Source organism: Malurus melanocephalus, unplaced genomic scaffold (genome assembly GCF_030028575.1).
Source record: "Malurus melanocephalus ecotype Western Australia unplaced genomic scaffold, MMel_1.1 scaffold_163, whole genome shotgun sequence".
Taxonomy (NCBI): Eukaryota; Metazoa; Chordata; class Aves; order Passeriformes; family Maluridae; genus Malurus; species Malurus melanocephalus.
Genome location: NW_026623395.1, coordinates 1,056,626 through 1,128,714, shown reverse-complemented (window position 1 = coordinate 1,128,714; position 72,089 = coordinate 1,056,626). Strand labels below are relative to the sequence as shown.

The window sequence follows — 72,089 nt, the reverse complement described above, 5'->3', positions numbered from 1 at the left end:
CTTTATTTTGCTGACATTGTTGAGTTTCAGTCAATGATACTGCTGACTGTGGCAGAGAAATTCAGAAAGTCCTCCTTTGAATGCTATTTGAGCCTTAAAGTCTTGTAATCAGCATCAGTAAGCAATGAAGACCCACCTTTCAGGAATTTTAAGACTGAAGCTTGAATCCATGGAGGCCTGTCAAGATGCAAGGGACAAAAAGCACACAGAGATCTATTTATTGCACATAAAGTGATGTCTGGTTCCTATGAGGGTACAGGGAAAGAATTCCTTTGAAATAACTTCAAAGGGACATATCTAGAATCCAGCTTCTGTGAGTGGCATACGTTGAAATGAAATGTGTTGGTATATAAATTGGATATAAAGCTTCTTGATGTTCCACATAGAAATTGGACTGATGCCTGACTGTATATCAGGTTGTTGGCAACATCTCCTGCTTTGGACAGTCAGGCCCACATGTGGGGGGAGGCTCTGCAGGGCAGTGTCAGAACCAAGGAGTGCAAATGTTGCTGATTGTCATCATCAACATCATTACATCTGTGGTGGTGCTTCCCAAGTGGAGGATACCAACATACAGCCAGGGTAAAAGCAGCAGATAATTGCTCTGTAATAACTAGTATTTTTACTGAGAAAGTACAGGCCATGGAGGTATCTCAATAAATATATACAGCTTTCTGTAGATCTACAGCTTGAGGAGAAGACATTTTCACTGGCCCACTTGGATGCAGATTGTTACTAGGTGATGCTGGGATGAAGCTTCTGTTTCAGAGTGCTGCTTTTTCTTTGCATCTGCCTGACTTTCCAGGGGTTTCTTTGTGTGTGTGTGTACCTGATAAGAGTAGCAGGTGACTGTGGCATGTGAAGTCATTGTTTTTCTGCTCTCCTGCTGATACCCTCACTGGATCATGTACAGTCAGCTTTTCAAAGGCAGGTTGTTTTTGTGTATTGCTGGTAGGACTTCTCCTGGGGAAGGAGGTCGTTGCTATCTGGTGTGGATGCTGTGGCTGTTKGGAATCTCACTGAGAAGGTTTTAGTGGTGCATTTTAGGCCACAGCACATCAATGTGTGTGCTGCAGCGCAGGGTGTTGCTGTCTTTATGCAACCTTAAGCACTTGCTGTGCAGGTGAATGTTCCAGAGCAGGTCTTGGTTTTCTCCTTTGCTTTATGCTTCTGATTTTCCAGAACATTTACAACTTCTGTAGCAAAATCAATAATTCTTGTTTCCTGCCTCAAGAACCTATTCTTTTAAAGTCTCAGATGTTGCAACAAAATTCCTTCTGCTGTTTTTGAGAACTGAAGACATATAACAGTGCCCATTTTACTAGAACAAGTAAAGTTGGCAAAATAATTGCATTTTGTTTCTCTCTTCCCCTGTATTATCAGGTCGTATACTGGGTCGCATGATGATCTTCATTTGCAGCATCTGTTGGAATCTCTGTTAATTTAGGACAGTTAAATAGATTTKTCTATAATCAAGCAGTGTCATAGTTCAGTAGGGCCACAGAGGTAGGACTGGGTCCTCAGTACATGCTGATAGTACACCTATAAAGCTGGTTACCTGGGAAGGTGTATTTTAAGTTTAGTTCTGTTAAGGTCTATTAAATTGAAGTTGTATATGCAGAATCTTTCTCTGGACACTGACACATCTCTTAGCTACTGCTTTTCAAATATTCCTGCGGGGCTTCAGGCATTACCACACTCAAGCTATGCTTTATGATGTCCTGAAATTACTGAATTGAAACATCTGCTTCAGACTGAGTTTACTCCAGACAGTGGAGTAAATCTTAACTGTGCTCTAGATAATGCCATTACCTGTTATGTCTCCACATGACTTGTCTTTGAACTCAGTRGAGAACAAGGCAAAAACTATGGTATTAATAGCTCTGTTTATACATTTTTAATGCATTCAATTCATTGCGGATAGCTTCATTAATGTTAAATGTGGTTCTAAATATGGACGGGTATATGTGTTTTCTTTTGAAAACCTTTGGAGTCTAGCACATAGRCTGCCTCTTGTATTAACTTGGATTCCATTCACGCTTTCTTTCTCTTTGTTGCAGGAGCTATTGTGACAATCTTGGCTACCACCCATTAAGTGCTGCTGACTTTGGAAAGATCATGAAAAATGTCTTTCCAAATATGAAGGCCCGTCGTCTAGGCACAAGAGGCAAATCAAAATATCCTTTGCTAGAATGTTTCTCAGTAACTTGTTCTGCACTTGCCTGGAGAGCAACTGTCATTATGGCTTAACTACCAACTAAATGTAGAAGTAACGTGAATAAAAAATGCCAACACTTTCCCAACGTTCTTTAAAAATTGTTAATTGCAGTAATGTTAGGTTGCAAGATACAACTTTGAAAACAAGTACATAAATTTAGGTTCTGACACTTAGTTGTCACAGCAGCGAGGCATCAAAAAAGTTTTATAATTTAGTGCAGAGAGAGATATTGAAATAGAGGAACCAAAAAACTGTTAATGATTTTCAAACCAGTTTTTTCATCAACAACAATTCTGTCTTTTCCAAGCTGAGAATTACACTTCCCCAGGAGAACCCTTAGAAGCTGTGGTGCTGTAATGTACTACCTGCTGCATTCCCAGGGTTGGCCCTCGCTGTGTCCTGACATGCTGGGTAGGCAAAGCCACTGCAGTAAGCAGGGGAGGGAGAGCAGGAAAAGTCTAAAAGACATTGAGGTGCTCATAGGCTCTGATTAAAAACCACTCAAAAGAAGTAACAGTAATGATGTGGATGTGCTGTAATACTGGCCTTTGCCAGGTCTCACTTGAGGGGTGAACTTAGAGAATTAAATGCTAGCAAGCAGCCCAGAATTGCTTGTGTTCCACTGAGCAAAAAAAAAAAAMAACACGTTCTGGTAAATGGAGAAGTTATGTGTCAGTTAAACTGTTTGATAAAATACATTGTTGGATTATCTAGCAGTGAAATTCAAAACCTAGTACTGATGTTCTGGATAGAGCTAGAGACGTGTTAAGGAAGAAATCATATGATGTAATTGTAGCTTGACCCAGGGGATCTCTTAAAATTCTATTTCCACTGTTTCTAATTCAGAATTATTAAAATGTAACCTTGTCTCACGCCTACTGTAATTCCCAGGCTCCTTAGATTTCTTTTACTGTAATTATGTTCCATCCAGGTTCATGCAAGCAATTGCAGACTACATGATTTAGGAAAGAATACAGACATACTTACAGAATGTGAAATAYTAGTGATCCTGGAAAGGATTTGTATGTCACAGAGAGGACTGTGCGAACTCTCAGGGTAATGCTGTGGAGAGGAAAAAAAAAAGACCTATAAATAAGTGAGTACGAGTAATAAAGGGAGTATATTTTAGCAATTTGATGAGATCAGTGTAAGAAAAGRTCTGGGTCTTTGTATTTCTACAGAAAAATTATCATTATGGGTGAGGAGAGAGTTCATMAAAAAATTGTGAGAAATGTTAGGAAAAATGCACTTATCAGGCACTTTATCTTGTCCTGGGAAACTGCAGTTTGTGGAAGTCCTTTAGGAGAAGGAAAAAAAGTAGAACCTAAATTCGAGAACACTTTTTTTAATAGTGATTAACTTTTGGAAATTTATTCTCCTGTATTGTTTTAGAAAAGAGTTTAGGTCAAAATTATGTTAATGATCTGAATATTGAGTAGCTAATGGAAACTGCTTGGCATGGTGCAATGCTTGTTTTAAGTCATCAAATGAAATTCATCATATCCAGCATTTCTGCATAGATGGAAAAGCCCAATGATCTGGCCAAGAATGCGGCTGTTGATAGGTTTTTAATTATGGCTGGCTATGAAGTCATGCTAATGACAGGAATTCTTAGTTCTGTGTTGAGTTTGCTTTTAAAGCTTCTGAGGGTTATCAGAAGAATTACTGTTTTTCTCTCCTATTCCCCCACTAACATGCAGACAATTTAGACCTTAATTGTTGTTCACATATTGCTACAGTGGACTGAGGAAGAAGGCTTTTGTGCATATGCCATCACTGCCCAACCTTGACTTTCATAAAACTGGAGATGGGGTATGATATATATTTGCTTGTTTATATATATATTATATTTCTGTAAATTATTTATTATGCTGTTTTTCTGTCAAAACTTTTCAAAACAAAGTGAAGATCTGTTCAGCTTTTATGRATTTTCTTTCTGATTCTTATATTCTTAATCATTGTTTGATGACTTTTTCTGTAWAGTTCACAATGAATTGCAATACTCTTAAACTGATTTAGGAGGTGAAGTAGTCAGGATGGTGTTCCCATCCACTGTATGCATCTTTTAAACTCTGTTTTGCTTTCACTGTATTTTTCTTGTAGTCAATGCTAGGGAAGAGATACCCCAGTGAAAGAAGCACTGACTGGGTAATAGTGATTGCTGAGTTGACAAGGCTCTGGATACAAGGATAACCAATTTTTGGTGGTCCAAATGTTAGGGTTCAGTTCTGTTAGGTTTTCTTCCGGAGATGTCAATTCCAAATGCCTTTGGAAACAACCCRTAGATTATTGTTGAGACATTTAATTTTGAAACATACTGATGTTGTRATCTCATTCTCATAACTTAATGTAAAACTGTAAACATCCTACCCAATTTTTTGTGTAATTCTGATAATAATTTTCTTCTATTTTTGTTTTCATGCCTTAATGACCTTATTAATTAAAGTAACCTTTCCTCCTTTGTTTGGTTTAGTTGGATGGAGCAGAGCCGTCTGGGCAGCTGCAAAGTGCTGATGAGGAGGTCGTCTCTGCAGCCTGCCGGCTTGTTTGTGAATGGGCCCAGAAAGTGCTGAGCCAGCCTTTTGATACAGTCTTGGAACTGGCTCGTTTCCTTGTCAAAAGTCACTATATTGGTACCAAGTCAATGGCAGCTTTAACAGTAATGGCAGGGGCACCAGCAGGTAATGAGATAATGCTGAATGTTGAAATGGGGGATTTTTGTACTGGGAGTAGTAACAGCTTGGTTTGAGGAAGCACTTCTCCTTGGGGCAGACTTTAACACTGACTGAGGGTTCATTTACGTGATTTTAGTCACATTGCTGCAAATGACTGTTCTTGCTGGTAGTCTGGGTAAAGATCTGAAAATCTGCGCTGGTCTTGGGTTTAGCTGGTGATCCTCACATTCTTCCAGTGAGGACCCTGGTCTTTTAAAGCGCTTCAGGGTGTGTAAGCTTCAGGGCACTGTGAGCATTTGTGCTGAATTTACATACTTGGCTRGAACAGGAGTTTGGTGCTGCTACAATGGTGGTTTGTAGACAGACTGCTGGTGTAGCTGTGTTTCTGTCTGATAACTTGCCCGAATTTGGAAACAATTGTCTTAATTTTCTGTCAAGAGCAKGTTTTTGGTGTGATTTCTTTCCTTCTGCGTGCTTGAAATCAGTCAATATCCACAGTCACCAAAACACACGTTAAATTAAAGTAAATTACAAAATGAAGGATGAGAAGGGAAATGCAGGTGCACAACATGCCCCCAGACTTGCCTCGTASGAGTTCTACCTAGATTTATCAAGCAAAATGTGTTCAGATCAAGGCCAGCTTCCTGAGACAGGCAGTTTTAAATGGAAAATGGTGTTCAGGTTATCGCCTTCTGGATCATGTTCTTTCTCCTTCCAGCTCTCTTTCCTTTATTCCAGTTGGACGTGACAGGTGGCAGTGGTGGGTTTTGCTGCCTGTGTGATTTTTTTGGCTCCATTGGTTCTGTTTGCCATGCTGCTGGAAGGGACACTCACTGTATGAGCAACTTTTGAATTCATGTAGCTTCTTCCCCTCACTTCCTTCAAGACATGATGGTTTCCTTCAAGGAAAAGGGCAGTTACTTCCAGTGCATGCCTCTATGGCTTGGATAATCATTTTAGAAGAGGTTGTTCCAAGCATGGCAAACAAAATATTTCCATTCCTCTTGCAAGGAACTACCGTGTCTCTGTGCATTGAGAAAAAAGCAAACTTTTACCCTCAAAGAAAATGTGAAGGTTTTTTCTTATTAATATTACTTGCCCACATAGAATAATTCTGTGCCAGTAATTGCAATATATTTGGGCATTTCAYTGTTATGTGAAGAAGAAATTGTGAAAGTGGAGATCTGACATTCAACCTCTCATGGTACAAGCAGACTGCTGCTGGSAGGGTGGGCTTCCAGACCACAGTTCTTAAGCATGTGCTGGGCATCTAAAACCATATACTTGGGTTTAGTATTGTAAAATTAATATTAGTAAATTAGTAGTTAAGTAAAAGTAAGTATTAGGTAAAAGTAAGTATTAGTAAAAGTAGTTAAGTAGTMAAATGGTGTCGATTAAATTAGCAGTTATTTAAAACTGTGTAACCATTAGGAGTTATTTTTGAACTGTAACCTCAAAGTGTAAATGAAACAATGTTAAAGCATTTTTTATGGGGCAGTTCAGCAAGATTATTTGTTCTCTAAAGAGCGCACTAATCTTCTTGACTGTTAATGAACAACAGGTCATAAATGTGATGTGCTTTTGTAAGGGAAGTTAGTATCAGCTGCACAGAGGACACTAATTCTATTTTCTCCTTGAAAGCAGCCCTTGCTTCTGATCAGCATAGTAATTTTTCCAGAAAAAAATATTCTCCCATTCTAATTTCCAGTTTTTTCAATCTTTCCTTCTTATCTTCTTTTTGTTACTGAACATTTTTCTTCTTGCCTTTTTTTTTATCATTATCCCTGATCACACAGAGGTTTAGATCYATTTTGATATTAGATGCACTGTATTTAATGCCTTGGCAGATGACTAATGTCATCTGCTCAGAGCCGCACCTCTGACACAGACCCACAGCTTTCTGGAAACATTTTTCATTTAAAACTGCCTAGGAASAGGTAACAAAACAGAACAACGGCAGATGATGGATTTTAAAGGCTCATCCGAAACGTACCCGCCGCCCTCTGCTGCCRGTTCAGTGAAGTGCACGGGGCTGGGATTGTGCTGACACACGTTGCCATTTGACATTTCAAGAAACAAAGAGGCCCAGAGCTGAGTACTTTAGCAGTTAATGCCCAGCTTGTCTGACAAACAGAGATTTTGCCATTAATGTGGAAATAAACTGAAACGCAGAATAGAGTTAAACATGAGCAGATGGGATCATTTCATGGAAAAGGTGTTCTCAGAATGGTTTTAGAGATGTCTGCCATGTGTTCTCTGTTAGATATAGAAGTGGTACCTCAGCAGACAGGGTTGTGTTTGGTTGTAATTTGTTCTCCATTTGTTTTCAGGAATAAAAGGGATCCCCCAACCCTCAGCTTTTATACCTACTGCTGAAAGTAATTCTTTTCAACCTCAAGTGAAAACTCTGCCATCTCCTGTTGATGCTAAGCAGCAGCTGCAGCGCAAGATCCAGAAGAAGCAGCAAGAGCAGAAACTGCAGTCTCCTTTGCCAGGAGAGTCTCCAGTAAAGAAAACAGAAGGCGCTGCAACCAGCAGTGTTACCAGTATATCTAATGGAAGTCCTGCCATTCTGTCTCCTCCGCCTATTGGCATTGTTGTGGCTGCTGTCCCCAGCCCCATACCGGTAATGCTCRCCAGCAATTCTCTAGAGAATGCACCCTGTGAAAAGGTTGTACATTGCCAGTTGCTAAGCAGTGGTGTCAGTGGGATAGAAGAGCAGTTTCCATTCAAAGGCTTGGGTGCCTCGATGCTTTTCTGACTGGGCTGTGTTATACCACGTTAGTTACAGGGTTTATACAGAGGTAGCAGAATTCTGATCACGTAGCATAGGCCAAATTCATCTTTGAAGTCGTTAAAGTGAGCCTTGAGATGAAGTTTAACCAGATGAGAGAGCTGACACCAGTTGTGTGGGTCACTGAGGCCCTAATATAGAATCTAAATTGCCTTTCATTGGCCCAGTGCATTTAGTGACAGGTACAATTTTATTTTGAATGAATRTCTATAGTACAGAATATTTTTATCTTTCAGCCATATAAAATTGTGCTGGGGAGTAGAGGCAGGTTATTTGGTTTTAAGATGTTCACTGAGCTGCTCATTTTGATAGGTAAGCCAGTTTTTCTGCCTGATAGTGAGTTTGTATTTAAAGCACTTTTGAAATCTTAACAGTATTTTGAACACATCCTCTTCTCTTTAGCCTTTATATGTCTTTTTGTCCCAGGTGGTGAAGTATTTTGTATGAGAATGACCCTTTCATTAGCGGAAGAGCAGATTAGTGTGTAGACCAGTGCCTCATGCCTTAAAAATAAAATTTGTCTACCAGTCCTTAGGCAGACAAGTAGGAATTGTCTTGGATAAATAGGAGAGCTTGTTTTGTTTCAAGCTGGCATTCACTGAGTTTGATGTATTGATCTGTGTTGTCTTTCACCTTTGAAATGCTTGGGGCTGAGGTGGTGTGTGGGCTTTGGGGACTTCTTGCTTTGTTGCCACACCTTTTCTTTTTCTCTCTCCACAGGTGCCAAGGACCAGGCAGTTGGTGACATCTCCAAGTCCTATGGGATCGTCTGATAGCAAGGTCCTGCCCCTGAATGTTCAGGTGGTCACTCAGCACATGCAATCAGTCAAGCAGCCACCAAAGACTCCCCAGAACGTTCCCGCCAGCCCCGTTGGTGACCGCTCTGCCCGGCATCGCTACCCACAGATCTTACCCAAGCCAGCAAACACCAGTGCTCTCACTATCCGCTCTCCAACAACGGTGCTCTTTACCAGTAGCCCAATCAAGACTGTTGTGCCAGCTCCACATGTGAATTCCTTAAATGTGGTAAAAATGACAGCAATATCTCTTGCCCCGAGCAGCAGTAGTGTGCCCGTCAAACAGACGCCTTCAGTTAGCACTAGTGCAGGAGCAGTGGAAGAAGGCAGGACTGGTCCACAGATCAAAAATGGATCTGTCGTTTCRCTTCAGTCTCCAGGATCCAAGTCTAGTACTATTGTAGCTACACCTGCAGTCAAGATCAAAACAGAGCCGGAAGCATTGCTGGATGAGAACTCAGTACAGGGCCAAGAGACCTCTGACCTGTCTAAATCTGTAAAGGCAACCCCTGACCTGCCTCCTGCACAGCTAATTAATTTTGAGGTTGCAGCCTTGAAGGCTTCAGCGGATGATGTCATGGAGCTAAAACCAGGTAAGGGCTGTGATCAGGAAGCTGAAGAAGCAGGGACCAAATATAAGACACAGTCAAATGAAATCACACCAGTTTCTTCAGCAGGCAATAATCAAAGCACTCTTAAGCTTACAGTTGCCAGTCAAAACTTGTCCAGCACCAGCATCAGTTCACCTCCTACTGGTGAGTTTATGATTAAAGACAAAACATGCACTAAAAGTCCAAGAAAGCGACAACCTTCCACACTTCAGGATTCCCAGTTACCACCTGTAAAGAAACCACTAGTGGAACAGTTTTCAGCTGATAATGCTGTGGAGGGTCAACAAGCTAACAATGTTAAGAAGGCTCTGAAGGTTGGATCATTAGCTAACAGTGACAGTACAGCAACTCTTGCTCAAGTTCCCAGCAATGTACCTGTGACGGTACCTATATCTTCTACAGCTGCAGCAAACTTAGCAACAGACCTTTCTTTAAGCACCAGTTTGAATACCTGTGATCCTACTTTGGAACAGCAGCTTACATCAGCATCATCTCCAGATATAAAAGTAAAATTGGAAGGAAACTTGTTTATCATAGAAAATGATTCAAAATCTGATGGCAGCTTTAACCCAAATACATGGCACCATATCACTAAAACCTCTGACTTTGCATCTGTGAATTGTGATCAGCAGCARGATATCAGTGTTAGGAGTATTGCTGGGCACTCTGGCTCTGGTGATTTACAGGAATCTGCATGGGAGCCCGTGCACTGCGAAGGGATACAGCAGGATGTGTACAGCCAGCAGTTACAGAGCCAGATCCAGGACTCCTTGGATCAAATACAAGCACAGTCTTCAAATCAGTTACCTCTGCAGTCTGAGCTGAAAGAGTTTGAGCATACAGTCCCTCAGTCAAATGAAAACTTCTTTTCATTTGATGACGACCTTACCCAGGACAGCATTGTGGAGGAGCTTGTGCTCATGGAGGAGCAAATGTCCATGAATAATTCTCATCCTTATGGTGGTTGTCTAGGAATGGCACTTCAAAGTCAGGCTGCAGCTCAAGGAACTCCCGTGTCATCWCATCCAAGCAGCACACACTTTTACCATTCGATCCATAACAACAGCACTCCAATTCACACTCCCACTCCCACCCCCACCCCGACTCCCACACCCACCCCGACTCCAACACCCACCTCTGAAATGATTGCTGGATCTCAGAACATGTCGAGAGAGAGCCCTTGTTCAAGGCTGGCTCAGACTACTCCCGTAGACAGTGCCCTAGGAAGCAGCCGGCACACGCCCATTGGTACACCCCATTCCAACTGCAGCAGCAGCGTCCCTCCAAGTCCTGTGGAATGCCGAAACCCGTTTGCATTTACTCCCATCAGCTCCAGCATGGCTTACCACGATGCCAGCATCATATCAAGTAGTCCTGTGAAGCCAATGCAGCGGCCTATGGCTACCCATCCCGACAAAACCAAGCTCGAGTGGATGAACAACGGCTACAGCGGGGTTAGTAATTCATCGGTTGCAAACCATGGCATCCTCACGAGCTACCAGGAGCTGGTGGAAGATCGCTTCAGGAAGCCTCACGCTTTTGCAGTTCCTGGCCAGTCGTACCAGTCGCAGCCACGCCACCACGACACTCACTTCGGTCGTGTGACTCCCGTTTCACCTGTGCAGCACCAGGCAGCCCCTGTCAGTAGCACCACCAAGCAGGAGGGCTTTGCTGTTCCTGCTCCTTTGGACAACAAAGGAACTGGTTCCTCTCTCAACAACAGTCTGAGATGCCGGAGTGTGAGCCCTGCTGTCCATCGCCAGCGGAATCTCAGTGGAAGCACTGTTTACCCTGTGTCAAATATACCGCGCTCTAATCTGACACATTTTGGAAGTCCAGTGACTCCTGAAGCTCACAATGTATTTGCTAATATCCATGCAGACACCAGTGCCAATAACATAGCACAGAGAAGCCAGTCAGTCCCATTGACTGTGATGATGCAGACGGCCTTCCCGTCTCTTCAGAAACAAACAAACACTAAAAAAATAACCAATGTGTTGTTAAACAAACTTGATTCTGATAGTGATGATGCAGTGAGAGGTTTGGGAATGAACAACATGCCCTCAAATTACACAGCCAGGATGAATCTCACTCAGATTTTGGAGACATCCACCGCTTTTCCTAGTGCCAACCCACAAACTATGATCAATTCCAGCACTTCAGTTTATGAATTCCAAACACCAAATTACCTCACAAAAAACAGCAGCACCGATCAGATCAGTTTTTCTTCTGGAGATAACCAAGCACAATCAGACATCGGAGAGCAGCAATTAGATTTTAGCAGCACTGTAAAAGACCTTTTAGGGGAGGACAGTCTGCCAACAAACCAGCAGCTGGTGAATCAGGTGGCATCAGATCTCAATAACGTTGCATCTGTCTTTCCCAGCGACATCAGGTTGTCTTCCGAGCTCTCAGGCAGCATTAACGATCTGAACACTTTAGACACAAATCTGCTGTTTGATCCAGGTCGTCAGCAAGGACAAGACGATGATGCTACACTGGAGGAATTAAAAAATGACCCCTTGTTTCAGCAAATCTGCAATGAATCCATTAACTCAATGACTGCATCAGGTTTTGAGTGGATGGAGAGTAAGGATCATCCTGCTGTTGAAATGTTGGGTTAATCTTGTTTTATAGTATGTATGTAGCACACTGTATCTAAAAGACAGACGTATTGTATTTGTCTTAATGGAAGTGCCTCCCGCAGCAGAAACACTTGCTATGTATTGTGGCATTTTTAAAAAAAGTTTGCTGTACCTGTTGCTCATTCTTCAGTAAGGAAAAGGCAGTCTTACCAATTTTAAACAAATCTCTGAAGGTGATGGGCTATCAAAGAGCCAGTATTAAAATTTGAATTTTGGAGTGTTTCACATTCAACATTTCTTGTTTTAGCAAATAAAGAAATGGTTAATGGCAGCCAGCGATGACAGCTATGGTTGATGCTTTGGGAGGGTTTTAATTCAAGCTCTTTAGTAGGCTTTCCATACTTTGTATTGGTTGTTACTTCTTAGTAGATGATCTTTACTGACCTTTGTCATCCAGGTTTGAAGTGCAGGGTGACTGCAGGTAGGTAGGTGGTGGGTACAAGTGGACCAGGTGACATGCAGATGCTTGATCATTGTGTAGTTGTCTGGAGCACTGCTCGATGGTGAACTTCAGGAAATCTGTAGCACTGGTGCCATTGGCAACTCCAGTAAAACACAGAGATGGGGAAAGCTAACAGGAATGATCAAGGAAAAAGATGCACTAAATTTTTTTATTTAAGAGAAATAAATACATTTTATCCATTAATATTCATGTCATGCCATACTTGGTATTTTAGTTCTCATGTCAATGTTTTTGTATTAGGTAAATTTAATGGAACAAGATTTTGAGCACTGAGATTTAATCTAGGCATAACACCCTATTTTAAAGTGATAGGTACTGTTTATCAATGCTAGAGAAGGAACATGATATTTTSCCTCTTTTTTAATAGAGATCTGCTGGAGCTCATTAAAATATTGTTTCTAAAGGTTCAATTTTTAGTTTGCTTTTTCCTAACCTAGTGGAGGGTGGAGGAAGATGTTATTTTCTCTCTATTTCAGTAGTTTGAGCCTTTCTGTCTTTCTTGCTCGCTCTCTTTCTCTCAAACAAAATATTATTAAAATACTAGAAAATGTGGTTGATCTAAAAATATTTCATATAGAGCCATAATACTGCCAGGCACTTTACAGATACACAGTAAGACGTGATCTTTCTTTTGGTAAAACTTCTTTTGAAAGTACTTACTGTTTTAGAAGCCTGAATTCCATTTTCAAAAGTGATTTGATGGGGTTGATGAATCTGATATTTTTTTTTTAGAAAAAAGAAGCTGCCCCTCTGGCAAATGAAAATTAGACTTCTGCCTCACTCAAACCAAAAAGWCCTTTTACTTTATCAGCATGGCATGCATGGGTCTCTCTAATGGTTGAAAGAGAGAGGCATTTAACCAGCCATGGCCTTGATGCTAGAGAGAGGACTTGCAGAGGCAGGTTTTTACGGAAGAAGTGGTGCACTCAGTAAGCTACAATACCRTCCCTTAAGCTTAGTATGAAATGGATTACTTTTCCAGTGACCTAACACAAAACAGAAAATAGAGCAGGAAAATTTTTCTTTTGCATTACTTTGAATGAGCGGTCATGAATTTATGAAGGGGGAGGTACAGTAAGCCTCCCTTAGATTTTTTTTAAGGGAAAATGATGTTTCATATGATTAGTATTTCTCTTTAAATGTCTTGGTGGTCTTCTGTTTCTTCAGTTTTTGCAAATGACTAAAGATCCCAGTACTGGTCAATTTTTTTTGGCAGTGCTGATTCAGCTTGTGCTGCTCCATTGGCACTGGGTGTACTGGTATATCATGGCTTCTCTTGCCCTTTCCCAATTCATCACCAGTTTGTGGCCTCTTCTGCAGGGACAAACAGTTGTGCCAAGCTATAGCACCTTATGGGGGCCTGTTTTCACTGTGCTTGCATCAGAAGTTTTGCCACTTCATCASGAACAAACTTCTCCAAGTTTGTTATTGATGAAGTTCTTATTCCTCCTTGAAGCACAAGGATGTTGTGATAATGTGGTTGCTCTAAGATCAAGTGACTCTTCCAAGGTAATGGTGGGGAGACTAAAAGCTGCATAATAAACTTCTGCTTGTTGCCCTGCCAGGTTTCTGTCAGTGAGACTTGAACAGTTTTTCTTGTAGTTGCTGAAGGCAGTGCTTGAATCCTGTACTTGCCCATGGCCTTTTTTTGACAGAGATGTGCTGAACATCCTCTCACCCTGGTGGAAGGATGGCTCTGAGAAACAGCACCATCTTGTTTCTGTTTCCTGACCCTATGTGAAGTGCCAGCACTACTGTGAATAGGTGAAACCTGCTTCGATGATAGGGGGAGGGTCCCTTCCAATTCAGCATATTGTTATTGTGTGACTTTTGACTCAGTGCCAGCACTGCGGGAGGAGCTGCCCCCGTGCTGCAGCAGCCTGTGTTCCATTATGGGCTGGCCTCACCTTGGCTCACTGACACTGAGGGGGGCTTGGGGGAAGGAAGGTTTAGCCTAATTACTAGTTTTTTAAAGAATATTTCTACAAAAGCAAGAGTAGATTTAAAGTTGATGTGTTCTAAATTATGCAGCCATCACCAAAGGTTTTTAAAAGTGTGTTTAAATTATCTTTAAATGCAAACATTACATTGGGCCTAACATGTGATTTAATTAGCAGAAATATTCTATAATCAGTGAGTTTAAAGCAAATATATGTTTAATTTTAAAAGTATTAAATTTGATAAGAATTGTTTCAAGTAAAATCCAAGGCACAGGCACAGCTTTGTACATTGGTATGTATCATTTTAGAGATGTTTGTGTGTTGGTGTTATAATTAATGTTAGGTCCCTGTACTTAGTGCTAGTTAGTTCTTTATGATACATTGAGACAGAGCACTACTGCACACCAAAGTATGCAATACCCAAAGGAAAATTCTGTGATCCTAACAAATGGAAGCCTGTCTTTGTCAGATACTCCAAAACTTTGAATTTGAGACAGTTCTGACCCCTTGTTTACATTATTGGCTTCCTACTAACATAAATTATTTTGATAGCAGATTTTGCTAAAGTATACAAACTAGTGAATTTGTACCCTGTGTACAGTATTGCAGCAAACACTTTAAATTTGATTGCTTGGTTAGTCCAGCAAACTTTCTGGGTTCATATATTGCACTAAAATTCTGTTGAACCTGTGGCAGGCACATTCCTTAGGATAAATGCAACAAATACGGCCCACAGATTAAAAAAAAAAACAAAGGCAAAACAAAAAAAAATCTTTTTAATGTGTTTCATTATTAAAAGGCAAAATGTCATTAAAAGTGACAGGTGAAATTGTCTTATGTAGCAATGTGCATTGATCTCAATGAGATATTTCTATTTTTGATTCTCTTACATGAGAATATTGCAGCAGGAAAAATTAAGTTTAGTTTGCTTCACCATGTTAATACATGATCACAAAACGTGCATGAGTGTTAATGACTTAATCTTGTACAGTACTAGATATATTCCTGTAACCACTTTTATTTTTTTTATTCTTTTGCTGTATTGAAGCTGGTTCAGTGTTAACCAGGTGAGCATAGTTATTCACAAGTTATTTACTTTTTTATGTTAACTAATTGAGCTTAGTTATTGTTGAATATGTTCCTTTCTTGGATTATTTTTTATTGTTCTGGTGTTGAAAACCATTTTTGCATCATTTTATCATGATAAGAATTCATGAAGTAACTATTTTGCAAATAATTGCAATAAGCACTGACTTCCGAACTGAAAAGAAGGAAAGCGTTTCTTGTGCAGTGCATCTGAGGATCATATAATAGTCTTGTACTATACTGTGCTTTATTTACTGCACCGTAAGGAAAGAAAAATCCCTGTTCCACATTTTCATTTAGTGCAGGAAGTCCGGTTTCTCCCTTCCTCCCCAGTGTTTTGTTGTCTGTTGTACTGCTGAAACTACAGTAGTTGAATATTGCAGTAGCATTTCAGTTATTTTTTTTATTGAAAGTGCTCAAAAATTGTTTTTTAAATGTTTTCAAAAACAATAAAAACATTTTATATTAAAATAATTTCTGGAGTTTTTTCTTTATATGGAAAGTATTCTTTGGGCTGACCTAAAATACAGAACTTTCTGGTTTGTGCAGTGACATGACAATTGCCCAGTTGACCCTTGCTGCAATTGCTGAGCCTAGTAAAGCTGAGTGTGAAGGAGAGTCTTCCTCACTGGGGTGCCTTGGTCAGTCTGTCTTAGTCCAAGTGTTGGTTTCATGCCTGGGTGGTGGCTCTTGCTGTTGTGACATACAACATCCCATTGCTGGTGTTGCCATCCACTGTGTCTGTGTTTGCCTGGTTTTGCTTTCCCATACTAGTAAGGCGCTCTTACAAGATGGTGTTAGTGTGGCTTGACGTGCTGCATRAAGGGGAAAATGTGTGCTTTGATCTATGGAGGCCTGTATTTGGATTGTACAAGTGCGTGTAATCCCACTGATGTACCCTGCACAGTCTGTGTGAACAGGATGGAAAGGCATTGCCACAGAGCAGGAACTGGCCACGAAACAAGGAGAGGTTAAATACGCCAAAGAGATAGCACTGGTTAACAGACTACATCGCAGACTACTGAGGTGCTGAGATGAGCTGGTGGGTGACAAGATTTGATGGTGGCACAAAATCCCTTTAGGCTCATCAACAAAGAAAAAGAATTACCAGAATTGTTATGAGACAGCATAAATGAAAGCAAATCAGAAACACATGAATTTTAACATGTCATTGGAGGAGATACGTCTGATACATCTCACTGGATTCTCAACATGCTTTACAAAGGGCTCTCCATTAACAATTGACAGACACACTTTATGTTTCACAGTCACAGAAAATASAAATTAAAAACTCCCAAGGAGTGAGATGGAATATAACGTAGGAGATAAACRAAGGATACTTTAGAAATTGATAGTTCACATGAAGTAATAGCAGRTTTTAATTGGAACCTCTCAGACGTAAATTTGAAAGAACTTGGCTTAATGGTTAATAACTGGATCAAAAGAACAAATTCATGAATGGAAATGTCCTAGCAGGAAAGACTTAAGAAGGTAGGAATGTTGGAAYTGAAGTCATAAGCTTAGTAGGTTTCAAATTATTAGATGCTTACATGCTTAATCCAGACTAAGTCCTAAACAATTGCTTKGAAATATTTTTACATGTCCAGAAGYACCTACCYGTATTTGTGAATGCAGCTGGTCTTCTGATATGCAGAATTCCACCTCTGTGGTGAAGKTTTGCTGTGTCAAATGAGGCAGTGGTTCATGTAGTCCATACAGTGTCTCKGGCAATTGATACCACTATCTTCCCTGGAGAAGATGACCTGCATTATTAGGTGGTCACAGAATAAATGGCATTTGTGGAAACTGTTCTAGAGACACAAGCTCCATCTGAAGCCAGTGCATTAGAGAGTAGGGGAATGAATTAGGAGACCTCTGGAGCTCCCTTACAACCTCACTTCAGCAGCGTGTGCACCAACACAGGAGGGCTCAGTAAACCTAACTGGATCTGACTGTGTAGCATGGCTGCTCTCAATCAGGTACAGTTTAAACATAATATCTGATGGTCATCAAATTCATTTGACAACAAACTTGTAATTGTGTAGGCCTCCTCTGATGCATTACATCAGTGGTAACCAATGCCTGAATCTTGCGTCCCTCCTTCCTCTCTTAAAAATGATACCATTTRAGCTTGGATAAGGAGACAAAACTGAAGAAAAATATATTGCGAGGCTTATAAATTGGAACAACACTGGAGTTATCCCAAACTTAGAAGGAGCAGTGACTTGATTGTGTGCTTAATATGTTTCTAGGCTGGGGATCCACTYAATAGTTAACAATTAACCTGAATGTGCCCAGGCCTGGGCTATGCTGTCCCTGTGCTGTGCTGTGTTTGTCCTCTGGCTGCAGGGAAACCTTGGCCAGGTAGCCATAACAGAGGAGCCTGCAGGCAGCTCCCACTCAGTGGCAGCAATGAAGCCACTTGTGTGTCCTTGCCTTTTATCTGAAAATGCAGCTAGAAGTTCTCGTGTGAACATCCTTTCTGCTTGGCTTCTGAAGTAATGAGCAGAGTTGTTTTCTGGTAGGAAAATCCTSTAATAGCTCAAATAAGACAACCCTTCCATGGGCAAGATGTGTGTGTGAATTGGAGGCCCATTGCATGCTGCACTTGGGGGATCTGAAATGTGTAAAATCTGAAGATCTTAGAACTGAAGGATGTGAGWCTCTCTACTGTCCTCTTTCTTTGTAGTGCTCACTCCAGCAAATGGCATTTTAAGCATTACTTCACAGCACCTTTGTTACTACTGTTGTGACAAACCAACACCTCCCAGTGCATAGTTAACCTGACCTGATGAAATTGCAAGTCTCAGTCTCTTTTGCTTTTCCTACCCAACTCACTAAAAAAAAGGATGGCATATCAGGAAAGCCAGATCACTTAAGTCAGAAGTGAACTGAGGACATGGAAAAAATTGTTCAGAAAGCATTTAGTGCTAAAAAGACAGCTGCTTCTTGCAGATTACAATGTTTAAATACCCCACATAAAAGACCCCTTGATATAATGCAGAATACATAACTGAATGATTATAGTTCATGATAGGTCATAACATTTCTGCTATGTGCTTTGGATATGTGGGAAATGTCCTAATATGATGTAAATACTTGAGATGTGTTAGAACATTTGCGTATCTATTCTCCAATGGCTTTGTCATGCCTCCTCCTGAGGGCATGCCTCTTCCTGGGCCTGCCTACCCATTTTCTATATCTGGTAATACCTCAGCTCTGAAATCATTAAAAGGGTCCATTTTTATCCCTGTGGCTCATCTCTTCTCTGCTGTCAGCTTCCTTTTAAATAAACTGCTTTTATATGGATTATGGTAAGTTATGTATCATTGGAACTTTGCCTATCCACTCTACCTAATTAGATAAATATAGAATAAAATTTTCAGCGGATCTCAAGCTGCTGGTTCAAGTAATGTTAGCAGTATGCTACTGGTCCAAAGCATACACTACTATKTGTGTGGGGGGTTTTGAGTCAAACGTTAAAATTGTACTTGAAAAATTGGCCCAAGGATGGAAATGAGCCTCAGCAGCTTGTGAGTTCATTTAGCCTACCTATGCATAAAAGGGACCACTTTTTGATGGCACTATTTTAAAGTTAGGTGTATATATTATACCAAGTAATCTAAGCTTGCTTTTAAAGCCTTCATTTGTGGTAAAGGTAGGAAGAAGAAGATGCATAGGAAGCTGAAAATACATTTTATTTCTTCAGGGGCTGATGGCCTTATGTACATTTATTAATTTGTTAGTAGTGGATTTTTGTGATGACTGAACAGAACAGGGCAAACCAACTAATAACAGCAATTACTTACAATTCCCATCTTCCTAATGAAATATGAAAGAATCATTGTAAGGAGCACCTTGTGTGAAAATGAAAAGTGTGCGAAAAGAGGGGAGTGCATTAGTGATGCTCAGTTGCAGCCCACATCAGAACAGAGCTTCTTCTGGTTTTAGCAACGTTTTAGGCACTGGCAAAGAGCATATAGCTCATACAATTTCATATACATATGGAGAAAGATAATCTCAAGGTATTTAAAGAAGAAAAGCCCRAATATGCAATCCCTGGAAAGTTCTTACTTCTCTTAACATTGCRATGGGTTGAGCAGTTAGCAAAAATATCCACAATTACTGTGTTAAACATGGGATCACTGGTGGAAAATTAATCTGGGAACAGTGTGACAGCAGTTGACTGGAGCTCAGCACCTCCAGGTTTCTGTTCTGGCAGCTCTCCTCCCCCTCAGGCTGAAAATAGGGAGAGAATACATCTGAGAGGTGGTGATTCAGACAAGTGTTTACCATTTCATTCAAATGCATATGYACAAAATGAGTGTGATTTTCCACCTCCACTACAGTTGCTCTTCTTACTATGTAAGTGTGCTCATCAAGAGCAAATTTCCAAAAGAAATTGCTTGTAAACAATTGTTCTAGTCACAGAAATTAGGAAAAGCACTTTTTATTTATTTCTCTTCTACCCTATGAGAGCTGGAGATCTTGGCATCTTTCCTGGGAGGTGGGAAGAAGGGAGCTGGCCCAGGGCAGGTGTTGGTGCCTTTGGAGCACAGGCCCATGCATGGAGARCAGTGTTAAATTTTGTCTGCAGGTTGTTCTGGAAAGGAGCTACTTGAGTAGAGAATTTCTGGTTCACATCTGGTCTGTCTCTGGGTGATGGTCACACTTKGCTGTCATCCTGCAAGAGCGAGTAGAGCTTTAGGGCTTGAGAYAGCTGGAGGCAGCACTTGACTGCAGGCAACACAGAAAGCACATGTATCCAAACAAGGACATGCTGCTTTTAAGGGAAAGAAGAAAAGCTAAGGAAAACGGGACCTGTGACTTTGGAGAACTGAGAATGAAAAGGAGCAGGAAAGAGCAGGTGAAAACCTGAGCATGAGTTAATGGCAGCCCAGTTGCAATGCAATGCAGAGATAGCTGCCAGCCTGGACTGACTGCCAGACTGAAGYTCTTGCTTACAAAATTTAAGCCTTCATGTTTGCATCAGTTCAGCATCTTGTTATCACGGTATTTGAAATCTAGTATTAATTGCCTGGATCTATTCCATATTTAACAGTAGAGCCAACAAAGTTATAAGTCTTGTTGTATAAGTTAACCACATCCCTGCATTCGTCTCTTTACTGAGACTTTGCCTTGATGGTAAAGAAATTGAGATTCTTAAGATATCAATAGGTATTTACTTCTCTTAGTCATAGCAATGATTCATGACCAATATATTTTTTTTCTATCAATTCCCTATTGTACACAGTTTTCCATTTACCTGTCATTGTGAGTGGTTCACAACATTTTCTATTGTATGACTCAGTAGACTAAAAGACAATAGGACAAAAATCTGCCTCTGCCATTTGCATCTGKTTTTTTTTGTTTGTTTGTTTAGTTGCAGTTAAAATGACTTCTATTCCTTTGGTTTAAAGGAAGACAGGTGAACATGTATCCATTTTGATTTAAAATCCCCTGTAGCAAAAGTGTATCCTGCATTTAATAAGTTAAAACATACTTTGATGTTAGTTAATGCCCTAGCTTTTGTAATTTAATCATCACTATAGTTAACATGTATTCTTAAATGAAAGACTATTGTGATAACCCTTTGGAATTCTGAAACAAATCTCCTTTCCCCCCATAATTTCTTCCTTTAAAAACAAACACTGCTTTGTTGTTTTTTTCGTTTTGGTTTTTTTTTTTTTTTTTTAAGTAGTTCAGCATTATGTTGTACAGATTCTCTTTGGCCTAGAAAAGCATTTATGATAAAGACACAAACCAAATATCATAAATGTATATAAAATTCAAACTACAAATTGGGTCTAACAGGATGAATGCCATCAGCTAAGAGATGGATTTTTTTTTAACTTTGTAGATTTTTGATCTTTCATGGGACTGAGGGTTAATTTAGATGGCAAGAGAAGTCAAATTTGTTGTCAGATAAGAACTCACTATTGGTATGGAGTAATGAAGTAAAATACTAACAGATTTTCAATGGTATGGACATACAAAGTGTTCCRTTGCACTCAGACGATCCAAATTCAGGGTATTCTCTGCAGCTGAAAATCAATTATTTGCTTTCAGAAGAGCTCTCTTCCCCAAGTAGTTTGTAACAGCTTAAGACCATAAAATGTTAAATGCTGGAGATATATATCTAACACAAGAAGTGAATATTTGTTAACAAACATGGTGTGGTTTATGTTGCCCCATTTTTAAGTAAAAGAATCATTTGGGTGAAGTGATAGTTACCTTGCTGGAATATTGAAGATAACTATTGATCCCACTGGAAATGCACATAGACCTTACCTTAATGTATGGATGCCTCCGGGTAACAAACACAGAGACATAAGTTCTGTGTTTCAGACCTATTCATAGCAGGTCATCTGCTTATGGATTTGGGCATTGACTGTGCTCCTATTCTGGACAATCAGTGGTCTTTCCACACAAAAAATGAGTCAGTGCTGTGTTACTCTGCTACTTAAAAAAATAATATAAATAAGAAAATAAATATGTTAATGTCCTGTTTGTAAATTTCAAAATGGCATTATTTTAAATTTCAAAGTTATAAAAATGACACGTAACTTAAAATTTAATCTTTGAGTTTTGATGTCCTACAGAAAAAAACCCCAATAAGTAATATACTAATAAAATATTCACAATTAAAACCTTTATTAAACACGACTTATGGATGCTTCTCCTTACAGCCTTTCCTGTGCAGAAAAGCTGAGACTGAGATGTAGAAAGCCAGACAGAGTTCTGGCTAGTGACAGTAATATGTAGTAAGAGATTTATAGGGAGAAATAAAACAGTATCTTTTATTAGACTAACCAATAAAATCCTTTTAAAAAATTAACAAAACSCCTCAACTGTGAGMTTTTGGGGCTCTGATGTTTTCTCTCTGACATGGTTTATACACTCTAGCAGAGTATGAGAGACAGCACTGCAAAATCCAGTATTMCTGTTTGACAGCCACAAACCCACATGCTTTTTCTAGCAAGCTCTAAMAACAATTTACTAATCATTGCTATATTCAATTCCCAGAAAAAAATGGACCTGGAAATCATGTCTGCTATAACTTAGGCAGGTTTTCCTTCCTTGGCTTATACCCAGRAACTTAAATTTGGACAAACCTCTAAATTTGTGCTGGAAGACTGATGTAGGCAAAGCTTAGCRCAAGGAATCGGAAACTTTGGGTGTCCAGAGGGTCAATCCTGAAACAGAAAAGGGTTTATTTTCAAATACCCAAAAGCTTTTCTGGATCTTTTTTCTAATCTTTCTTGGTTGATCGTATAGCAGACATTGTTTCCCAAAGTAAATCTAYCAATTCATATGAAGCCATTTGCCTAAATGCCACWTTGTTTGTCAGGCACTCATCTGAATTTTCATAGGTAACACACTACACTGATATGGGRATATGCACAAAGTGATGTTGGTATTGAGAATGCCTTTCCTTGGAGCATCCAGTTCGCCTCTGGGAGAACATGAGTGTGTGATAATGGGCYCAGTTTGCCTGAGCCCTTCTGAGGAGGTGTTACCTGGGTATTCTGTGATTTGCTTGGGGCACAGTCCAAAGAGCTGAGCCTGGGTCTGTGTTTGTTTCGGAAAGCAAAGAGTTTCTCATCAGAAGATGGTGGCAGAAGTAGGTCACCCATGGAGTGAGGGGCCAAGCTGGGTGAGTGAAAASGTGATGAAAGACCCTGGTTCCTTGCCAGTACAGGTGCTGCTACATTTGTTTGTTGTTAGTGATCCGTGATTTTCAGCATGGTCACCCAAAGAGGGAGGTGTGTTCTTTGCCCTCCCAGACTGTGCAGTGCCCGGAGGAGTTTGGCTTATGCTTGYAGAAAGGCTTATGGCTACAAAGCTCAGACTAAACCATTCTATTTACAGCTCTTTTAGCTCAGCTCTTGCTCTTGTCCTCTGCCTGCTGGAAAGGGGGTGAGCTGGAAGGGATTCCTRAGGGATTGATTCACAGACTTGCATGGGGTGTGAGGGGCAAGCAAGTTTTTTTCTAGAGAAAGGTCATGACGTCGTCGTTGTTTTGATTTCAGACATGGCTTTTACAGTTTATTTTTTTCTGTCCTCTGGCATTCTTCCTGCTTGGGTGTTTTGTCAGGTCAGCTCCTCACACAGCTGAGACTTCCTTCCTCCTCATAGCACCCTGGAAGGCAGCACTGCCTCATCCTGGCAGGCAAAGTCCTTTTTCGTCTCGGTTTTCCCTAAATTTTTGCAAATCCAGGTTCTCTGAGTACGAGGGGTTAGGCAAGAGCTCCATAGCTTGGGCCTGGTTCTCAGAGGTGCARAAACAATCTTAAACTACGGAAGAGGAGGTCTAGGTTGGACATTCGGAAGAATTTCTTTACGGGAAGAAGGGTGATCAGATATTAGAACGGGCTGCGCAGGGAGATGGTAGAGTCACCGTCCCTGGAGGTGATTAAGAAACACCTCGACAATATAAAACCACTGGAAAAATTTAGAAAGGCGGCGTTATCCCGCCGAGGCCSTGGGTAGGGCTGCCCGAGGAAAGCAGGGCGGAGCACGCTGCGGCGCCCTGAGGGGCGGTGGGGCTGAGGGGCGGCGGCCGCGCGCCCCCTCAGGCTGCCCGCGCGGCGCGTGTCTCCAGGCGGGGCACGGGGTGSRAGCCAATCGGAWTGCGCSGCTGRCAACCTGGTGGGCGGRGCCGAAACCCRWYTCACCAATCAGAGGAAGGTGMTAGGAGCGGGGCGGAGCTTGGGGCYGGCGAGGGGCGGGGCCCGGGGCGGGGCGGCGGTAAACACGGCGGCGGGGGGCGCGCGCCGTGCGACTATGGCGGCGTCTTCTGCGGAGGTGCTCGGGCTGCCGGGCGAGGAGGTGAGCGAGGCCCCGGACCGCCCCCCGCGCCTTCCGCTGCCCTCTCCGCGGAGCCTGGGCTGCGGCTTCTTCGCGGGGCTGAACCCCCTTAGGGCGGGTGTTCCCTGCGGACCCGCTGCGGTGTGGCGCGGGGCGGGGGAGCGGGGTGAGGTGATGAGGGGGGTCCCGGCGGGACCGGCGCTCCGGTACCGGCTTCCCTCCGCCCCGGCCCGGCGTAAGGTGGTGCCTATCGTACTGTCTAGCGCCCGTATTCCTGTCGTCTCCTGTTGGAAGCTCTGGAGCTTCCTCTATGGACGGAGGGATCCGCGTGCGCTCGCAACTTCCTCGTGACGGAGTGAAGCGGGATTTCTTTTCCCCCGCCCCCCCCAACCTCCCCCCACAACCTCCCCCCCGGGACCGGAGAATCGCGGCTTTGTTCCAGGCTTTGTCACAGGCAGTGTGACAGAAACGGTGCGTGGATTAGAGCGGTACAAAAGGTAGTGCGGTGCCTTAGCGATGGGTCTCATCCCAGCGTTGCCATTAGCGGGAGTGTGAAATCCTGTCTGCGTTTCAGTGTTTTKTGCGATAAACCCGTGGGTGACTGAAAGTGACTCCTGCAGTGGCCTCTGTCCTGAGGTCGTAGTCCTGAGCACGTGGATCTTTGGAAGGTGSCTGTCACTGATGTACCTGTTATTGTGTGTAAGTGGTAGACAGGTGGAGTGGCTTTTTCGTTGTAACGGAGGCTTGTGCATGGGACAGAATATTATGGAATAGTTAACTTTACCAAGAAGAAGGAAAGTCGGGAATTAATTGTAGATGCAGGAAGACATCTACAGTATTTCTCTGAAAGCTGTTTGGTGACCTGTGTGAAATGTCAATAGTGTTGTCTTTGAGCCAACAGGATATTTTATCAAGATTGTCTTTGATCACCTTTTTTTTTGTGTTCAGGCAATGATGATCCCTGTCAATGCATACTTGTTGCATCCATAATAGGAATTCAGTTTGTTTAATAGTTTGTTAAAATACTATTCCTTGTCTGTTAGCATGACTCTCTCTCTCAAGTTGTGCTTTACTTCTGGAGATCTAACTAAAAAGCTTATTGTTTTTCTTCATCTAAGTATGTGAATTACATAGGATTTCTAGTAGAAAATTAGCACTGCATACTGCAAGGGTTGCATAACACTTCCTATTGCAAGATCCTGTTTTCAGTTGCTAGTAACTTTTGGAGGCTATGTAGTTGGACTACAAGATTCCATGCCTTAGGCTCTTTTTAAACTTTATYAAGCTTTGTTTAGTTTAACTGCTTCATAGCCTCCCTTGCTATGGGGAAAATACTTTGTAATGTGCTTTAAGTTGAACAATTCTGATATTTCTCCAATCTTTTTAAGCATAAATATGTTCCTTTGGAACTGCTGGGGGCAGAGGGAGAAAGCATGTAAAAAATCCATTAGATCCAACTTTTCTGTAATTCAGAAGCTTAGCCAAACTTTTTGACGAGACGTATGTGAAAAATGCAGTTGGTTTATGCTCAGAGACTTTAATATTCAGTGAGTATGTACTGATTCGTACATGTGAAGAACTTGCTCAGTTTTCTTCGMAGTTTTCACGTGAGATTTTGCATGCAGAAATGACAAAATTATCTTAGGGTTACAGGAAGACTGCTCTGACAGCTGCTTTTGCCTAGGATACTGGCAAGGAAAATAGACTTCTCCCTTCTTGTATGGTCTTTTTCTGTCTTCCCCGAGTTTAAGTCTAGAAAATTGGATACACAGAAGCACAAGAAAAACATGGTCAGGAACCCAGGTCATATTGAAAGTGTCCTCAAGGACTTCTCTGTTGTCCCTCCACATTGTTTTGCAGTCTTGTCATAGTTTGTCTGCACACTGCTGATTCCCCAGGGCTGCTCTGGGGCCTGTTGTGCAAGATGGATTTGCTTGGGGTATAAATCAGAATTGTCTGATAAAAAAAACCAATGTTATCTGCAAAACCTCTTGTTGCAGCTTTTGGATATGATACTATGGTAAATACAATAGTTATAAATAAACTGTTAATAAGAGAGGCAGGTGAGAAAACTTTGGTGTAATTATTGAAACAATTGAATGCAGTATTAGAGTGTGGCTTCCACCATCACAACTCAAGTTAGGCATTTTTGACTGATTTCCTGGTTAATGATGTATTAATCACTTGAACTTAATAAAGGATTGCTAATATGATGTTGCTGACACAAAAAGAAGCTGGGATAAGAAGGAAACCATAATTGAGTTTGTTGTGTATATAGTGATACTTGTATATGCTGTATGTAGGTATCTCAGTTTCGGTGCCTGAATCTAGCAGATGCAGTTGTTAATTTCACTGGTTCAGTTTTGTTTCTGTAAAAGTATTCTAAAAGTATGCTGTCACCCACAAGACTTATGGCTTAGTTGAGTATTGGAAATAATGAGCACTAGTAAGGTCAGTGGGGAGAAAACAATASTTCTGTATTCAGAGCAGGGTCTTAGCAGTAGAAAAGTAGCTCTCGAATGGTATGGAAATAAGAACATGTTGCTTTTTATCCTCCTAGTAACTTTTTTTAAAGGGGAAAGGAATGCCATAAACTTCCCTCTTCCCAGTGTGTCAGACTCCTCTCACCGTGCTCTTTGGCTCAGGCTCCTTAGAGCCATTGGTTGGGAGCATTTGCCGCTGTAGACTTTGGCGTGGCCTGTAGTGTGTACCGCCTACACCTGTAGTGTGGGAGCCCTGCCTGTGTACCGCCTTCTTGTCTTGGTAGGATACATCTTCATTTGAATGTTGGTTCATCTTCATCTGAATGTTAGTTCAGACCGACAGCAGCAAACTGACACAACTGCTGCTGCCACCTTTCTTTGTCATAGCAGTGTTTTGGAAGAAGGGCTTTCTCAGTAGAACATTTTCAAGTTGTTAAGACTTGGATTTCTGTAGATTAAAAACTTTGATCAAGCATTTTCTGATCAGATATTCACTCCCACTTACTGTGTTCTTGTGACAATTGACTGCAGTATTAAATACAATGTTTTCTAAAAGTAATTGTGGAATACTCTTTCAAAGACTGAAGGAAGAATTGTTGATATCTTAGCTAATGCAGTGTTACTTCTCTGATTACAGAAGGAATTACATTTTTTTCAGTGATTTGCTATGTTAAAAATATATTTGCTAGAGGGTTGTCTGGTATCTGTTTCTGTTTTCTACTATAATACCTGCTTGCACTCTAGGGCTTTGGAATGACATTGAATAAGGTGACACTTTATAGTGATAGCATATAGATGCTTGCCTTTATACATGTCTGTATGGGTTTGAGACAATGCTTTCAGAGAAAATGTTACAGAGTAAATGTTTCCTATGAAGTGAAAAAAAATTGATAATTTTTTTCCCACCAATATGAAATAGATGCTCAGGCAAAAGTGAAGAGAAAAAATAAAGTAGTTTATTAACAAAATACACTGCCTGCAGGACACAGATAAAAATAACTGTTAGMTATTTAAAACTCAGAAACACACCCTGCCCTGTCCCCCCMCAACAGTTCGGCCACGTGKTGYGGAGGAAAMGATGGYRGCTCCTGTCCCAGGGGAAAAAAGAAGCAAAGGATAACACCCACGTACCTTTCTTTTACGCTGAACTAATAAACACTGAATGGGACTGTTATGGATTTGTGGGTTGCACATACTGAAAAATTGTTTGGTGGTTGGTTGAGTGTTTTGGGTTTTTTAAATTCTGTTGACAGATTGGTAACTCCATTAGTGGACTTTTGTTTTCTTGAGTATTTTCCTTAATTTGTAGCAAATGCAGGTGTTAAATGCAAGCTGTAGTAACAGCCAATATTTCTTGATGGATGAGACTTTTGTAYTTATGAGCAAAAAATGCTCATATGGTACAATTAAGTTCATCTAGTGAGTTAGTAAGACTGGTCTCTAACTGGCAGGAGTAAGTTAATGACTTCCATTGTTTACAAGATGAATTAATGTAGTTTTATAATAGGAATCGTGAATCTAAAAGTTTGCTTGTTTTGAGAGAATTTAATCAAAGGAAAATGGTTCAGCTCTATTGGTCACAGTAGAGGGGAAAGTGTCCTCTGGGTTGTGAAGCAATTGTCAAGATGGCARTGTCTCCTTCCCATTTTCCATCTTCTGGTGAAATGAAGTGATAATGATAAAAAAGACTTASAGTCATTTAGACATCACCTTACATGTATGGCTGCCTCATTTGCAAGGACTGATTATTGCAGGAAGTACTTTTCTCTAGCTAAGGCTCCCCATTCTGAGGGAAATGCTCTTTCAAATAAGGACTATATTCATATCATGCATTCATTATATGAATCTTAAGAAAACTTTAATGTGTAGTTCCTGATATTGCCAGAATCTTTAAAGGTGATGCTGTTGTACTGTTTTATTATTGTAATAAGCTTTGGTGCTCTTTTCTTGGCTTTGGTGGTAGTTTTCTTGACCTATCTAACTGGAACAAAAGAATAACAGGATGTTATTGCCTAGAGGAATTGTTTACTATSAGGTGATCTCTGTTAGACTACTCAGTCATTTTTATATTGGCTTCCTCAAAAAAAGCTGTCTGGTMGTCCATCAGATACTACCATTTTATGTTTTATATTAAATTAACCGTCCTGGTTTTGGCTGTAGTCATCAACATGTTCATTTCTTGACATGACATCAACATGTCATCTTGATTCTTGCTTTTTTTCTCATCCTTTCTTCATTCTTGTGCTTTTTCATCTACGTCTTCTGCTCTGTCTTGGACTTCTATCACAAAGACAGGACTCATTCTCGCAGTTGTCTTTAGTGCTGTTTTCCTGCCATGTTAATTTGGAAGGGATGGGGGTGACAGTGGACAGTGTGTTAATACCTGCCCTTTGTAATTATTGACTGCAAACGATTGTAAGCTGCAAGACTTACTTACCATTCTCAAAGTTGTGAGCAAATTTTGAACTCCTTGTAAGGTTGAAATTTCTTTCCAAGTGCTGCTTTCTTGCCCAAAATGAACAGTTCAAGAAGATCTCAATATATATTCATATACATAGGTAGTTTCATAGTGACTTTTATGGAAATGAAACTGTCTCCTCCAAATGCCATTTTATTAGTTTGACAGTTGCTTTGCTGCTCTGAGAACACATTTTAACACTGTTTTAAGGCATACATAAAAAGGGTTTCTGTTTTATGATCAGTTCCAAGAATCACAAGCTGGAAAACATGCCTTTAAAGCTTTAAGYTCCTGATTGTCAGCATATTGGCTCAGAAACCTATTTCATCCCTTGTTACACAGTATCTGTTACTAAACAGTAATTATTAGAGATCATGAAATAATAGTCYCAGCTATTTTGACCAGCATCTTKAACATGTACTTTAGAATATWCTAATATGATCAACARTAGAGCAATGATAAAACCTGGAAGYTGATAATAAGGTARCTATCTTGCTGACACAGCTCTGAAAAGGATGTTTGGTCTCACTTAATCAGACCAAGAAGTTTTGGATAGTTCAGTTTCTGTAATATGTTGTAGCCTTATTCCCCCACCCCATAGCTTTAAAGTACAAGGTAACCCCTAAAAACAATTAAAGCTTGAATTTGTTGGGAGCATACTAACTGATACAAACATTGTGTGAAGCCACTCCCTGGCACATTGAGTAGTGTTAACAATATTTCCTCTTTTTCCATGCACGGTTTTTACGTGGTTCATATTGGGTTACTTATATTCTCAGGGAGTAGCTTAACAGTTCATTTGTAACATTATTGTATTTTTTTTAWTTGTTTTGTGCCTTCAGCCTCTGGAATAGCTGGCAGTCAGAAGTTGTCAAAAGAAGCCAAACGTCCTTGTTCCATCTGTACAAACAATCCCWGTACAAGTCTGTGCCCAGAGCTGCTGCCTTTGATGGGCTGTTGTGTGCATGTCTGTGTTACAGAGCAGCTGGCTGCGAGGGCCCTAAACCTGTAAGACTCCCCGTGTGTACAAAGCGGCAGGGAATGCTCAGTTTCTTCAGCTGTACAGACAGAATAAATTCAGATTGACCCTTTCAWGGTAATGTCAGGACTGCAGAAGCTGTGCGTGGACATTTATATCCAGGATGAGGCTCTAGAGGAGATTGGGCTGAGAGAGCAGTGTCTAGATAAGCTGCAGTGCTGCTGGGCATAGCTGGTGTGTTCCTGTTTACTGGCTGAGCGCCTGTCCTTTCCTCTGCCATCAGAACCACTGAAAGCATGGCAGTGGTGTAAAAGAGTAGCAAGGCAAGCTTCAGAGTGTCCGTTGTCAATATGGAACAGTAAAAGAGGTACAGGCTGCAATCTGCATTTTTTGGACAACAAAAACACTCATGTTGCAGCTGCCTGTGGATCCACAGGAATTACTGATTGACCATTTCTGGTAGGTGGCTATGAAGGAGGCAAATATAGATATCCTGAGCAAGGTGAATGAAGAGGACAAGGTTGAAAATTGCCTTTCAAACCATAAAATCTTGATTTTGAATCTATTCCCTGTGGGTGCCAGAATCAAGTATCTGATGCTTTCTCTCCATGCAGAGCTTGCATGGCCTAAATTTTGTCTGCATGAAATGAGCTTCAGATAGTCCTGGAGCTCTTTGGCTGTTCATTGCTTTCTGGGCTCAGTGTGTTTGTGGCAGCTTTTTGAGCTATGGCAGCAGTTCCWCAGCAGTTCTGCCTGTCACCAGGGAGTGGGGAGGAAAGGTCATATGGTCACAGCACAGCCCAGTATCCTGTTAGCAGGCTCTGCCTCTTCAGGATGCGTGGGGTCATGGCATAATGGGTCCTTCCAGTGTCAGGCCCTTCTGATTGTGTTTGGACTGATCTGTCTGAATTTCCCCTGATGTTCTTTGCACATTTGTGTGACCAGAGAATGGGGAACCTCATCTGTTGTGATTATGTATTGTCCTTGTGTGTTAGCATGGGTTTTTTTCCTGAAGTTTCTAGTCTCCATAGCTTGGAAAAGGAAGAGGTGGRACCTTCAGTGTCACTGTCAGTTTAAAATAACGAAGAAGGTCTGTGGTGGCTTTTAGCGATGAGAGCAGGTTTTTTTTAAACTGTTTTTGTTAATCTGTAAAGCTATTTCTAYGTGGCTGTTTATACGTGGATGGCAGTTTGCTTAGTTGTTCTGCTGGACTAACTAAAATGCTGTAGCTGTCCTAGTTTGGCACTGACCCCAAATAAATAATAACMTTTCTTTCAGCAAGGCATGTTTAAATCAACTTTCAGCGTGCCAGCGTTGAATTTGTGGCTTGTAGTTTCCTGAGGCTATGTGCAAAGCAATTTGTCTTTCTGAAAAATAGCTTTCATATCTCTATTATGATATAAGTAAACAAAGCATGTGATTAAGCCACCTTTCACATCTCAGGAGCCTGGATCCTATATCTGGGGTCTCCCTYGTGTGGACTACATTGATGCAGTATWAAGCCTGACTCTGGGATGCCTGTGCCCGAAAGCATCTAATTGTCTTTTCTCATGCTTGAATAATGGAACAAATCTTGTGGTCTAAGCAACTAAATGCAGATACAAGAAATCCTGTTTGTCCTTTTGGGCTGTGTCTTGGACCTTGTTTCTGAGAAGGAAAAAGGTGGGGTTGTTTGTCAAACTGATTTCTGTCAGTTGGGTCCCGTGGGCTGTGACTGAGGAYCATCCTCCTGGTGGGAGGGGGTCARGGTGCTCTGGGTRCAGTGCAGAGGTRCTCAGGGAGAGAAATGCACACATGGGACTCTGCATCTCCTTGAATCATTGCAGAAACTTGCTGATGTTGAATGTCACTGAAGCCAAGTAACTGACAGAAGATAATTTGGGCATTGTTTTAGAATGTTAAGACTAAAACAGTGTTATGGTATTTGTGAAAATATAGAAGTATTAACAAATAGCCCTTAAATTGATGCCAACATATTTTTACTTATGTTTTCTTAAATCTGGTTAGTTCTGTTGTTGTAATAAAACACATGATAATGTTATGTACCTTAAAAGCCTGATCATGACTAAAAATTTTGAAAGCTTAGGCCACTTACTAGTGGTCAGTGCTGGGAGGGATTGTTTGTTAGGTCTGCCTTTTCTGAATTCTTAGAGTTTGTAGTAGGAGGCAATTTTCTTTGAGGTGAAGGCAAAAGATAGACTTATGATTTGACTGGAATTAGCTTGGACAATTGATTGTTTTGTCAGTAAGTGGGTATTGTAGATGTTTATTTCAGTTCCGGGGCAATCASCTCTAACTGTAGAGGGTGGGAGAAACCTGCTTACTTTTTTATGATTTTATTTTTATCTGATGGTCTGTTCTCAGKTTTACATTGTTAGCCAGCAGTTCCTGCCTCAGGATTAGCAAKCACTTCTCCCCATTGGCTTTAAAAACCATTCCAGTTGGGATTGGTTCGGGAGTCTAGCCYTGTGGTTATATAGGAGACCAATGATAATGCATTCTTAGTGCTTCCTAGGAATCTCCTTTAGAAAGCACTTTCAGTAGCATGTGGAATTCAGGAAGGCCCCAGGGACAACATCTACTGCTTCACCCATTGCTCTTGTATCTGTTTAACTCCTTAACAACCTGGATTGGATCAGCTTTCCCTCAAGTGTCTCTGGCTCACCATTGCGTACAAATAGCCCTTCATCTGCAAGGCTTTTTGCTTTCCAGAGAAACGATGCTTGTTTGTCTTCCTCCTCTGATATGGTCACAGCTGTTGGGATGTTTTTTTTCTCCCTCTTGAAATCAGTACCTTATCACATGAGCCATATAAGACTTTGCAGCTGTATTAATTAAAAGGAGAAGTGCAATTACTTATGTCACTCCTGTAAGCTATTTTGTATAATATGTAATTAAAATACTTTTTCATTTCTTCAAAATATCATACCCTGCTGGCAGGTCATATCAGAAATGCTGATATTTTGAGCGTGACCTCTCTGTGCTGTTAACTAAAAATAGATGCAACAGTTCTGTATTCTTGCATTTCTTTTCAGAGTTTTTTACTGCTTTATTAATCTACTTTGATAAATTTGATACTGCTTTCATTCTGCCCAGGAAATGAACATTGTCAGTGTGTTTCCCTCTGATGAATGCCAGGATACCATTAGGTGAAAACTTGTGGGGTCCTTGCACATTTGGCTGAGTGTTACTGATAGAACGGTTTCTGTCAGACAAAGTAACTGCATCATTTAGTCTATAGTTTCCAGTGGAAAGTCAAAACGATGCCAATAATTTGTTTTAGCTTTATTAATTGGAAATAAACCTGAGAAATCTTGAATACATCTTGAATATTTTACTTTGTTTTTAAGGAGAACACACGAATTGTCAGAGTGAAGGTTATAGCTGGAATTGGCCTGGCCAAGAAGGATATCTTAGGAGCCAGGTAAGACTATGTTGTYAATTAAGGGACAGCTGCTTGTTTTCTTTCTACAGCTGTTAGTTCTTGGTAAATTCTTCTCTACCTCTTGCAAAAAAAAAAAAAAAATCTGAAGTTTTTCAATTTGTAACTTTATAAAATTATGAAGACTACATAAACAGGAAGATATCTGTTTTCTTGTCCAAGAGACACCTGGACAGATCTTATGTATTGAAGAACAAAGTATAGGAATGTTTTATTCTCTGCATGCTAAAATAGCTCTGCCATGGAGGATAGATCCRTGTCTGTATTTTAGTTCAGGTGGGCTGCAGCTAAAATAACTAGAATTTAGTTATGGTCAGAATTCTCATCTGTGCTTGAACGACTTGGAATGAACATAGTACAAAACACTGGTAGCTATAAGACTGTTTGGGCTGAAATTATATGCAGAGGAACAGTGGCTTAACATTTAGCAAAGGAGAGATCAGACTTGAGAGTTGGTAACTGAGATGCTTTTAGCATCTTGTAGAGTTGGCAAGTGACAGAATGCATTTTGTGCTAAAGCCACTTTTGCTTCTGGCTCTTGTACAGAGGGTCTAGAAAAGTATTAATGGGTTTAGTACAAGTTCTGCTGTCAGCTGTTTTGGCATATGTGCAGGAATGTTATTACTTTAGCACTAGCAAAATTGCTGTGTGTGACATCAGTTTAGCAATAGAAAAATTTCTCTTGCGAAATTCGTATTTTCCCTAAAGCCAGACAGTCTTCCTTAAATTTTTTATTCATGTACAGGTTTTTTTTACTTCAAGCAAAAATAGATCAGCTTTTCTTATCGTAACTTAGATATGTGAAAACTGTGTTTTCTTTTGCTCTGTGGCAGACAGTCTTGGTCACCTTTTGTTCCTACCCTGAGCAATTGAATGCTTTGATTGTTTATGAAAAGTAGATATTCATATAGTAAGTTAGGTTTTAGTACCACAGGAAAAGGCAGTAGAACATTTTAAACAACAATATTAGTACATCTTAATTATCAGAAAATTTCAGGTTATACTCAAACTCTGTCAAAATTATAGAACATTTAGTAAAATTATTGCATGTTCAAGGAAGTACTTCAAATTCCAGGTTAAAAGTGTTAAAAACAAGATATTTCAAAGTTTTTCTGTCACAACTGATTTTTTTCATGCATGTCTTGTTGAAATGTGAGAGGATTTATTAAATCTGTTCTTCCGAAATAACTGTGAAAGAGGACAGAGAATCATATTGTACTGATACACAGAATGGCATAGCTATTATGGTAATAATCACTTAACACTGTTTATGTTAGTTTTATCTCTAAAATTGTGTAGGAAATTATTGTAATTACAAATGTCTATGGTATTTGTAAAGTAATTGTACCCCTAGTTATGTAGCTGCTATTAATTTAAGCCTTTTAAAACTTGACTGCTAATAATGGTGATCAAAAAGGACATAGAGCAGCATAATTTTTTTTTTCCTTCCCAGTGACCCATATGTGAAAGTGACTTTGTATGATCCAGTGAATGGAGTCCTTACCAGTATTCAGACTAAAACTATTAGAAAGGTTAGTCATCTTATCTTTGTGGATGTGGTGGATTTGTTTGGGGTTTGTGGTGTTGTGTTGAGGTTTTTTAAAATCAGACTCCAGAGGAAAAGTTAAAAATGTAGGAAATATGAAAATTCTTATGTCTTTTGAGTCAATAAACATGTGGGAAGGAGTGTTCCATGGTCTGTTCAGCTTCTCTGTTTGTGGAATTATTGTGCTGTTTTCTCTTCAATAATTTCATTGAAAGGTAGAGGAAAAACTAAGGAATATAAGTTAAGTACTGATTGAAATCTACATTGTTAATGGAAATACTGGATTTATTTTTTTCTGAGGTCTTCAACAATATAAGAACAGTACAAGACTTTTTTTTTACTTTTACCAGCAATATCAAGGTTAAAGTTTTTATGCTTTTTTCTTAAGTGGATTGTTGCATGGTATAAAACATGTAGTACCTCAAAAACTATATACACTAGTACAGAATTGTCAGTATAACTAATGCTTTCTTCTTTTTTTTTTCTTTTCATCCTCCACACATAGTCCTTAAACCCAAAATGGAACGAAGAACTCTTATTTAGAGTAAGTGATTTTGTTTATAGCCTTATTACCTGTTGGATATTATGCTGACACATTGGGAAAAACTACTCACTGCTCCTTCTACTTCAGAACTCTTCCCTAATTTGGAAATAACTCTACAATTAATGTTCTAAAAGGCTCACACAAACTGCTTTCCTTAGAAGTACATTTGCTAACTCTGGCACAAATAAAAATGTTACATTTTCAGTCTTGATGCTGCCCTCTTTATTCTGTGCATGTTTAAAAGCATGTACATGGATTTAGAAGGTTTGGGATAGTACAAATTATGGCTTATTGGTTCTTATAGAAATGCATTGCATAGTAGAATGGCAGCAAGATAGAGATTGCTGTTTGATAGAGACCTTAGGTATTTCTTTCCTCTTGTACAAACATAGAGATTTTTCTGAAAACAAGTGCTGGAATTCAGTATATATGTTAATTATCACTACTTCTTTTTCATAGGTTAATCCTCAGAAACACAGACTCCTTTTTGAAGTATTTGATGAAAACCGTTTGGTACGTCTTTCTATGTTAATATTGTAATATATTAAAGACATTAATGAAAGCAGGTCTGTCAGGGTTCAGCGTGGACAAAAAACCCATACCAAACAACCTTAATTTCTGTAATGAAATCTGAGGCTAAAGGCAGACCTGATTCTATTATTTTCATGACATTACCACACTCTTAAGCTCTAAAGCAGTTACATTATTACTATAAACTTCTATTGTGCTTTAACTCATGAAAGCAGCATTCTTTATAGTGCTGTTCACATGGTAGGGCCAAATTCTTTGGTGATATTGAAAGCTCTGCATTGGATGTTTATTTTTCCCTACAAACAAAGCAGTATTGATATGTGGTGTGAGAAGCTTCTTCAGTGCATGAGAAATAGCATGAAAGAAAGTGTGTATGCATTTTTTAAGTGTACAGTGGATTGTGATCTTGTAGATAGGTGTCACTCTGAATGGCAGGTCATTGGTGAGACAGCTGTAGCTTGTGCTTTTGTTACCTCAGTGACATTAAAATTCCTCCTCTGACCCAAGTTCTCACTTTGTTTCAAGATATCTAATTACCTATATTTCTGTTTGTGTGTGTCATTGTGAGTGAGTAAGCTTGTAGCAGTACAGTCACGACGCCTGCATCCATTTCACTGACATTTTTTGTCATTGGAATATACACATATATACCTTTTCCTTCTGCAGGAGTTTGAAACTAATAGGAGGGATTGAGTGCTCTTGCACTCCAAACACAGTTTTATTCTGAATAAAGGATCTCTTTGTGCTTTGTACTTGAATAGTGTGTTGGCAATGAAAAACATTATTTTTTCCTAAAGCTTTCGGCATATGTTCATTAATTCATTGTATTTTTTATTGAGGTACTGCTCTCCTAAAGTTGGGAAGAGTGAAAACATATGTAAATATAAGTACAAGCTGCCTAGAATAATGAGATTTAAGAAAGAGGAGGCTTGTTTCTTGGTTATAGGGTATATGGTTATAGTCCCCAGACCCTTTACTAMTTAACTGGTGGTATTACCTGTCCCAAGTATTTCAAATATGGTGTGTCTTTGATTTATTTAAAAGCAGTGTTAAAGGGCATCACCAGCACTTGTGGCCTACATGGGTGGTTAAATGTGATTTTTCAGGGTGCTCAGATTTTCATCTGGGCATAATGTTAAGGGCTACAGCACATCCCTCATGAGGTCAAAGTACTCTGTCCATTGCTCGTCTGGTTAGAGCATTGCTGCCACCACCTGGAAGCCACGGGGCATGATGAGAAAGTAGGATTTTTGATTTTTTGAGAGAAGGCCAGTGTTTTCTTTGTGGTTTCCACCAAGAGAGTTCCTTCACATTCTTCCTGTAATCCAGAATGTACAAATTGTTTCATCTGTTTGCTTATGGGAGAGGAACCAGTTGAACTTTTTATTGGTATCAACTAGAAAATGGTGCTTTGTTTCCCATATATGATTATATTTAGAGATCAAAGTGTCATGACCTCATCAGTCACTGTATAGTTCCACAATAAAACCCCCATATTTTTGTTTCCATCTCACTTGGTGAATGGAGCAGGCCATCTGTCTATCTCCCTTTAGCTTGCTCTCAGAAAGTGTTTTCATCCCAGATGTCTTGAGTTGTTTTAAGTAAGACAAATTGTTGTCTTAGCTATGATTGTTGTTGAGCATTGACAAGCTCCTCCACTTCTGTTAATTCATCCTCACAAAAATCATAGGTGCCTTTCTAAGCAGTTATCATCAAAAGGTGTGTCATCTCCTGTTATTTTTAGTATTTTACTGTTATTTTTAGTGTTCTTGCATTTACCTGTTGGATGAGTGTTTAAAATCTAAATGTGAGCAGGCCGATAAAACGGAAACATTCTTTTATTTGTGAGACTGTCCTCCCGGCGGTTAATTTCCTCTTTACAAAATTTTTTTCCCAAATGCTTTTATTCCCTTTAACTTTTAGGGATAAATAGAAGCCAGAAATACCTGCTTGTTTTTAAGAAATGTTTTATTCTCGAATACCAGCCTCAAAACTTTTCCTCAGAGTTTAGCTTAAATTCCAGGTCTTGCTGTGCTGGTGATATCACCAATATATCACCAATAGTCAGAGTTTTGAAATCGTCCCATAATAGCTTTAAAACTTTTCAAAGATCACTTGTCTTGGATTTGGTAAAGGAGTGCTAAGTCTAATTATCTCTTCTGACTTGCAAAACCTTAATAGAATCATGGGCTTGTACAGTTTGTGGAATCTTTAATTGTGGTTGTCTTTAAAAACACCCTAGAAAAATGTGTCAAGAAGAACATTGAGATCACTTAGCAGATGAATCAGTGAAGGGACCACACTTTTTGTTATCTTTCTGTTTTACAATACTTTGTCACAATTTAAGTATATTGCAAACAAACTGCCTAAATCTGTTACTGATACTGAAGAAATCAATGATATTAAGCTTTGAATGGAAAAAAAGGTATTTTTTTAAAAAGTTAATTTTTAGTTTATGTTAACTTTAATTCAGCAACATCAAATTTAGCATTTTAAAAGCCATTGTATGTTGCCTAAGGAAGCTGTAGTTGACTGGCAATACCATACAGGTATAACTAAGGAAGAGTGACATGTTGAGAAATTTTGCTGGAGTCTTAACCTTGAGTTACCAAATTATGTTAGTTTATCATTTTCTCAGGATTTTTTTAGTAAAACTGAAAAAAGAAACATTTCAGATCATCCACTATGGGAGAAAGTAATGCTTTTACTGAAAGAAACCAGCACCTCCAATGGCTGCACTTTGTGTCATAGTAACACAGTGCAAACCATGGCACTAATACATCTGTTCTTGGGGGGAGAAGAAACCTTAAGAAATGCATTTTTACTCTTCATTCACATATCTAAAGATTGTCTGTTGCTGTTTTTGTTCAGTGTTTGGTTTGTTTGGTTTTATGTTTTTTTTTTTGTTTTGTTTTTTTGTTTTTTTACTATATTGCTTGAAGTTCAAATGTAACTTTTTGAAACTGACCAAAAGAATCTTTATGGTATTTTCCTTTCCTCTTCTCTCCCCATCCCAGTGCCCCACCAACATATAATTTTAGAAGAAGTCCTGTTGGTTAAGCATAATGAAATAAATGAAGTGTTGTATTTGTTGGCTTTTTATGAATAAGCCAGTATTCATTTATTGCTGCATTCTWATAATGGAATTCAGGTAATGGAGGTTAAGTAAGCCCTGGAGTATAATTAAGAAAACAAATTTGTTGCTTGCAAACAAGGTACTGTGAATTTGATTCTTGGCTCCTTTTTGGGTTGGAGTTATAAATGTTAATTTTACTGCCTTCTAGCTTAAAATACAGTAAAGGTTAAATAAATATGAAGCAGAAAAAACTCCTAGTAGTATGACCTATAAAAGTATAAATGGCCTAGTGTTCTCTTCTGTTTGTACTCTTTCAGCAGCACTAAGTAATTTCATGTTAGTGCAGTAGCATTCAGTACTGCATCATATATGGCTTATGTATTCAAAAGTACATTCATAGCCAAATGTTGGTGTTTTTTAAAAGAAAACCCACAACAAAAAATCCCAATTAACAGTAAGATTCAAGGTTGTCTTTTATCAAAAGTTCCACTAGGTGCCAGCAAAGAACGTCTTCAGATTATATAAACCAGTGAAACATTTTGTAAGAATTCTCAATCCCGTTACTCTTGGAAGAATTGATAGTATATTAACTTACTGACATGCTGTTAATTTTATTTTAAAATGAAAAATTAAAAAAATACTAATTAGTTATGAATGTATGAGGCTGTTTGTGTATAATTATACAGAATGGCTTTCTTCTGTAATTGTGTTTGGTAATTCTGTTTGTCTTTAGAACACTGAACTAAGTATGCACAATGTTTGTATAGCTCRTCATATATCTGCAAATCAAATTGAACTCTAACGAATGTCTCCTTACTGTGGGCTTCAAGCAAACAAGATGAGGTAGTTTAATTTGTAAGAATAATTTTGTTTCTTTCTACCTTTAGCAGCTGTAGTTAGAAAAGGTCAAACTAGAAATAAAAATAAATGCCAAATTGTTAACCAATCAAACTTCTTTTGGCTCCTATTCAGTTGCACCTCATTTAAAATTATGAATTAATAAACAGGAGAGGGTTCTACTATGTGCATATCTTTAGAAAGTGTGATTGCTTAGCAGTGTGTGGATTGCAAGATAATGCCAAATTTCTTTTAAGTTTTATCTAAATAGTGCAGAAAAACATTTTCTTAAGGGAGAGGAGGCTCATTTCACTAGTTTATGAATAATTCAGACCTCAGCAGTTTGCTAGCATGGTTACTATTTGGAAATTCAATCCTAGACTTGATACTCAATTATATGGGACTTCATTCCTACCAACTTCCTGTAATTCTAAACCTATGGGTAAAAATATTAGTAGTCATACGCTGCTGAGGAAAGTACGGACACATTGACTCAGCTCGTGCAGCCGCAGCAGGCGTTGCTGTTTGAAACTTGCAAGTCCTGGAAGCCTATTATTGYATTCATTTATGCAAATTACAGAAAGTATAATTGAAACAAGGTCAGTAGTGTCTGTCAGAGTGTCGCAGCTCAGGTCCTTGGAACATAAGTGCTTTTTAAATGAAGGCTTTCTGACTGCAAGCAATCAACGATGGTCCAGAAACTACAGTTCAAGGAGTGGCTGACTTATTTCAAGAGGTACTTTTTTTTTTTTTTTAAATGGTAGTATCTTGTAGAAGTTAGGACAAAGACTGCTACTTTTATGGGCTTTTTCTGTTGTGACGTACCAGCTCTGGGTTCTGTGCAGCTGCCTGTAGCCTTTCTGCTGAATGATCTTTGTGGGTTTCATTTGCTAACATGCGTGGAAACGAGAACAAATGGCACGACGGTTAAGATTGCATTTTGCTACCCAAAGAAGCAACACAGATCCATTATCAGAAACCTCTGAAGATGTTTTGGATAGTAATAATTGTATGTACTTTAAAAAATTGCAGAACTCTGCACCTAGTGTTACACAAGTGAAACGAACTCCTAGACAAGCTGCTTATGCACCTGTAGTGCAACAAGTAATTAATCAAGAGAAAAATGCAACTGTTTCTTCATTGCAAATAAAAAAGAGCAGTTCACTGCACATTTCCTTGCAGTCTAGAAAACCGAGTGGATGTTCTCGGTTTGGTGATGCTGTAACTGCTGGTGAAGACACTTCATTCATTGGTATTGGTAGCGAAGGGAGTTGTGGTGCTGGAACTGTGGCTGATTATCGATCTAATGAYAGCTTTCTGAGCAATGCTGCTCTGGGCAAAGGCAGCCTCAGCAGCATTGCAGCAAGTGACAGTGGCTCGTTCAGCAGTGCTGGCAGTGACTATGGATCATGTGCAAGTACCACAAGTGATGGAGGTTCATATAGTAACAGTGTCATCAGTGACAGTGGCAGTGGCACTCTTTGGACAAGTGACAATACTTCTTGCAGTAGTGTTGCACATGGCGACTCTTCATGTAGGAGCACAGCTAACAAATACAATCCCTCCAGGAGCAACTCATCTCAGGAAACACTTCATAGAAGTGATACTACTTTTGACCAAGATGCTTGGTCAGTGAGGAAGAAAACTAAAATTCCATTGCGACGTTGTTCATCATTGGTGATTTTTCCTAGGAGTCCGTCCAGTACTCCTCCAGCTTCTCCAGTAAGCTCAGGGCACCTACCACATAGAGGCACCTATCAAACATCTCATAAACTAATTATTTCTCCTAGTGAGCTGGCACAAAAAGAAGATCAAACCATTTCCAAGGGATTCCTTTCAACAGCAGTCAATGGACTTAGACTGTCTAAAGCAGTTTGCTCTTCTGGTGAAGTCAGAGACATCMGACCGCTTTATTTGAATTCATCATTACAGGACAAAAGTCAAATTCTGAATGGTCCTCAGCGGGCAACTTGTGAAGAAGTACCTGAAGGCTTCTCGTGTGTTTCAGTTCATCTCAGTCAAAGAACATTTGCATCAAGCAGTGAAATGGTTAATGGCTCTTGCAGTCCAGAGTTAAATCTGAACTCTGGTGCAAAATACCCTCATTTAAAACTGGAACGCAGTGTATCTGCATGTCTGCCCTCAAACACAGATTCAGAATATCAGATTAATATAAATGAACTAGAAAGACCAAATGCACAGATGAGCAAAACTCACCATGTTTTGCAAAGAAGTGTTTCCTTGGAAGGATCACGTCAAAAAGTTTCTTGCTGCTTATCCAGCCTTAAATACAAGTGTCATAGTGCAAGGATGTCTCAGTTGCACATACAGTTCAAAGCTGGGAATGAAGCAAAAACAACTGGTGTTAAGAAAAGATATGGAACCTGTAGAAGGGAAATGTCTAGCACTTTATGGAGGCCCCATAAGGTAAGTGTTGTGGTTTATAGAAAAATGTGATGRTATTTTACAGTTGAAATTTAGCTGGAAAATAGTAGGTTTACAACCAAGACTTAAATGCAGTGATTTCAGAGTTTCCCAATGGTGTCAAATCTTCACCATTAGGAAGTTAATTTTTTTATTATCTGTACCATTTGGGTTTTATTTTCATTTCTTAGAATATGGTACATACAGTAGCATAAAGTGAGATACCTGTATTTAATATATTTTAAACAACAGTTTGCTGTTTACATGAACTCAGAGGGATTTTCTTATCTAGTTTTCTTGTCTAGTTATGTGGGAGTCATTTAAATTTCAGATTAAATTTTTAGTAGTTTTAAATACCTAACTTTTTGGTAAATTAATTATAATTACTGAAGTTGTTTTCATATAAAATGGGAAAAAATGAGTGGTCTTTTTGGTTTATTTAAGATAGCCTCTATTTTACAGAACAGTTTTCTGTATGTGGAATTAAAGATAAGTAATTTTTGAGCAGAGAAACTTTAAATACCATTTGTTTCTGTATACACCCTGAACCACAGGAATTTTCAGAGTTTCCTCTCTCTCTTTTTTTTCTTCTTTCCAACTACTATTACAGCCTGAGCGGTGCAGTGTAACTTAATACCTCTCCCAACAACATTGCTGTTCAAATTAAAGTACTTGGGTCTAGAAGGCTTATATTAAAGATATAATTTTTTGTAATGACATTCATGTCCAGCTAAACTGCAGAAGTGTTTACCCATATTAACTCTTAAGGCAGTTAGTAAAGTATAGGTCACATGAAAGGTGGATTTTAAGACTTTTTAAAATAGCATTGAAAGGTTGTAAATTATCTGCATATATTATCATCTGAATATTTTTTAATTATGAATGCTGATGAATGTGCAACAATTGATGATTACTAAATTAATTTTAAGAAGTAGTAGTAGTGGCATTCTCTATGATTTGACACTACTACCATATGACTAACATGCTTGTTTAAGCTTGTTTAAGATCTTTTGCCAAAGATCTTATAATTAAGACAATCCCTTTCTGAACTAATAAGACAGTTACTTTGGAGGTATTAGCCTGAAATTTTCAGTCTTTTGTTGCACTTAGAGCTGTGCCTGATTATTCTACACTTTTTGGTATCTTCAGAGCTTTTTGGTTAGAGTACAAAGAAAAAAAGCTCTTTCCTCCTTGGGAAACTGTGACTTATGCTTAAATTTCTTTATAAAAACTCACAGTGGATCACAGGTAATCACTACATATATATATGTATATATTTTTGGTGAGTCTTCTTCCCAAAATCACACTGTAAAGTGAGGGGTAAAATCCACAATAAGCACAAACAGATTGAATAGTTTTAAGTAGTCTGGATATAGATATTTTGAAAGTATATTGTGAAAAAAATGTTGACTCATGCACTTTAAGTACATTTCTCATCAACTTGCACTGCTGGCCTTTGTGTTTAGTGGCAGCTGGTATGAAAGATATTCTATATTTTAATCCAAGTTCAGGATTAGACTGTTCACTAAAAAACTTCCTAGGACACTGGCCTGGTAATGSTTTGTTTCAGTTTCCAGGAGCAATATTTACAAAGGATTGACACAAATACCAAGTATGGGAGCCTTTCAGTCCTCAGATGGCTCTTTTCAGTTTTTATGCAAAACTGGTAAATATGTAAATAATCTATAAAATAGGTTATCAAAAAATGTAAAAGCTTCRCCCACCAAATCAARCAAAAACAATAGCTGACTTTACAGMAGTTCAGCAATTCACTGCAATAAAATAGATAAGTACCATTGTACTTGTTATTAGTCTTTGTGACCAATATAACAGATTCTGTGGCAATCATTTAATTACATAGTCCAGTTAATTATCATGGTGTATTGTGACTCATTTAAAAATAAACAACTCCCAAAATATTTCTCTTGACTCCAGTTGGTCTGGCCTAGTATATTGATATGCTGAGTCTGGGTTCAAATTTAACAAGCTGATACTGGAGTAGCATTTAGTAATGTCAGCTATCTGTGCAGAGCAGTCATGAAATCAAATCAGTGCTGTGGTCAGAGACTCCAGAGGCTGAAGCAGTGAAAGGTCTATGCATTCTTTCCTTATGTGCCTTGCTACCAGCCTTCAGCCACCTTGGATCACRTTTTCTGCTTTCCATGATCTACAGCTTGTTAAAGGCTGACTTAAAAAAAAAAACCACCAAACATAACACTATTTCTGTGACAACTGGCTTTGGATTGTTTTTGATTAAATTGCAAAATAGGTAATGCTGGTGGCCAGCCTTTAAAGGCGGCTGGTCTTTACTGGAAACTTACTGAACAGATTCTGTTGTAGATATTGGAATTTCATTTATGTGAAGCAGGAGGAAGAGGTGGTCCATGGTTAGAGCACTGAAGGCTGTCCTTAACTGTTTATTTCTGGTTTAATTATTTTTTGTTGGTTTTGTTTCATTGTTCTTTTTTTTTTTAGTGCATCTGTCTCTGCTTAGGGTAAGAATAAATCTGCAACTAAAGCGTTTTGACATCATAAGTGTGGATTGAGAGGGTAGGAGAGAGTGAGGGAACAGGTTACTTGTTATCATACATATGTAGACTCCCAAGAGGTACAGAGGAAGGCAGAAACATGAACACAGTTCCARTTCTTGTAGAACACAAACAAACTTCTATATAAATAAAAGCTCTGTTAATCTCTTCCACACTTATAATATCATGTTGACATCTGTGTTGACATTAGCTATTCCTTCCCCATTAGTATCACTCTCTGCTGGATAATGTGAGTATTGTAAATGTACTTGTAAATGTTTCAGTAGCTTTATACCTTTAAAATAATTTCTTATAAAATAAAGGAATAAATTGTGTTATAGTTCTTTTGTTTACAAGTAATTTTGCTTGAGTTTTGTCTCTATTGAAATTGCATGTTTTGAAGCAAAAAAAGCCAACTTCAGAGATGGTATAAAATCACCAAAATGTTTTTCTACTGTCAGATTCATATAAGGAAACCTTTTAGTTGGAACTCCTGGGCTTTTTTCACCAAACTGTGGAACTTTGCCTTCATAAAAGGAGATGCTATTTGAATCTTGCTGTACTAAAWTTAAATTTAGTAAAACAGTAATTTGAGGGGGCTGTGTGTGAGGATTTCTCTCTTGAATAACTTCYTGGTTTGTCTGAATATGCTGAGGGGACCAGAACCTGTGTTTGGAAGATTGTGTTTCCCTTGATAAACGCTGCAACCAAGTTAGTGCTGAATAGTCTGAGCTTGTCTTGTCTCTTGCATTGTCCTCAGGCATTGAGCTTCTGTCACAGGAAAACTCCCCCTCAGAAAATAGTGATCCAGCCAGGGAGAAGTGCCAAGAGAAGGGAAGGACAGCTGTGGCTTAGCTCCAGTTTTGCATATGGAGCAAAGGGGCTGCATGTGAGTCAGTGTCCCAAATCTGTGTGAGAAAGAGAGGTGGAAAMGGGACAGCAAAAGCAGCAGACTACGGAGCCAATACAAGGCAAAGCACAAATTGGCATCACTTTATGCTCCTGTGCTATGGTAACCTCATAATCTAGTAACTTGCATGTTGTTCAGTATTGTGTATCTTGAAGGATCACGTTACAGGACCATGTCTGGTGCATTGCTGTGTCATGGTCTGTCAGTTCAGTCAGGGAGAGTTAGGTTTGAAAGGAAGGTGGTGTCTTTCTCAGGAGTCACAGGGATGACTACTTAAATCACATGAGTATATGTGTTGTATCTCAGACAAATTTTGGAAGTTGAAGTATACATCAGTACATTAAAGGGAAGACAATGGAAACTGTTAATCACAATAATGAACAGTTTATAAGCAGTTGCAGGTGATTTCCTGCTTCTGTCCTTTAAATRGCAATGACCTGTAGTGCTTTAATAGTTGGTACTAATTTCTTCTATTTTTCATCTTGCTTAAATGCAAGTTTTGTTACACCTTCTCCTCTASCTTTCTTCATGCTTTAGCTTTTATTTAGCAATCCTTCTTCAGGAGGAGAAAAAGATGGCACGCAAAAGATGGGACAAAATCTTATAGCTTGGCTACGAATGGTTGCTACCTGGACGCCTTACCAAGGAAGCAGTCAAATAATAYTATTTGGTAATAAGCTCAATCCCTGAAGTTTTTAGTTGTCAGGTTTAGCAGGTTGTATTTGGAAACAGTGAATCATGTAACTTTCAAAATATAGTCATACTGYAAGGAGGCCGCTACTTGAATATACCCGTGTCAAAGCTCAAGCACTTTGTACTCCTCAGCAAGCGTTACATGTACATATTAAGGAGAAGTTTAATTTGATTGTGCTCTGCAGAGATTATGATTAGCCTAATTCTGTTTATAGTGTGAAGCTGAACTGAGTTTGGGCAGGTTTCTCACACCAAAAAAAGGTGAAACTAAAACTGCAAAACCATGCAGAGCAGGCCTCCTGAAACAGCTTATGTAAATATGTAATTATCCAGCCTTCAGRGTGATTCATGTCCTTTTAATCTACCATGAGAGAGTGGGAAGTGCTGATGCTGTGGCTTCTCTAATGTTGCCACAAGCTATAGTTATTCTGTTTTTTAAGACTTGGTGTATTGACAAGAATGTGTTAAAGTAAAACAAGCTGGAGACATTCTTCCTTTGTTCTTCACTAGCCAGAGAACTTGCAGGCTTGCAGATCCGTTCAGATCATGATCATTGCTTTAATTTTAATCTTTTTTTTTTTCCAAATAGGCAATTTGAAAATCAGTGTTGAAAAATGCCAGGTATTGCACACATAATACTGCAGCTAATCATGCATACATGGTGATGGCCTCCTATACTGGTCAGGAAATAGTTTGTKTCATGGGGAAAGACTCCCTGAAAATGTCAGCTCAGATCTTGTTGATAGTTTAAAGGCAAATGAAAGGTTAGGATTTATTAGGGAAGGAATAAACCAAGAAAATTAAAACCACCATTATGGCACTGTACAAATCCACATAGGTGCATGGCATGCATGTTTCTGGTCATCCTTTTTTGGGAAGCATGTATAACAGAGCTAAAAAAAGAAGGGCTGGAAGATTGAAGTAGGTTTTATGGGAGGAGAGATACTAAGTAAACCAGGGGGTTTTCAGCTTTGGAGGGCATAAGTTGTTTATAGGGAGTTTATAAAACTGTAGTTTAGGGGAGATAAGTTTGAAAAGTTTCCATTCCACTTAAAAAAAAAATGTTCTTTTATATGTTATGTTATTTATGTTATGCTACGCTCACTGTCTCCAGATCTGCATATCAGAAGTAGAAATGYATTTTAAGAAGTTAGATAAATTGAAGAAAGGTCTATCAAAGGACCATTACATTCTCAGTATGTATTTTACCGTCAGTATTAAGAGGTCYATGACCTGAGGTTATATCAAAGGAAGTACTATTCCTAATTGCCACTATTATTATTTCTTAAGCATCTGCTCTTGGCCATTACGTGGAAAGGATACGAGGGTAGACAGTGTTAATCTGACCCCTAGGCTCTCTGGTGCCTGCTCAGCCCTTGCAGTCACAGAGGATCAAATGGTAGAAATGCTGTCCCCTCACCCTTGGCAGAGGGATCTTCTGTGTTCTAACACGTGTTTTCTCATCTTCCAGAAGTGGATGAATTTCACAGATTGAACAAGTAAGCAAAACTGAGTGGCCTTTCGAGTCAAGTCATTTGCTTATGACTGACTTTCACCCTTGCCCAAAGGAGACTGCCGTGCATTTCTGTTAAGTGTCTCTGTTTCAAGTGAACTTTTTTCTTTGCTCCCTGTAACAAACAGAACATGCTGATTTGGGAATGCAGCCAGCAAAATGTTTGTAGCTCATTGCAGTGTTAGTTTATGGATCTATAATCATCTCTGTTTTAAGAGAGTGCATWATTCTTTTTTTCTGTCATGATAGTTTACAATAAACCGAAAAGYCTACAGATAGATGCAATTATTGTTTGAGACCTTGGGCTGCTTTCAGCCGTATCAACTGTAACATAAGCAAACAGAAGTTAAGAAGGACATCAGCAAGTTCCTGGCTGAAGTTACAAACTTGAATTGGAGTCTTTGCAGTTAGGGCGTATTAAAATGCAAATGACACGCTCCAGCTACTCAGTAAGAGGAATGTGGGAAGAAACACAGAACTGGATTCTTTCAGACCTAGATGATTTCTCTGGCAATCAGTGACTTTCCTAGCTCTGAAAAGCAAAAAGTTGACTGACTGTATCAAGTCCTTCAGCTGAATGTATTAGTTAGCCAGTGYGGTAAACATCTGCAATATCTGGTTTATCTGTTGTTATTTTTGGGAGCAAATTACACGTGCACTTTTTAACATTTGATAGAGTTTTACATTTTTGTGCTTTAAGCTTTATAATGTTAAATGGTGATGGTAAAAATACACCTGAAATTGTTACAGTGGGAGTTTGTTCTTCAAACTTTATTTGAAGTCTTAAGATTTGAAAGGCAAAAAAGCTTTTACAAACAGATGCAAAAGTTTTATGCTTTTATACTATTATGAAGATAACTGACTTGATGGCAGGAATGACTTGTTGAAATAGTACCTAATTAAATATTTGGTACTGTTTTCTRAATTTTTTATGGTAAGTATTGGTAGATTTAGCACAGAAGGGTAAGTGTGGATTGGCTTTTGATTTTTCATAAAATGTTATATCTCTGCTTTTATGGTAGCTTGTTTGGCACATCCACACTTCAAACCAAATAAACTCAAAATCCTGATTAATAAAATCAATGCATTAATAACATGACATGTTTATGTTGTGCTGAAGTACGGTTTGGTTATATTAGACAACTTGCCTTCCTGTGGCCTCTGTAAAAAAAAAGGTACCTTAAATTGCTTTGTTAATGAACTTTTTTAAGGGCAAGTTCTCTAAATAGCACACACTGAGTGGACTAATATATGAATGTTGTTGTAAAAGTACTGTAAACTAAATACGAACTTTTAAGGAAGCTGTAAGATTCTGGTACCAWATAAAATGTGTAAGCTGTAGATGGAGAAACAGATGACACTTTTGCTCTGGTCCTTAGATAAGCAGTTGGCTGAAAATATCTTTGGAAGTGAGAGAGAATTAGTGGAAATAACCTCAGTGTTATTTCTAAATGCCATCTGTTAAATAGATGGTCAAACTGCTGAGGCATGTTGTGCTGACACCTTGCTGCTGAAACAGCCAGCAGGGCTGAAGGTCCTGCAGAAATACATGTTGTGTAATAAGCCCTGATCTAACAGTGTGTATTCTCCCTATTTTCAAAATGCTGATAGGGTCTTACATCTCTGTATCAGAGACGCCAGCTCAAGTGAAATGCCTGTGTGTCATTAAAAAAAAAAAATCTCACCATCTACTGGCCCCCTTAAAAATACAGGAGACTGGACTGTAATGAATTCCATGCAACGAAGTATTTATTGCATTGCAAGATAGAGAAAATATGTGGAATCCATGAATTTGGTACAATCTTCATGTCATAATTGAATCTTCTTGTTATGAAACTGTTATCTTCCCATGACAAATAGCATATGTGGCAGTATTTTATGGAAGAGAAAAAAGCTCACTTTTCTCAATTTAAGAGTTTGAGAGTAGCAAATAATACACTCAGCGCAGCATGAAAAGAAAAAGACTTGAAGTTGCTAGTGTAGCTCAGGAAAGTTTTTTCGCTCTGATCAAGCTGGTAAGTAATGTTGATGTTTGKGTGTCTAAGCAAGAAGAATGTTGGTTTTATAAGGCATCTGTTGAGCTCTTGTTTCCTTAAGCAGCAATAGTCCAGATCACTGTTTGCCTTTTCAATTTGAATTGATACTTATATTCCCTCTAATAAAAGCTGTATGCTTTCTTGTTTTGCCATACAGCTGTAGATTTCTGTTCAAAGACCAACCTGTGCACAACTAGCTGCCTGTTCAGTCAGAAAAAGACTGGGAATTTGCTGGATTCTAATTCATGCACTAATACCACCAAACGTTTGTGACAAAAATTGGTAGAGAAAGTTCTTGTTATTTCAGTACCTTGGTCTTATACAAGAACTGTTTCAAGAGGCTGTGTGGTGAATCCAGCAATTAAGAAAGGCATTAAATTCAGTTATCTGTTTTCAAACCTGGTAAATTATTAAATCAGTACTGCTCTTACACATATTGGACTCAGATAAGCATGTCTGTTTAAAATCTACTTCAGTTTCTGATGGGAATTGCAGAAAGAGAATTCCAAAATCTTAACTGTTGAAACTTACTAAGAATGTATTCATAAAATGGATGAAAATGAATTTTGAACAAAATTACTTTCTTCTGGTGCTTTTTTTTTAAATGCTTTGGCATTGCACTGGAGTTCTTTAAATGTGTTGTATACAGCAGCTGTCTGTCCTCACCTGTTTTTAATAACTTTCTATAGACTAAACCAGTGAATCAGTAAAATACAAAGCCTCTCTGTTAGTGTGGTGTATCATTAATYGAGGTTTATGCACTTACAGTTTGGCAAGCAGAAAGTTTGATTTCTCTGGCTGTTAAGAAATTAGAAGTTGACAAGAACAACTGACCCACTTGTGTGTGTTGCCTGCTCTCATGAAATAGAGATCCAAACAGTTTCAGCTCCACTGGCATTTAGTTGTTCATGTGTGCGGAGTCTGTTGCGAAGCTGCTTTGGCACCTCTTCGAAGGCAGTTAGTCAGCTTGTCAGAGTGGGGCACATTGCTGGAGATCATTCCTGCTCTCTGATTTATGTGTTAGTTGTTTGGAGGTCAACAAAAATTTCCACTGAGGGTTTTGCTTTCTAGCTGGAGGAGAAAGTACTGTCAAAGAGTTGGTTATCGAGGTTAAAAATAGCAGGAGAGACAGCAGAATAATAAAGYGAATAACAGGAGCCCGTACTCAAATTATACTGGTAACAAACACAATGTTCTGAGGTTTTCTAAAATAGAGCAAACTTTTGTCCCACATTCCAATAATTTATTTGGAAGGCATGTTCCACTTGAGGATTGCCAAGAACTTTACAAATACTAAGCCTTTTAACATGTCTAAGGTATGTGCTGTGCCATTTTAAAAAGAACCTCGTAGGCAAAAATGATAGCTATTTTTTTCCAGAAACCTGTGGKCTATAATACCACAGAAAGTTTTCCTTCAATAGTTTAGGGAARCCTCTGACTCTTCAGGTATGAAACCTGTTTCTGTCTCAAATGAGTTTGTGGACTAAAAGGGTGGGCATTTCATGTATATTTTTACTTGTGTCCCCTTCAGACCTGAGCATGACATCCATGCTGCAAACTGAATTTGAAGTGACATATCTCTAAATTTCTAGCATTTTATCACCTGTGACAAGCTCTGTGATGTAATAGTGCCTTTTGCAGGTGTGAAAATTAGACACACATGTGAGATACTGATTACTGATTCTCCATATTCATGTATGATTTAAAGATTAAATGGATGAACAGGACAACAAAGCTAAGGGAAATAGGTACCACAATTATTAAGGCAAAAAGAACTGCTTGAAAGAAATACCTATAGTTTAATGTCCGAGGGGCCAAAAAATGGATAGAATTGGACCGGAGTTGCAATACTGTAAAACATTTCCAGTTGAAAATTAAAGTAAGTTTTTCAGAAGAAAGTTCAAATATGGTTTTGCCCTGACATGAAGGGAATAGATGTCAGCAAGGTGCCAGAGCCTTGTGATGAAAAGTTTTATGGACAAACATATTCAAGTTCTGGGATGATGGGTTTGAATAAAAGCTTGTAGTACTCCAACAGATTTAAGAAAGAATARGCACGCAATTTTTTGTTAGCTAAAAAAATCAGGAAACCTAGACTTTCACAGGCTGCACAAGCCACATAGCTGAAGACTTTTACAGCTCCTTACTCAGTCTGTGCAAACAAGTGTAGTCTTGTTATAGTGGAGGGGYTTGTTTTAAAWGCCATCAGCTTATACCTTCAAAAAWTTTCATGCRTGAGTTTATTACACAGACACTGCTATGTCTTCATGTTAAATGTCCCTTATTATTAATTGTCCTGCTTTTGTGGAGGTTTGCAAGGATTTTCAAATCACAAATTAATTTCAAGCAACTTAGCACATGCTCCAGTAATCCAGCAAGAAGTCAGGTAAAGTACTGCTGGTGGTGATTATTGGTGAATACTGAAATGACCTTTGTAGATTACTGAAATTGTRGTTTCTCTGGCAAGCCTAAATCCATAACCAAAAGTCAAGTGTGCAGTGATACTGTGTATTGTTAGTCCCTGCCCTGGTCTGACAGCTGCTGTGTTCATAGGCTGGTCCTGGTTGGACAGTCCAGACATTGAAGTCAGGGCAAAGTCTTTTGGACAGAAGTTAAAACGAAATTCTGCAATGTGTGTAGACAAAAGGTGTTTTTTCATAGTTCTGACAGATTTTCCTGCCAAGCTTAGGACCACTGGAATTGCTGGAACTTCCAAAGCATTTACCACAGATTAAGCTTACTTTTGCTTCATGTTATCTTGGACAGTAGCTGTATTATTTGGAAAAGAAAAAGTTGTTTGTACATGCTATTTTAAACAGCTGCCTAGGTTCATAGAAATTGTTGGGTGCTCCTAGGAGGATCCTTTAGGAGTGTTTCTACTGAAGATGCTGTCAATCTCTGTCTTGRTGCCGAACAATTCTCCTGTTTGATTAACATTTGTCTATATAGTTGAGTAAACAGTCTAAATCTCCAYCCCATCTCCCTCAAACTTCATTTTGAGGAAGGCAGAACTGTCCAAGGCTCTGAGTGATGGATCAATCAGAACTTCTTGTTCTGTACAGAACAAGTTATTGCCTATAATTCAAAAGTGCCTTCAGGTTCTTAGAAAGCATTGCTGTGCTATCAGGGCAGGATAACAATGTTTTTAAAACACTTTATAACTTTCAACTTTCTGTGRTGTTTGTTTTTGTTTTCTGTAGACTCGAGATGATTTTCTTGGACAAGTGGATATTCCTCTTTATCAGTTACCGGTTTGTATTTTTCTGTTTTAAGACTGTGAAAGGAAAAAATATTWCTCTATGCAKTGTATTAGTCATCTAAGGAAGTTAACATACTGATAATATAGTGATTAAATTCTCTCCTCTGTGGGTTCTTTGTTTTATTTTGTGGATCTGTTCGGGTTTTTTCTGTGCTGATATTAAAAAAAATAKGTAGGTTRCCTTGTTTTTAGATACTGGAGTGCCTTTAGCTTTTTTGTAGATTTACAGTCTTTAGGAAGAGATTGTAATTATTGTTGTGTCTTAAAATATCTTCTTAAAAGTCTATACATTTACTTTTAATGTTCCTTTTTCACATAAASGTACAAAAGATGGTAAGTAGGAAATAGAGCTAGTGTTGCTTTGATCTATTTTTTTATGGTTTTGGTATTCCTTTTGCAAAGCACGTAATTAGTTTTAAAGAAATATCGCCAAGAACATTGAAATGAATAAGCTTTTAATTTTCTTCTAAAATCTTAACACATTAGCAGATACAGATTTATCAGAAACTGTCTTAAAGACAGGATAGCAATCATGGCAAACCCCTTCCAAGAGCAGTTGTAATGCATTCATTCTGTAATATACATAGACATGAAAGGCAATGGTGTTTTGGTTGAACCAGAGTGTTGATCGTATTGCTAAGATAAAGCTGCTACTGCTATTACTGTACCTGAACCCCAAATTTAACTTTTGAAATGTTATAAAGCCTTCAAAGAAATTAATTGTGAATTTCTGATAGTTTTCTTAAATTTCAAGTGCTTGATAAAGATTTTTCTTGAAAAAAATTCYTATTCCAGACAGAAAATCCAAGTATGGAGAGACCATATACGTTTAAGGATTTTGTTCTTCATCCAAGAAGGTTAGTAAATACCACAKGGAAATTCTAACTTTCATACCTAAACAATGCTCTTATGTAATTAGTTGTCAATACATCAACATTGTCTGAGTTTTTCTGTTTCCATCAAAGAAATTTGAGTAGCCATTTCTAAGATACTGATGTTTACTAAAATGTCAGCATTATTTTAAATCCTTACTCTATTCAGTAGTTTGAAGACTCAATGCCATTGTAGAATTTAATTAATGTAGATTATAAAAAGTCAAGTTCGTAATCCTTATCCTCTAGCTGTAGTTTTTCAGCTATTTTATTTTACAAGTTCACAATARGATAATTTTCTTTTCCTTTCTACAGCCATAAATCAAGAGTTAAAGGCCACCTTAGRTTAAAAATGACTTACTTACCTAAAAACAATGGGTCTGAAGAAGAAACCACAGAACAGGCTGAAGAATTAGAGGTGGGAAAAAAATGTGTTTTTGGCTAAAAAGTGAATGTTAGGAATCACTAAACTATAAATAGTGTTTAGAAACAAACCAGTTAAAAGTGATTGCTTGTATCTTGCATACAATGTTAAGTGTTTAAGTTTCTGTTSTAGGTACTGTTTAATGTTGTTTGAGCTCAGACAGACACTAACATCCCTCTGGAATTTCAACTCTCTTTAATTCCTGGGGATATTTTGATTTTGCCTACTGTATATATGTATCTTTTGTAAGGACATCCAATGTAGATTAATGGATTTCTTTTCCAGACTTAAYTCTAYTCAGTATTACYGCCTTTGCTGTAATKAAACTGTTACAAAAGGGAGTGTTCATCTGCTTCATACATTCATAGTATATGCATGAAATGACAATATTTAACTTTTTTATGTGGTCTGTGAATGCTGTTTATTCTCCTAGAAATAACAACTTCTGGTACTAATATGTTGAAGAAACTTGAGTTAAAAATAAGATYTCTGCATGCATAATAAGCCCTGTCATTTTTTAGAAATAAACACRCTAAAACCAGAGTCAAATTTACTGACTTAAGATGAAATGGAACTGCACCTTAAGAGGGGGGAGGGGCTCAATAAATTGAGATGTTTTTCAACTTCTGTAATATTAAAGGTAGTTCTATTATGTCTCTCAGCCTGGGTGGATTATATTGGACCAACCAGAGGCTGCTAGCCAGCCACAACAGCAGCAGCAGGAATCTCCTCCATTGCCTTCAGGCTGGGAAGAAAGGCAAGACATCCTTGGCAGGACCTACTATGTCAATCATGAATTCAGAAGAACTCAGTGGAAAAGACCAACTGCGCAGTATGTCTTTTAGCCTGAAAATTCAAATCTTATATTAGCTAGTGTAATGTAGTTACACTGAAATCAAGGAGAAATAAAAAGTGAACAGCTTGAAAATTAATAGAGAGCTTTCCTTAACTTTCAAGCCCACATGCAGCAGTCAATGGCTAGTAGTCATTTTGACTGTACTGTGCTCTGGAAGTTTGTGTTCAAATAGAAACTCATTGCATTTGGAGAGATAGCAACTATACTAATGGAAAGGAAACAATTTTTCAGTTTTAGCCTGTTTTTTCTTTCCTATCAGGAACATTGTTAAATTGTTTGCCTTATGTTTTTCAGTTGTTTTTTTTTTTCCCCTAGAATGCTACCTGGTTCTTCAGCTTACACTTCAAATTGACATTAATGCTTATTCATTTTAAACAGTTTACATTAATTTMTATAGTCCACACTGTTTCTTCTGCCAAAATGACTGGTGTAGGTTTTTGCTGTTAGCCTGGATTAGTGTTGAAAGATAAACTGTGGCTGCTGTTTGCTGACTTTTCCCCCCCTGCCTCACCAGGGACAGCGTGGCTGTTGCAGATCCTGGCAGTGTGCAGCTGGAGGCCCAGCACGTGTTCACTCACCGGCGACAGATATCGGAGGATACAGAAAACACAGACAACAGAGATTCCCCTGAGGTAAAGAAATAAATCTCAAAGTGTTTCTGAAGTGCAAGTGATTTCTTTAATCTAGCCCACTCAAAAAAACTTGTCTTAACTAATTGTAACTTGGAACTACTTTTTAAAAATGTTTTCCCTTTATTTTCCTTTTAAAGAGCTGGGAAATTATTACTGAAGATGAGGCAACAATGTACAGCAGTCAGAACGTTCAAATACCTCTCTCGCAGAGTAGTTGTGATTTACAGACTCATCTTGCAGAAGAACTGAGTAACAGACTTACTACCTCTGGAAGTTCAGCTACTGGCCAGTCAACAGCCTACACTGTAARTTTTTTTCTCATTATTCTAATGTAAAAATATATACAATATTTTGCACAAAAATGTTACTGCTGATAGAATTAGATCCATAAATACATCATTTAGTAATTATATTTTTAATTCCATGTCAAATGCAGAGACTTCAAGAATACTCTTTTTACTGTAGAATCCCATCTAAGCAAACATTTTCTCCTTCTCTACTTTGCTTATATGGATTTCTGCCTGAGGTAAAAACAGATTTGTGTGAACTGTTTTTCAGTCTGTAAATCTACAGTYTTAGTCCAGTGTCATGGAGTGCTGAAAACTACAAATGAAAAAAGTTGTCTGTATCCTAAAAGCTTATTTCTAAGGGAGTTGTGCTATACTTTTCCTGCTATAAGACATTTTGAGACAGACCATTTGTCATTGTGAATTTTATGATTGGGCTGCTTCCATAGCAGTGAAAAAGGGAGCTTGCTCACACAGTTCCACAGCCCTTGTGCCAGCTGTGAAACTTGCCTGACCTGGCTGAGTCTGTTCAGCTTGCTAACCAGCAGAACACTGATCTCTTTTCCCGGACTCTAATTTTTTKCAGTTTTAGCAAGATGAAACAGCATGCTAGGTTGTCTGACAAATGCTACAGTGGCAAAGGGAGAGCAGCAGAGTGTGTAGCCAGGGTGAAACATGTCATTTTGGTGGTAGCAAGCAATTAAATRAGCTCAGCTGTCCTGTGAAACTCTAGCTCCACTAACAGTCTTGTAACCTGATATGTGACGTGAGAAATCCACTGTCCATTGAGGAAAGCCTATAGAGGTGACCCAGACCATCTAGTCTGTTAGATTTTGGTATTGAAATAATCATTAGTTTTTGTGATGTTAGAATGACCTTCCAAATGTAAATTTGGAATTGACAATGTTTATCTAGGTTTGTACAAATGCATCTCTAGTGTTGCTGGAAACAGTCAAGTGAGAGTAACTTGATCTCTATTTAGCATCCCATGGATAGCAAGAAAACTTACTTTAGATTGCTTGGGTGGTCTGAGCAAAGAAAGAGTCAGAAATTCAAATTATTTATGAGAGTCAGCTAGAATGATAGTCTTGCCTTCTTTCACCACCATTACATCCCACTCCACCACCACCAAAAAAAAAAAATTAACTTAATCATGCTTTTTCTTTGAAGTACTGCAAAATGATATGGATAGGGAAAAATACTTCAAGTAGTCATGGAAATTCTGGAGCAAAATGAGATGCAGTTGCTCTAATTGTAGCAAATGAGATCTATATGTGGCTTTAGGCAGGGAGGTGGACACTTAGGCAAAGTCCAGTGATCGAATTGCTTTTCTCAAACTGGATGTCTCAGACTCTCATATCTTTTCATTATTGTCTTAATCTACTCYGGAAAGTTGTGTTAACTCTGATCTATCACAGACTTTATTTATAAGATAACACARTAAGTTCTATACTTGTATAGTAGCTATAACTGTATAATTGCAACTATTCATAATAATAGCTAATGTGTCGTTCCTCTCCACTCCTTCAAGAACCATTCCAGCAGAAGAGGTAGTCTGCAAACATACAGAATTGAAGAGCAGCCTGCACATCCAGTGGTAAGTCATTTTTCAAAAATCACAGGCTTCTAGCTGTGTTGGGTCCTGACATTTCTAATGAGATTTGGCCTTCCTTGTCCAGCAGCTGTCCTGACAACATGGCAGTTGTGGGTCTAGCTCAGCTGTAAGGCTTTCATCTTTCAGCTTTGTTTAGCATTAGCTTGCTGCATAGCCTGCAGAAGAAAGTTGTCTTGCCCTGATGAGAGGAGTTTTGTTTTTCAAATTTGCCTTGTAATTGTTTAGTTCTAATTAAAAGGTGCATCACATTCTGTTACGTTTTTGTTGTGACACTGCAAACTATKAGCTTATAGCCAGAAGTACTAGGCTAGAACAGCCATGCCTAAACCAGGTATATAAATGAATCCTTTAACATGAGGAGTTTGAATCTTGTATAAACAAATAAATAAAAATCTGTTACTTCATACTATTCAGTAAGGACTTAAAATGCTTTTTACATGTTTTATCCAGTTCATAAAAATAATAGATCTTCTGGATTATAGTCTTGTTGTTTTAATTTGACAGAGGAAAACCKTTTTACAGTAAGTTTCATAGTTTCCTTAATTGTTTTTCATCTGTTATCACTAATATTTAGTTACTGCCTACTTCATCTGGATTACCCCCAGGCTGGGAAGAACGACAAGATGAAAAAGGAAGGTCATATTATATAGATCACAATTCTAGAACCACTACCTGGATAAAACCAGTTGTACAGGTATTCTCTGTCTTCAATTTAGTGATGTTTGTATTCATTGAACCTTTTAAATATCTCACATAATAAAAGTGAAAATGGGAGATGGCTTTGAAATAGAGCATGCAAAAGGCATAAACTGGCAAAGTACTATATAAAATACCTGAGACACTGCATGGAGAGTTGGGAACAGTAATATTTATGGCAAGTCACTCTACTGTGAATGTACCAAGAAARCCTTCTGGAGAGTGAGAGCTGACTGAAAAGGCTGGAAGGCTTCTTTAAACCTTAAACACAATCACTGGTTGTTAGTTAATGTTGTTGATATTAGACTAAATAAACCTGTGTACTGTCAGGCACCTGCTTTATGAAACTGCTTTCATGAATCAAAGATACTGGTTAACAGAAAAAAAAATATTGCTTTACAGGGCTTTGATTTCATAGATTTTTTTTTGTTTGTTTTTTGGTCATTTACCACAGATTGCTGTGGAAACAAGTCAGGTGTCAGCTGCACAAAGTATTTCTATAGGAAGACAGCCRCAAGCAACATCAAGTGATTCATCACAACAATCATCTCAGCAGCAGCCTGAAATGGAGCAAGGACTTCTCCCTAAAGGCTGGGAAGTGCGACATGCACCCAATGGGAGACCATTCTTTATTGACCACAATACCAAAACRACAACATGGGTAATGGACAAGCTCTCATGAACTGAAATTCTAGTTCCTCTCAAGTTGAAACTTTGCTGTTTTCAACAAGTTTCTGTGTGTTTCTTTAGTGCCAAGGTAGCTGTGTCTGTTCAGGAGCATGGTCAGAGCATGGTGCTGATAAAGCCAAAGTGGGGCGTTAATCCCTGTATGGGCCATGCACTTAAGAGTTGGACTCCATGATACTTGTGGGTCTTTTCCTACCCAAAATGTTCTGTGTGAGTCTGAGTGATATGTAATAAAAATGCCAAGTAATGTACATGTCATGAGTAGAAAATGATCAGTTTTACTAATTCTGTTCATACTTGAAGGTTTAGCTTGGAYGGAGGAAAACAGGAATCTGCTTCTCAGATGTAAAGCATCTCCTAAATGACATTGCAGAACTGTGATAGCTTATAGGAGCTGTTAACAGAAATGAGTTCTGTAAACATACCTGCAGCTAGAAATCCATTACCCTATATTCATCACCGGGCACAACACAAATTTCTGTGAACACTTAGAAAAGTGGACCAGGTGCAACTACTACATGAATGAGGGAGCTGTAAAGCTGCAGTTCCACAGAGTGGCACTGCACACCACTTGGCTGTGCTGTTAGATGGGCTTCAGCATCTTGAGAATAAGTCAGTGTTGCTGCCAGGTGAAAGGCAAAGAGAAATGCATAGTCTTTACAAAATCATTAATAAAGACAAAAAAAAGAAAAGGAAAATAAAACAACAAAAGGATTTTCACATGCTGCTTGTTTTCTTTTCAAAGGAAGATCCAAGACTGAAAATTTCTGCTCATCCGAGGAGAAAGACTTCCCTAGATCCAGTAGACTTGGGCCCATTACCAGTAAGTAAACCATTCTGTCCTTGTTTTGCAGATGAAATAGTTGAAATAGTTAAACTATCTAAATTAGCAATATTGAAATTTGCATATGAGAAAATGCAGCCTGCTTTTTTCCTACAAAAAATACTCTGTTTTGAATTCCGGTGCTGACAATAGGTGTGTGGGGGGAATGCCCACAACTGCAGATCATGTTGAGTTCTATGCAAACTATATGATCAGAAATTTATAATATTTTTTTTTAAATTGTAATTATAATGTTGCCTTTTTACAGCCAGGGTGGGAAGAGAGAACTCACACAGATGGAAGAATATTCTTCATAAACCACAGTATGTACAATGTAGTATTCTACCCTATTCATCATTTTACTTGTGAACATTATGTAAATTAATGGTACTAATTAAGAAATGTCTTGCAGATACAAAGAGAACACAATGGGAGGATCCTCGATTGCAGAATGTGGCGATAACTGGACCAGTAAGCTTTCCTAATRTAGATCCTCATATTTTTCAGAAATACTTTTAATAGACTCCAAACAAACTCTTGTCATTTACCAGTTAGTTGGTCTAGAAAGTAAAACTTTCATGGTGTTTGAACAAAGCATTTTTATTTCCTTTTAAAGACCATTTAGAAAGCTTTCTGGGGAAATGGTCTTTAAGTGCTAAAAAGAAAAATCAGTTCCCATGATAGTAAGAAATTTTCTTTATAGACTTGGGAGGGGGACTTTGAAGTGGGTAAGAAAGTTCATTTATTTTTTTATTCACATTAGCCCAATTCATGAAGCAAACTTGAGGGGGAGAAAAAAAAAAAAGAAAAGCAAATCACTTAAAGAATGAAATTAATTTTCAACTGAAAAATAATTATCTAGCCTTGATACTTAATCTGAAATGCAAAATTACCAGAACTAATTGCAAAGAGGGTTTGCATTATAATTATAGATGGGTTTTAGTGTTCAGCTGATACGTGTTTATTAATAGCCTGCGTATGTAAACAACCCTCTCTGTCCATGGAAAATAGAGGTGTTTGTAGCCAGGTCTCTCATGATACAGCAGGGAAAGACTATGCGTTATGTACGTCACCAAAGGCATTTTGGTCACTTTGATCTGGGCCACTCAGGCAGTTACATCAGCTGATGCTGAACTACAGGATAAATTCTGTCCATCTAATCTGAACAGAGAAAGGCTTTTCAGACCAGRTGTTTATAAACTGGAAGTCTCCCCTGCCAATCAGTAAAACATGTATTCCTCTTATCTCAGAATTTAAATGGATTGTCTGTGTTTCACAAGATACACCAGACTTTTTTCTTTTTTCCCCCCAAAGGCTGTGCCTTACTCCAGGGACTATAAGCGGAAGTACGAATTCTTCAGAAAGAAATTGAAGAAACAGGTTAGTAATCAGTAGGAATCCAGCAGAAGGTTAKGAAACTTAGGCTCCTAAACAAGTGAAAGCTTAGGTTACAGGGAAGGGAGATTTACTGTCTGATCACAARTACATTTGAGAAGCAGCAACTTGGTAACAATTAGCATTTATCTRTCAGCAGGGTTTGTGACTATAGGCTGATGAGACTGCAAGCAATCTCATTGAAAAAATTCTGTTCTAATTGAGGAGAAATTCTCAAAGGTTAAAAGTTGTGAACCTGACAGTAAGACTGGCRACAGAGAAGTTTAGAAATGACTGATCAAGTTTAGAATAGTTTTTGAAACTCAGAATATGGGGAGTTCTAAGCCTTGATTTTAGTCTGTCTRTGTAGAAATCTCAACTGTCATCATGATCCAGCTGGATGACCACAATAAATTGTTATAGCCTTAATATCTGAAGTTTATTAATCTCGTTTCTAAACTCTAGTGCCAGGTATATTTATAACATGCAGCATAAAAGACTGTAAATAGTATCTGGGCAGCCAAATAACAATGAGTCTCTGCACAAGTGCAATCAGATTTTACATCCTTGGGACTTTTTTCACRTTTGTAATAATAGCCTTTGAGTTTAGATCCATTCTTACCCTTTTACCTGCCAAGTCTGCCTGTGCATTTTGAGCTGACATGTAAATTGCACACAATTATATATGCACCTCTTTTTTTGTGTTCCTAGTCAAACGAGATTGGCATTCATTCAAATGTCAATATCTTAATCTGAAAAGTGATAKAGAGCTCAGCCACACAATATAATTGTGGTAATTTAAGAATTAAATGCAACTGTAGATTTTGTCTCAAGTAAGAGAACGGCACATCTAGGCTTATAGTTAGAATATTGAACTAGAAGGTGAAATAAATCAGGTAAAATGGTTCCTCTTTTTTATGTGTCAGCTGTGAGCTGTTTTAAAATCAAATGTGTAATATGATGAATGTTCAATGTCAGAAGAGACTCCATGCCTCRCTGCATGCAGAACAACTGCCCAATATGCTGTTACTAGTAAGAACTTATTTTAACTGTGTTTTCTTAGCATGAAATAGAAATTAGTATCTGAAATCCTCTTTGCTAGTTGAATTGTAGGTAAATGAGCCTCTTTTCAGTCATACTGTCTTATTTTTCTAATTTATGTAAGATAAGGGTTTCTGTGCCCTCTTTGTCTATTTGCAGAATTTGTATACTCTGGAAAACTATAAGATGCTGGTTTTTGTTTTATTATTTCTATGTTTTCATATTCTCTTTTTTAGAGTGATATCCCAAATAGGTTTGAAATGAAAATTCATCGCACAACAATCCTTGAAGATTCTTATAGAAGAATTATAGCTGTAAAGAGAGCAGATTTCCTTAAAGCAAGACTTTGGATTGAATTTGATGGTGAAAAAGGTTTAGACTATGGAGGAGTGGCCAGGGAATGGTTCTTCCTTCTCTCTAAAGAAATGTTTAATCCTTATTATGGATTGTTTGAATATTCAGCTACGTAAGTAATACCGGTCTGGAAGACATGAAAACTTTAAAGATCAGTTGTATTGCTCATACCTTCTTTAAAAATGGGATTCCTGTCCTTCCCTGCAACTGTATGGGAGGGTTTAGCTGATAATAACTGCAATAATCTGCACCTAGTTGTTTGACAGAGGAATAATGTGGAGGACTGTATTGGTATTTTTTTTTTTTTTTACAACTATCCAACATAAGCCAAGGTCTTTTTTTCATGGGTAAGCATGTGCTTGCAACCATCACCTGCTTACAGAAGAAGCAATATTTACCCACAAACACAGAGAATGTTATTCTGGCTACTTTAAAATTCCTGGGATTTATTCCCTTCTCTTTGGTGTATCTCTAATTTACAAAGATAGTTCATGGTGATTGTTTCTGGAATGCTTGTAGTCTTCTATTGCGTATTGTTCAAWAGTAGATATCATGAAAAGCAATAACTGATTTAACTAGTGATGCCTTTCAGATCTTCAAATGTGAGACTGTTTCAATAGTACAACATTTTGTTTTTCTTTCTCTTCCCTGCTCTCTCCTTCAACTTCAGAGATAATTATACTCTGCAGATCAATCCAAACTCTGGGCTTTGCAATGAAGATCATCTCTCTTATTTCAAGTTTATAGGTCGTGTAGCTGGAATGGCTGTTTACCACGGCAAACTTTTGGATGGTTAGTATTTATCTTATGTAATGTGATGTTCAGATTAAAATTGTACCTGTTACAAATCCTAAGTTACATCTGTTCAATTTATTTCTTCTTCTTTAAAGCCTTTTTTATTCGTCCTTTTTACAAGATGATGCTCCAGAAACCAATAACACTACAYGATATGGAGTCTGTGGTATGTAATTGCTTTGTAATTTAGAYAAATTTMATGTTAKATATAATTTATAATTTATATATTTATCTTTAGGGATATTTTGAATGTTGAAAATGTGTGATTCAAAGATATATTAGGCTACATCTTTYATAAGTCTGTAAATTGTATAGGAATTAAAACTTGCTATGAAAATCAAAGACCTAGACATAGGTTTAAGTCAGTTAAGCTGTATTGGAAACTTGAATCTAAACTTCCTATCATGTTTTCTTAACATGTTTTAGACACTGAAGTTGTTAAAACTGAATATGAATACCTTTAGGATTTCTATCTTAACCTGTCTTTAAAATKAGTTTGTGTATTTGCTTATTAAAATTAAGGATTAGAAAGTTTAGACATTTACATAGATTGCTGAGCTTTTGGGTTTCAGGGGACTTCAGGGCTTTGTACARCTGCAGTGTCTCTTTATCCAGTAGAGGATTTCTCTAGGTAACAGTGTTCACTGGGCTGTCATGGAGCCTTTTGCAGTTTATCAAGTGGCTCCTCCATTTTGTGTTTACTGTTTTCTWATTCTTTCTCAGGATAGTGAATATTACAATTCTCTCAGATGGATTCTTGAAAATGATCCAACAGAACTGGACCTCAGATTCATAGTTGACGAAGAACTTTTTGGTCAGGTTAGTATGTTTATGTAAAGGAGAATAGACAAAACATAAAATACAATAGTTGACCTGGGAAATTAGGTAATTCTATCTGTATGGTGCTGAGAAAACCCCTTTACTCACTCAGCTGCTTTTCACTCTTGCAGTGCTTTTAGCCTGGCTGTGATAAAAGACTTGGRAATAAGCAGAGCTTTAAAAAATTAGGCTTTTTTGTTGAAAATTACTTGCATTGAAATGTAGCTGTTGCTGTGGAGACAGCCAAGACCAATCCATAGACCCATTGCTTGATATGGAGTAGAGGTTGGGTTTGTGCAATTGGCTGGCACCCTCAATAATACATTTTTTAAATGTACCACATTGTATTTATTAGGTAAACTTTGTGACGGGATCTATTTCTCTTGGTTTTCAAATTCTGTTGTCTTCAAGAGTTGGATTAATTACTTAATATTAATTACTTAATAAGAATTCTGTTACATACTCACCTTGTTTAAGACCTGTTCTGTACTTTGCATTTAGACCCATCAACATGAACTGAAAAGTGGTGGATCAGAAATAGTTGTCACCAACAAGAACAAGAGAGACTACATTCAGTGAGTAGTGGCTGCTGTGTGCAATGTGTGTGACTGGCTTGCCCCTCTAGTACAGGGGCTCTGTGTTAGCTTTATTTACAAAAGGAAGTTGTTCCTTTGTACATAAATCACTTGTATGTTAAATGTGGTTTTGTTTGGGTTTKTTTTTCTTCTGCAGTCTTGTAATTCAGTGGAGATTCGTGAGCAGAGTACAGAAACAAATGACAGCCTTTAAAGAGGTATAGTTTTAATTACAAAATAAATTCTTCTAAGAGTTTGTTGTATTTAATATTAGGGTTTTTTTTGAGATCCTTAAGACCCACAGATAATTTTGTTRAAAGTATAAAAAAGTCAGTGATACTGTTTGTAGTGCCAGCTTTGAATTATTTTAGAGCTAAAAATATTTTGGTATGTTTTTACTAAGAAATTTGCTAATTTCTCAGTCCAGACTGACAGCTTTAGCTGCAGAGCAGACTATTTAAATAACCTCTGCGGAAATTAAACTTAATTAAATTATATTAGTTTGATTTAAATGAGGTCATTTACCCTTAYTTGTATAAATTGTGTTTTATATACAATATTCATACTTCCATACTCWTCACTCAGTGTTGCACAATAAAGATGTGAGAAGTCACTTATAAGTACGATAATGAAACTGGGGGCTACTGGTGTCCAAACATCTGTTTTTGATATATTGCTTTGGCTCTGTTTACCAAAACCTCTAAATATCCTTCTCTGTGACTAAAAATGCTTAAATAATGTTGACTTGATTTTTACAAACTCCCCTCATCTCTTGTAGGGTTTTTTTGAACTAATACCACAGGATCTGATTAAAATTTTTGATGAAAATGAGCTAGAGGTAAGTGTATCATGAAAAGAAAACAAATTGTGTTGAAATATAAGTTTACTGACTTAAACTTTGGTGTGTTTTTTTAATCTGTGTAGTTACTAATGTGTGGATTGGGAGATGTGGACGTGGCTGATTGGAAACTGCATACAAAATACAAAAATGGCTACAACGTAAACCATCAAGTAATACAGTGGTTCTGGAAGGTATAATCAARTTCTAATATTTTCTAATTGAAAATGTGTTCATAAGCTGCTGCCTTTCTGCTATACTAGTTTACAGTGTGATTCATTGAAAGGTTAGGTAAATATTATTTGACCATTAARATTCCCAAGAAAGTAAGAAAACTAAAGATGAGGTGCATGGTAAGAATGTAAATGCTATACTGATGCTTGCTTTTTGAAAAAAATCCATGTCTGACTGGGGTTAAAAATATTTGTGTAGGTTTTCCTGGCATGGTTACACTAAAGAGGTGTTAAACTCTTCTGTTTAATAAATTACTGGAATTTGGCTTCTAGTTCATAAGATCAAGAAACTTCAAAGAAAATAGGAGGCCAAATCTTCAAGGGAAGCATTTTAACAGCCTGCTAAGGCAGTAACTGTACTCTTGTTACAGTGCCATTAAAAAATTGACGACTTCGTAGCTTTAAGCAATAGACAGAGAAGCAGACACTGTGTGTCATTAAAAAAATGCATTTGTGTGTCAAAGATGGTGTTTTAGAGGTAGATATGGTATTGCACAAATGTAGTAAGTTGATTCCTTAATTTTAAAAATCTTTGATTGTTATYATTATCATATATAGGCAGTCTTAATGATGGACTCTGAAAAGAGAATAAGATTACTGCAGTTTGTTACTGGCACATCACGTGTTCCCATGAATGGGTTTGCTGAGCTGTATGGTGAGTACTTAAGATTATCCTCACAATTAAGTAATAAAGAGCCCAATACCAACATTGTCCGGATGTTTGACTTCAGAYCCTGGCAAATTATTTTTCAAATTTTGTTTTAAAAATTAGAATGTATTAAGAGTTGTAAGTAACAGAGTCACATATCACACGATACCCATGTTCTGCAAATACTTTGTTTTAATTCTGCGTTTGGAAGTTTTTAGATGTCTAGGACTTCTCAAACGAATGTGGATTTTTAAAGTTCTCAAGAGCTGCAAAAATCCCTGTTTAACACATGATTGAGCTTGAAGAAAATTCTCAGTTATCCAAGATCTGATTACAAAGACATGCTGGCATCAGCAGTTAACTTCAGTTCCCCAATTGCTTTTATCTGCTCACAAGCCACGGTTGTACAGATGCAGTTGTTTGTAAGGATATACTCMAAAGGGGACCACTGAAATGACACGCGTTAAACATAATGCCAGAAAAAAAGTAGTGAACCTACAACACCGAGACTGAAACAAGCAGATGACAGCAGGGAGCGAATTTCAATAGCAAAGCCAGAAAAGACACTGTGGGCAGAGTGCAGGCAAGGAGACGGAGCAGCCCACAAAGGGTGGAGATGCTTGGCTTAGGGGAAGTCTGTTCTCAGCTGCCATCAGCTATTATGTTTTCTGCTAGACTGCTTTATTAACACTAAAAGATGCTGTGCAAATGACTGAACAGCCAAACTTGCCTCTTTGGTTAAACATTCCCTTTTTTATAAACGAGACATTAATTTGTTTATAAAACAAAAGGATTGTGAACAAAACCACCCATTTCTCCGTGTCTTCGTTTTCGCCATAAATACGTGGTTTATTTTTTTCTGTTCCATCAGTAAATGAGGTGTGAGTTCCAGTGGGACGGACAGTGGCCTCAGYAGGCTTGAGCCATGTGTCTGCTGCTGCACCTGAACCTTGGCACCGTCAGTGTTACAGCACATGCTCATCACAGGGGAACCCAGCCAGAATTCTGCTGCCTCAGGAGCTCTGTTTATTTGTCTAAAAACACTCTAGAGATAGAACTAAGAAAGTATACAGGAAAAGAAACTGCTGAAGTTCTTGGCTTCCTTCTGCCCAGGGATTAGAATATYCTTGGGCAGTCTTCTGGAGCTGTATTCACTCACTCATTAATGAAAAATTCAACTAGCAGTTGTCTTGCACGRTGCTTTGTTTCTCTTACAGTTATTTCTGCTTTACTGTGGCCAGCATGCTATCCTAACAAAACCCCAGTAACAGTTGTATTTCCTGTACTTGGTACTGAAAGAACTGCAGGTGGTTTTCAGTGCTGTGCTGGTCAGTGGTGCTTTGCTGCTGCCGGGCTGTTCCCTTCGCACGGCCGCTCTGGAGCCGCTTCCATGCGGAGATCTCCCTCTCGTGGCACGGACGGGCATTTCTGCTCCCCGAACGGGAGTGCTCCGAGGCAGGGAGCGAACCCACCCCTGCTGGGGAACTAGGACACTGAACAGACGTTCTCTGACAWGACAGTGGATTTTTTCCTTTCTTTTTTTAAACTACACAGTCTTCTCCAGACGTACACAAATGCTTAAGGAGTACACAAATGTCCTTTGCATCTATTTTCACCTGAGAGTTGAGAAGTCCAAGAAACTTTTGAGATATGAGATGCTGTAAGACAGTTGATGAAGGACAGAGGGAGCTGGGGCTGCCCTTGCTAGCCAGAAAATGTTCTCTTGGGTACATAAGAACATCTGGGCAGTACACACATGATTGCCATGTTTTAGAAGATTCTCAKTTACTCTGCGTTGTTGTTGCATAGGTAAAGGCAGACACTGAATACTTTCTTCCAGGTTATATAACTTGGCACATGGTCATAAACATGGATAGGTTTTTACATGCAAAATTGATCACAGTATAAAATTGTCTCGTCCATAAATTTTCAATGCCAGCTACTGTGCATATGCACTTAGGCCTTAGGCTTCTGATCTTAAAATGTTAAAATCTCTTGAAATTAAGGCATGGCAAGAAATAATTAAAATGCAAGTGAATTGTGTTTATTGACTATTAATGAGTATAGTCTGTATTTTATTTGTACTGATAGCTCCTTYTAATGTCCGAACTGTATTACACAACCCCCAAATATGTCATAATTTGAACATCTGATTATAAAAGACTCTCATAATAGGGTGAAAATTGATGAGTTCTTTTCTGCAGGTTCAAATGGACCACAATTGTTCACAGTTGAACAGTGGGGTACCCCTGAAAAACTGCCAAGAGCTCATACCTGGTGAGTATTTAATTTACATAAATTATGACCACTAGTAAGAATGATAAAATACTTAAGAGTTTTCATCTGTTTTTCAGCTTTAATCGCTTGGATTTGCCTCCATATGACTCGTTTGAAGATTTGTGGGATAAACTTCTTCTAGCGATTGAAAATGCTCAGGGTTTTGATGGGGTTGATTAAGACACAGACATAAATTACATTGGTCCAGTGCTGCAATTTCATTTTAAGGGTTTACAAACCAATTTGAATTTTCCAGGGACTACCATTGTATGTAGTCACATGGCTATTGAGTTCTTAGTATCACGTGTAAAATAACTAAGTATTAAAAATCACTAACTTTTGAAAATGTATTTTGTCATTTCCATAGTTTTGTGTACTTTGCTAATACCTGCAATATACACATTGGATCAGCCAGTGCCAAGTAAGTCAAAAACTAAAATGTTTTTAGCAGTTGCCTCTTGTACAATATTTGAGACTSTCCTGCAGTAAACTACTGAAGTAAAGCTGTGAAGAAATCTTTGCAGAGGATTTAAATTTGATTTGCTGCTTTAAGAGGAACAACTGAAATTGTTAAACTGTTTTAAAAAAACTCAGCCAAACAAAAAAAAAAAAGCAACAAACCCAACAAACTTTGTGTATTACAAAGTCATCATCTGTGCTGCTTCAGGCTGTTTGCCACAGATCTGCCCAAAGCACCTTGTAATTCAGTGTATTAGGTAAAACATTGGAAGGCTTTTGTTTGCATTATCAGCCATCCGTTTGCAGAACAATGACTTGCTGACACMGTTGTTAGACTTCTGTTTCTAACTTGCTTTTGCTAAAACAGTGTAACAAACCCAAGATTTTTTATACAAAACAGACAAGAAGCATAATTCTGAGTTTTAATGAGAAATTATATCCATTTTTTTTGTTTGAATTTTTATACTGATATTGGTTTATTGAGTGTTCATCACTTTTTGGATAAATTTGTAGTTGAACAATGGATAATATTTTCAATTCAGTCTTTTGCAACAAATCATTCTTAAAGTGAAGTTTATATGGATATCACTCAGTATTTAGTTACTGATAGTTGGAGGCCTTTATTATCCATTCTTGCAGTATTGCACTACAAAACAATAAAGAACATGTTTACAGGGTTTTCTGGGCCAAATTCAGCAGTCTGTTATGTGCAAACTCCTCTGAACTGCATGGAGCTTATGCACAYGTGATCAGGTGCAGAATTTGGTTCTGTGATATGTTTACAGGTTGCTAGTTCCTACAGCTGCATTTTTATATTTTTTCTCCACTGTTAGTCTAGAAACCAAATTTGTTAATACAGTATAACCAAAGTCATAACCAACAATGTGCAATTTATTGTAGATCAATTTGTCATATATAAATATTAGTTTGATTTMTTTTGTAAATGTGGGCATTTTTTGTATTAACGTTAACACTTTTTTTGAGCAAGTGCTGGTTAAAATGATTAGCAAAGTTGGTTCTGAAAGAAATTAATTGGTTTGTATACCTGGCTTGCACAAATTTTAACATTTTATTACCAATATGATCTGAGGAAATGACAGTACCAAGCTTTGGCCAGCAAATTTCTGTTTAGTCACAGTCTTTATGATTATGCAAGAAGGAAGTGTAGCACATCTCTCTCTGAAGATATGTAAATTATGTAACAAATGTTAATGGGTCTTAAGGGATATTTAAAATCCCACTTTGTTTTATCCTTTGACTAGGTCATTAGGACTGAGAGTATTACATGTAAAAAAGGTAACTTATATAAATTTCCCAGATCTATATGCAGTTTTGTAAAACGTGAATGATATATCAGTAAATCTGTATAGATTTGAATGTAGCAGGTTTTGTTGCATACTTTAAAGTATAAAATAAGGATCCTGAGAGCAGTAAATAAAAGTTTATTCTAATGAGTTGTGATTCAGTTCTTTGAAGTGCTAATCAGCAATCTTGAAACAGCAAGACCTGAGTAATTTTTATACTCCTAGGTAGGCCTCGGCAGTAGTTCCACCACAACATGCTGCTGTTTTTGCAGAGCTGTGAAGATGCAGCAGTGCTGTTTCTTGGTATTCTGTTCCTGCGACACGCAGCCTTGGAAAAATGCACATAGTGTTTCCACAGGAGCTCTAGGTGGCTGTCAGCCCTCAGCACACAGCCAGCCTAGAGCCGCTGAGGGAGGCCCTGCTGAGGCAGGGTCAGGCTGCTCCCGCTCCGGGAACATTCCAGCAGGTGTGCCCTGAAACTGCACCAGCAGCAGGGACAGCCCAGCAGCACCTCCCTTCTGTGGGCTTTAAGCTGGGTTTGTTGGGGAGTGGTGATGGCAGCTAGTGCCCAAGTAAAGCAGAGGTTGGTGCTGCTGAGAATCACAGAATGGCCTGGCTGGGAAGGGRACCTTGAAGATCATCCAGTTCCAAGCCCCTGCCATTGGCAAGGACAYCTTCCACTAGACCAGGTGGCTCAGAGCCCTGTSYRACCTGGTCTTGAGCAYCTCCAGGGATGGGGCAGCCACWGCTTCTCTGTGCAACCTGTTCCATGGCCTCACCATTCTCGCAGCAAAGATTTTCCTGATGTCTAATCTAAACCTACTGTCTTTCAGTTTGAACCCATTCCCCCTAAATCTAGACATGCCTAGCCCTGTCTATCCTGTAAGTTCCCTTTAGTTATGATACTTTTGAAGAAGTAAATTTATTTAGCCTAGAAAGGGTAAGTATATAGATGAACCTCTATAAAGACTTGCAGTGAAAACTGTTCCTAATTCAAAGGTCTGCTTAGACTGCTRTGGGTGAGTCTTTCTTAGATTTTTCAGTGTTTACAGTTTGATTTTTGTTGACTTACAGGGTTTTGGTAAGAAATTGTCTTTCTCTAAAATTTCATTTTTACTCTGAAGGATATCATGTCTGTGGAAATGCTCTGCAGTGTTGTGGTAGGGAAATGAGACTTTAG

At 38.4% G+C, this 72,089-nt stretch overlaps 2 protein-coding genes across 6 annotated transcripts in view; both read left to right on the top strand.

Moving 5' to 3' along the window:
* Positions 1-15,697, top strand: part of RFX7 (regulatory factor X7) — a 49,410-nt gene extending 33,713 nt beyond the window's left edge. The window contains exons 5-9 of the mRNA XM_057372101.1: positions 2,061-2,181; positions 3,950-4,030; positions 4,692-4,899; positions 7,224-7,519; positions 8,408-15,697. Of these exons, the coding sequence (XP_057228084.1) occupies positions 2,061-2,181; positions 3,950-4,030; positions 4,692-4,899; positions 7,224-7,519; positions 8,408-11,719 (4,018 nt within the window). The 3' untranslated portion in view covers positions 11,720-15,697. The remainder of the gene's footprint in view (positions 1-2,060; positions 2,182-3,949; positions 4,031-4,691; positions 4,900-7,223; positions 7,520-8,407) is intronic.
* Positions 15,698-23,984: 8,287 nt separating this feature from the next.
* NEDD4 (NEDD4 E3 ubiquitin protein ligase) lies at positions 23,985-71,045 on the top strand. Of its 5 annotated transcripts, none has more exons than XM_057372096.1 (29): positions 23,985-24,061; positions 33,311-33,384; positions 34,856-34,934; positions 35,454-35,492; positions 35,952-36,005; positions 53,241-53,291; positions 54,095-54,156; positions 54,487-54,589; positions 55,258-55,427; positions 55,966-56,083; positions 56,221-56,388; positions 57,902-57,967; positions 58,560-58,679; positions 59,136-59,342; positions 60,114-60,191; positions 60,460-60,514; positions 60,604-60,662; positions 61,506-61,571; positions 62,843-63,072; positions 63,631-63,752; positions 63,851-63,921; positions 64,479-64,574; positions 65,076-65,149; positions 65,307-65,367; positions 65,928-65,987; positions 66,074-66,181; positions 66,779-66,875; positions 69,074-69,146; positions 69,224-71,045. In XM_057372096.1, exons 1-29 carry the CDS (start codon positions 24,017-24,019, stop codon positions 69,324-69,326), a joined length of 2,709 nt encoding a protein of 902 aa, XP_057228079.1. In that variant the 5' UTR covers positions 23,985-24,016; the 3' UTR covers positions 69,327-71,045. The 5 variants fall into 5 exon arrangements, with proteins under 5 accessions (XP_057228079.1, XP_057228082.1, XP_057228080.1 ...); XM_057372097.1 differs by lacking the exon at positions 23,985-24,061 and adding an exon at positions 24,439-24,511; XM_057372099.1 differs by lacking the exon at positions 34,856-34,934.
* The last annotated feature ends 1,044 nt before the right edge of the window (positions 71,046-72,089 follow it).